Source organism: Dasypus novemcinctus, chromosome 9, assembly GCF_030445035.2.
Source record: "Dasypus novemcinctus isolate mDasNov1 chromosome 9, mDasNov1.1.hap2, whole genome shotgun sequence".
Lineage (NCBI taxonomy): Eukaryota > Metazoa > Chordata > Mammalia > Cingulata > Dasypodidae > Dasypus > Dasypus novemcinctus.
In genome coordinates, this window is record NC_080681.1 from 23,633,558 (window position 1) to 23,705,646 (window position 72,089).

Below are 72,089 nucleotides of genomic sequence, written 5' to 3' on the forward strand. Positions count from 1 at the left end.
ACCTTCAGGGAGAAAGTACCATCTTGATGATGCCTTGATTTGGACTTTTCCCTAACCTCAAAACCGTGAGCAAATACATCCCATGATTTAAACTGACCCATTGCATGGTATTTGCTTAAGCAGTCAAAGAAAGTAAAATACCATGTGGTGCCTTTTATTCTCTCAATGTAATATAATTGCCTTGGGTATGGAAGTTTCTGCTTGTGCACTGCATATCTGTTCCTACCCTAAAATATAATTGCCCAAGCCTCTGGTTTTCAACATGACACAGGAAGAGAGAAACAAGGTGTGGCTTTGCAGAGGCAGCAGCCGCTTGGCACATGTTGCTTTGCTTCTTTGCCTTCTTTCTTTTTTCTTCTATTTACAGTCATGTGTGCCGGTTTTCAGACTGGTAAACATAGGTGGGGCTAAAGGTCAAAAGGTGATCAGATCTCAATCTGAACTCACTGGTGTGATCAGCTGTGCTTCCTCATTAATCAGGAAATCCTGGAGTGACCAAGCCAACAGGAGCACATCTGGAGAGATGGCAGGGAGCAGGGCAAGGAAAGAAGTGGGAGGGGCCATGTAACAAGGAAAGGAGGGGCTCACCTCAGGTTTCTGGGCTCAGAATGGATCTACATTTCTTTAGTTCATATTTTTTGCATTATTAAATTAAATATGTGCACACTGCCAAGTTTCTCGTCCTTTTGGAGCTCTTTTGTTTTATCCTCACTTTCCTGACTGGAGGGAATTTTGTTGCCTTTATAGGTCAGGTCTGCTGATTTACAGACAAAGATGGTCAAACATTCTATTTTGTTATGTTAAAAAGTACATACGATATTAGTGGTAGAATAAAGAACAGTAAAGGAAACAACAACATATATTCAGTGTCATGGAAAAAAATTTCCAATATTAGGGAGTCGAGGGAAACAGAACCAACAAGAGATATCTGTAAGCAGTAGGAGATTTTATAGAATTATCTCACGTGACCGTGGGAATGCACAAATTCAAAATCTGCAGGGCAGACCTCTGATGAAGGTCCTGGATGAGTTCCCCAGAAGATAGAGTTGGGAATTCTCACTTCTCCTTTTAAGGTCTTCAACTGATTGAATGAGACTCATTGCTGAAGGCCATCTCTTCAGTTGATTGCAGATGTAAGCAAACTCACTGCTGATTAAAGTCTAGAAAATGTCCTTGCACTACAATTAGCTCAGTGCTTGCTTGACCAAACAACAGGGCACGTTACTTGGCCAAGTTGACACATTAGCTTAACCATCACAATGACTTAGCACTAAAATCCTACTTTTTAAAGTGTTGGTTAAAGGGTAGAAAAGTATGGAAATACATATACACACACATACATAAACTTTTAAATGGCTAACATTTATTAAGTGATTTTTATGTGCCAGCTACAAAGTTATCTGTAGGTATTGAAAATAAAGGTGATTTTTTAAATTTTGAAATTTTATCGGTGGTTATTAACTTTTCTAGATGCATTACTTTTGTAAATTAAAAAAAACAAGTTAATTTTAGAGCCACTATCAGGTCCCCAGTGCGCCTTGCTACTTGGAACCTGTAAGTGTATCAGACATGAGATTTTGGACTCCTTCCCTTTCTTTTTGCTCTAGCTTGACTCAAAGCTTTTTTTTGTTCTTTGTAGCATTTGCCAATGTTTTGGGTCTGAGGTTGGAACACCCTGTGGAAGCTGATTATTTCCTGGGCTCTGTAACTTGCTTAAAACAAATTTCATGTGTTAAGCAACATTAGCTTAATCTATTTCCTGTTCTCTTCTGAAAGAAACTTTCTGACTTTTTGAAAAGCTTATACATGGCTTCCCATTACTCCAGGGCTTGTAGCTTTGACCCCAACGTCTCTTAACTACTTGAGTGCCAGAAGCAGTTCCAGCATCAGATGCCTATTCACAATTTCTCAGAAAGACTGCTCTACATGCCTTTCCAACACTTAACCATCTAATTTTCCACTCCACCTCCATTGGGTCTCTTTTTGTTTAATGAGAAAGAAAACTTTGCCCTTTCTCTTTTATAGTTTGGGCACAAGAAGAGAGACGGTAAAAGCGTGCTTGGAGGAACCAAGTGTATTCTTGCGTCACATGTCTATCCTTTTCCAATCAGGAAAAGTTACCCTGGCAACCAAATAACTGGTCTGTTTGTTTTTTAAACTATACTCTCTGTCTTCTATAAATTTAGTGTCTTCCTATCGAGTTAGCCTCTCTCCTAAACTCTAAAAGTCATCTGATTCAGGCAAGCCTGCTGACAATGACAGGCATATCCTTAAAATTCCTGGATATCTTTGTTCTGACTTCCCGCTCTTGAAGTTGAAAATTATTTGCATGTCAGTATCCCACAGTTTCCTATTGTCTCCCATTGACTTTCTTTCTGGAGGTCACAACTGAAAGGGGTTGGCAACGCATCCCTTAAGGTGATATGTGCAAGAGTGTGGGAGGATTCATAATCTTTGCAGGAAAAGAAAGGGCCACAGACCCACTAGATTCTTTTCCTGATTTTCTGCATTGGTCGATCATCCTGATGTTCACTGTTCTGCATATAGTTTCCAGGGAGTATTTTCCTGAACTGATAATTCTCATTTTACTTAATAGAAAAATAATACTCTTTATAATTCTAAACTTTTCTTTTTGAAAGCTACTCAGTTGACACTTAAACCATTTGAATAAGACCCTAATTTGCATTTAAAAGGTGGAGAAAGTAAAAGTACAAGAAAACACATCCAGAGGCTCAATCATTGTCTTCTTTTTCCTACTAATTATCTGCTATGGACTGCTTGGTAGGTCCTGATTCCAGATTTTCCCTGCAGTTATTTGGATCTAATCCCCTCCCCCCACACACACACAAGTCAATTAGTGTTCTTGAACTTCAATCCAAACTCCCATTACTGGTTAGGAGCAGGACTGGGTGTGGGGAAGAGGAGCTGAATGAATGGTTAAAGCTGGGACTTGGTCACAACTAGCAAAGTGACTTGGAATGCATGTCCTATTCCAAGTGGGTTGGTGACGGCATCTTTGTCTGTGAAGGTCACTATATTCACCACGTTTTTGGTTTTTTTTTAATTTCCCAGCAAACTCTGGCTGGATAAAATGGCACCGCTCCCAAAGAAAGTAAAGCCAAATACTTACAAAAGTTACCAAAAGCAGATCAGCCTGGACATCCCACCTCCCTGCTCAATGCTTGGTAAGAATTTGTGAGCATTAATAGTTCCTGCCAGATGTCTGAGCCACAGTCTGCCGCCTCAGGCTGGACATCATGGACTGCTGTAAATGCTTAAGGTCCACGTGGACACATTTTTCTTCTGGGTCCCATGGATTAAATTGCATGAGAATAAATAAAGCAATTTCAGGGATACAGGTGTTATGTGATGTGATGATATATCCCTACATTTATACAAATCATTTCTTAAAATTTAACAATTAATAATTGCTGCACATTGAATTCAGTTCTGACTAATATTACTGTCCATCACTTACTGTAGTATTGCACACAGATCCAAGTGGATTTGCAGGGTTCATTTCTTCCAAATGCCTCTGATATTACTAGTTATGAAGTTTCCTGAAAGGCCACAGGAGCTTGAGGGCCAAAAGTCTTGTGTCTACAAATAAGAAGCTTCAGGAACTACCCTTGCTTCCTCCAATTCACAAAAGGTCTGCTCCTTTTCTCTGAAATAGGAACTTGTGAAGAACTTTCTTTGTTATGAACTGGGGATCCCCACAGGAATCCTCCCCCTTCTCTGCTGAGGACAAGCCGATCAAGGAAATCAGAGGCAAAAGGGGGATGTCAGTGGGAGAGAAAGGAGATTAAATATACTTTAGTTTAGATTATACAGTCCCTTTGAAAACTCTCCTTCTTTTATTCCTTTTTCTCTCCTAATCCTTAAAGGTCATTCACACAGCTACTCTGAATCATCATTTTAATTTGATAGTGAAGTCCATCTTGGTTCAAGAGCTGGCTGAGAAGTAACTCATATCAAATAGCTACACATTCTTCAAGTAGAATTCATTCCCAGATATACACTCATGTGTGCCCACATAGTCACTTGCTCACTCACTTCTTTTCTATCCAGAGTGACTGTTCAGTCAGGTTTTTTCATTAACCCATCCATTATTTTTTTTAAGATTTATTTTATTTCTCTTCCCCTTCCTCCCCCTCCCCGCCCCAGTTGTCTGTTCTGTGTGTCCCTTTGTTTTTGTTTTTTTTAAGATTTATTTATTTATTTATTTCTCTCCCCTTCCCCCCCCACCCCATTGTCTGTTTCTGTGTCCATTTGCTATGTCTTCTTTGTCTGCTTCTGTTGTTGTCAGCAGCACGGGAATCCGTGTCCCCCACCCCGTTGTCTGTTTCTGTGTCCATTTGCTGTGTCTTCTTTGTCCGCTTCTGTTGTTGTCAGCAGCACGGGAATCCGTGTTTCTTTTTTTTGCATCATCTTGTTGTGTCAGCTCTCCCTGTGTGTGGTGCCATTCCTGGGCAGGCTGCACTTTCTTTCACTCTAGGCAGCTCTCCTTACGGGGCGCACTCCTTGCGCGTGGGGCTCCCCTACGCGGGGGACACCCCTGCGTGGGGCGGCACTCCTTGCGCACATCAGCACTGCGCATGGGCCAGCTCCACACGGGTCAAGGAGGCCTGGGGTTTGAACCACAGACCTCCCATGTGGTAGGCGGACGCCCTATCCATTGCGCCAAGTCCGCTTCCCCATCCATTATTTTTTAACAAAAACTTACAGAATAAAAAATACACCAGCAGGGGAAACAGAGTTCGCCCAGTGGTTAGGGCGTCCGTCTACCACATGGGAGGTCCACGGTTCAAACCCCGGGCCTCCTTGACCCGTGTGGAGCTGGCCCATGTGCAGTGCTGATGCGCGCAAGGAGTGCCCTGCCACGCAGGGGTGTCCCCCGCGTAGGGGAGCCCCACGTGCAAGGAGTGCGCCCCGTAAGGAGAGCCGCCCAGCGCGAAAAGAAAGTGCAGCCTGCCCAGGAATGGTGCCGCCCACACTTCCCATGCCGCTGACAACAACAGAAGCTGACAAAGAAACAAGACGCAGCAAATAGACACAGAGAACAGAAGGGGGGGGGGGGGGCGGGAATTAAATAAATAAATAAATCTTAAAAAAAAAAAAAATACACCAGCAGGGCTCTACACTCGACATCCGCTAAAAATGGCACAATTGTGATGGGTGAGCAAGGCGGCCAGCATGAACAGAAGTTGAAAACAAATCTTCAATGGACCCTACTTGTGGTGGCCAGGACTTTAGAGATTAGGATTCCAGTCTACTTTATTTTCAGTAACCTAATGGGGAAAGCACTGAGAGAAAGGATACTAGAACCAAAACGTAAGAAAAAGAGGTATAAAATATAGGCAAGAAAGGGGAGAAAATAAGGACAAATGCTGTTTTAGTTTGCCAAAGCACTGCCGACGCAAAGTATCAGGAATCTGTTGGCTTTTATAATGGGGATTTATTTGGGGTAAAAGTTTATAGTTCCAAGGCCATGAAATATCCAGATTGAGGCATCAGCAGAGATTCTTTCTCACCAAAGTCAGCAACTATTGATCCTGGCATTGCTGCCACGTGGTGAAGCAAGATGGCTGCTGATCTCTGCAAAGGTCTCTGTCTTCCGCTCCAGCATCTACCGTCTCTTAGGGTTCAGCTGTGAGCAATCAGGCATAGGGCATATCTCTTTCTGGCCCTCAACTCTTTGATCCTCTCAGGGGCTTCTGTTTTCCTGCAGTCCTCTCTCTCACAAGGCAGAATCAAACATGGCAGTTTCCTTTTCCTGTGTCTGTCCATCTATGTGTCCATGTATATCCGGCTCAGCAAGGGGGCAGAGACTCAGCTTGAGTCATGCCTCACTCACAGAGTCCAGTCAAAAGCCCTAAAGTGATCTTATCAAGTAACCTAATCATCAAAGGCCCCTCAATTGAATTTTTTTAAAAAGATTTATTTATTTCTCTCCCCTCCCCCCACCCTGGTTGTCTGTTTTCTGTGTCTATTTGCTGCATCTTCTTTGTCCCCTTCTTTTGTCAGCCGCACGCAAATCTGTGTTTCTTTTTGTTGCGTCATCTTGTTGTGTCAGTTCTCCGTGTGTGCGGTGCCATTCCTGGACAGGCTGCACTTTCTTTCACGCTGGGCAGCTCTTCTTACGGGGCACACCCAGCATGGCATGGCACTCCTTGCGCACATCAGCACTGCGCGTGGGCCAGCTCCACACGGGTCAAGGAGGCCCGGGGTTTGAACCGCGGACCTCCCATGTGGTAGACGGACGCCCTAACCACTGGGCCAAGTCCGCTGCCAGCCCTCAGTTGAATTTAATGCAACCCAAAGGTACCACACCCAGAGGAATATATTAGTTTACAAACATAATCTTTCTCTTTTTGGGATTCACAAATATAATCTCAACTATCTCAGATGCTAAAAGATGCCTTAAAAAATAGGGAGTTACATATGATTTTAAAAATTAGTAGCAGCCTGAAGAGAAAAAGGAGAAATAATTTGGCCTGCAAGAACAAAACAGAAGAATGGAAGAGGAAGTGGTTAAATTAGCCCAGAAAAAAATTTTTGGAACCAAAATAATACGGAGACCTCCACTGTTAGCAATTTTGAGTGGCTGAAATCTGTGAGCTTCTTTTCATTTCCTGGCTTGTAGTGCCCTCTTCACCAACACTAAGATCAAAATAAGCAGTCATCAGACCGTTAGTCAGCACTTCTAACAGAATTGCATCAAGGACTAATCATCTCTGAAAAGGAGTTTGTTATTCTTCCCTTAGAGGTAATGGCTTTAAGAGTGTTCGCTATCAGACAATTTTTGAGTTCCATATTCAGAGTTACTATAGACAGATAATTCAATTTCAATAAAATTTTCACCCAAAAGTCTAAATTTTTGTTCAGAACAATGTGCCTTAATGGAATGGGCTCTGAGGCCAATGACACCTGGATTCAAGTCCAGCTCTGCTCTACTATTTCTGTAGCCTTGGACTAATTTTTAACTTCTCTGAGCCTCAGTTTCCTCCTACATATAATGAGGATTCTCAGGATTAAATCTGAGAACCAAGGTAAAAGGACCTTCCAACCTCTAGTATGCAATAGATAGTCAATAAATTATAGTAACAATTATCATTATAGTAAGGTATCATAATCCACGTGGTGCAGCAGTGTTCCAAAATGTATTCATCAAGTGCAATGAATGTGCAACACTGATGAAAGAGGTTGTTGATGTGGGAGGAGTGAGGGGATAGGGTATTGGGAACTCATATTTTTAATGTAACATTTTTTGTGATTTATGTATCTTTTTTTAAAAGACAATTTAATAAAAATAAAATAAAATTTAAAACAAGGTATCAATGAGCACATGCATAGAAGGGCAAAACAAGAAAGTTATGTACAAAAGCTGGAGCAATAGGGAACTGTAGCATGTATATATATGGACAAAGAAAAAGGGGTAATGAATATGTTTGTCTATATGTACATGCCTGTATGTGTACTGAGGCTGGTGCAATTATGGGAGCAAGGAGAAAAAGAGAAGAAAAAGGAAAGAAATCTCACATCTAGGATGGAGAAGAGGATAATGAAGAGGAAGAGGAAGGGAGACCCCTTCCATAATAAGGAAAGTGAGGGACACATTGAGTAAAGGAAGAGCAGCTTAACTAAAAAGCAAGTCACTGGAGAGCAAGCCAAGTCTCCAGGGTCCCCAACACCTGGGTGCAGTCCAGTCACCTGGATAGGCAGGGTACCTTAAAGCTAATAATCAATGAACTCCTTGAAGGCAAGAGACTTCCCAAGTAGAAATCTTCACACTAGTATGCCTTAAGCAGCCAATTGCCCAGAAGGGTTGTTGTTGATGATTTACAGGTTTTTTTTTATTCTCTCCGAGATGGTTTTCTCCTCTGTCTGCTCATTGTCCGCTTCCTCAGGAGGTACCAGGAACCAAACTCAGGGCCTCCCATGTGGGAAGCAGGTGTCCAGTTGCTTGAGCCACATCTGCTCCCCCAATGATTATGACTTTTTTTAGGAAGTTTTTAATTTATTATAGAAGGGGGACAAAAGAAAGAGTGATTTTTGCTTCTGTCATTCAAAATTCAATAAAAAGCAGCCTCTTGAGAGATTTATTGACCTCCTTTGTGAGGCCATTAGTATTTTTTATGCCCCTCCCCCTTTGTTGTTTGTGCTCGCTGTGTACTCTCTGTGTCCATTCACTGTGTGTTCTTCTATGTCTGTCTGTCCTTTTTTCTTCTCATCTTTCTCTAGGAGGCACTGGGAACCAATCCCGAGACCTCCGGTATGGGAGAGAGGCACTCAGTGCCTGAGCCACCTCATCTCCCTGGTCTGCTGTATCTCTCACGGTCTCTCCTCAGTGTCTCCCTTTGTTGCGTCATCTGAACACACCAGCTCTCTGTGGCTTGGGCCATCAGCTCTCTGCGGTGCAATCCAGCTTGCCTTCACCAGGAAGCCTCAGGAATCGAACCTGGGCCTCCCATATTGTAGACGGGACCCCAATTGCTTGAGCCACATCCATTTCTCAGCCTTTACTATTTTAACAACCAAGCATGGACGCTTCAGATCATACAGTTCGACCACAATAATGTAAAAAAAAAAAGTAATCTGCTTGTTGCTAAGATTTAGTGAGGTTGTTAGAGTCAGGAAGAAGATGCAATGGAAAGAAACTCTGCCCTTGGTTAGTGTAGAGACTTGTAGGGAGTAAAGAGAGAAAGGGAAAGAGAGAGGACGAAGGAGAGAGTGAGAGAGAAAGAAATTGGAAGAGAAAGAAAAGTAAAAAGTGAAAGGAAGGTTGTTCTCATCTCTCCTCCCCCACCTTCTGAATTTGGCCCAGGTAGGAGGCCCTGCCTTAGGAAAGCAAGGTTCTATCTGCCGGGGAAGCAGGCATCACTCTTGAAGAGCCTCCTCCTGGACGGAGTGTGGCAAGCCGCCTACAAACTCAGCCTTAGGCAGTGTAGCAGTGTTCAGAGATGTAGAGCAGACCCCAAAGGGCAAGGCTCACTGCTTGTCAGAGGCAGGTGAGGCCAGGGCTGTGTGAGAGGCCAGCTAGACTTCAAAGGGATCTCGGCGCCAGGGGAAATGGAAATGAGAGCAGGTCTGCCAGAGCACACTGGGACTTCAACCCAGCCCAGAAAGACCACAAGCACACCTGCCCAGCTTCCGCTGCAAACACCCACTGGACAAGTCGTACAAAGTGGAAGAGGGACAACCGCTGGGGATCAGGCAGGGAACTGAGGCTGAGAACACCAACCCCCACCACCGTGACAGTGCATAAACCTCGGCCCTCTCCCCAAGTGTCAGGCAAGCAGAGGGGAAGAGGCTGAGAGCCCAAGTACTTTTATCCAAAAGAAGTAGCATGCTACCCACATGGGTTAAATTATTGAATCAAATGACCCTTTATACCAGGCATTAAGAGAATATTATTCATCCATCTCCCCCCGCCCCCCAACCACAAGGTGAGGGCTTACGAGGGAAGCCACGATAGTTACAGACTAAATAGAGTTTGTTTATCTGCACATCCAGTTTATAGTGTGGGTTAAATTTTGCAATTCCATCACACATTCTTGGGCCTCAAGCAAAAAGGAAGTCTAACTGTTGACTGGAAGAACTTCCAAAGGCACAAATTCCTTGCAAAAGCAGGAAAATGCTATTTAGCTCACCAGCTTTAGTGGTGAGAATCAAGTGACAGAGAGGAAGGGAAAGAAGAAAGGGAACCAGTTGTGGGTAGGGAGTTTGTCTATTTTGTTCACTTCTGGGTCTCCAGTGCCTGGAGCATTGTAGATGTCCATAAATATGTGTTTAATGAATGCATGAGTGAATATGTATAATCTATCTTGCTCCAGGCATTGTTAAACATAGTCTTATTTAATTCTCCCAACAGCCTTTGAAGTTGGTATTATCACCATTTTATAGATAAGGAATGAGGTCAGATAGGTTGATAACTTCTCCAGGGTCACACACTGGTAAATAGGTGGTGGGACAGAATTCAAACACTACTGACTATGGTGACTTCTCACCATATTTCCTTCCATGGAAGGAAATAACTTCATGTGGAAGAAATTCCAATGATATTTCTGCCCTTTGTCTTATATGACAAGAAAGGTCCCCAAAAGGTTTTTGGTGGACAGAATCCCCATGCAAAAATGGTTCTTCTGCAACTGTGATCACCTCATGAAGGTAACATTGATAATGTGGCAACATTAGAAGGAAATCATAATGTTATCTGATGGCTCTGGATTCTGGGCATGTAGGTTCTTGGCTTGTGAAGCATCAAAGAATTTAAGGACGTGCCATAGGGTAGACAAGGGAGTAAAGAGTTTTAAGAAACAAGAAACCGAAAAAAGTACGTGGTCCCGCCGGCCCACAGCAGGGTGATTTACAAGCATGAGACCTCAGGTCAGGGCTTTTGAAAGTCTGTTTGCTGTTCTGATTAGTTGCCCCATGAGGCCCCTTGAGGGTATTTGGGGATTTCCCTTGACCCTGAATGAGATCTCGTTCCAATCTTATTCCAAATGGGGCTGGCCAAGATCTCGCCATGTCTTTCCAGCAACCTTATTCTCTGGCGGTTTCTGTGTGGGTTCTCATGGCCATGTCAGGTAGTCTGTCGGCCATGTTGTTTCCTGGGCCAGCTGCCTTCCCCCTTTCACCATACCAACCTGCCTCAATAGGCAGTAGAAAGAGCTCTGTGGGAAACCAAAATGTTATCCCAAAAAAAGAAAGGGAAAGAAAAAAGGAAATTATAACTGTATTCAATACTTTAACTGAAATAGACATTTTTTAAACGTCAAAAGTACCCTTGAACTTTGTGTAATCAAAATAAACAACAAAATAGGCCAAACTGCATAAAATAAGGTCTTTCTTGGGTTCCAATGATGTTTAAACCACAAAAATCTCTACCATCTACTTAAATTATAGCATGGTCTTTTACCGGGCTTGTGGGTTGTTTGGTCAAACACCAGCCTCTGCCTTAACATTTGTCACGCCCTTCTGCTTTGATCTGCAGCTCCCTCTAAATTCAACAGGCATTCACGCTGCTGCAGAAGCAAAATCATTGTAATTTCAAAGACTTGCATTCCTAAGGCCAGCAGCGTAAGGATTTAAAGAAAATCTAGCTGGATCTAAAAGGAATGAAATGAAGGCATAAAAATGGAAATATCACCAGCAACACAAATATTTTACTTTTGATCATTGTTTCTGATAATGTAACTATGATTCCAAAATTGTATAGGGAAAAGAGAAATGATTAGAAGTCAGGAAGCATGGAGTTTCGTCTTGTCTCTGTGATTCTGAGCAAGTTACTTACCTCTAAAATGAGGCATTGGACACGTTAATCTTTGAAATCCTTCCCAATCCAATGGCTCTATGCTTTTAAGTCTGGGGAAGCCTGAGGAAAATTTCCTGGCTCCACTGTGCAACGGAAAAGCAAAGCCAGTCTTCACTGGTCAGTTGCTATGCAGTTGGGGGAAAGTTATTTAACCTCAGTAGCTTCATCTGCAATGGCAATGGACGGAGTAATACACACTGCACAGGATTGTGTGTATAGCTACTTGAAAAGTGGGGAAGTCAGACTTGCTAATACATTTTTTAAAGCTTTTGATTTTGTAAGTAATTTTAGAAAAGGGAGCTAGTTATAGGAAGAAACTTGCATTTGTAAAGTGCCTAGTATGAAGTATACAAAGTACATGGCTGAGTTTCCCATTATGCTACCACATTGTACGAGAGAGCACCTTTTTGAAAGTTTGAAGTGCCGCTGTTTTCTACCCATCATCATACAGGGGAAATCTAGGAACTGTGTTTGTTCAACGACATATAGCCTTCAATGAATAGATATGCCAACCAAAAAGTCTTCCATTCTCATAGCCCCCTGTGGTGGTTTGAGGCTTTTTTGGGCCCCAGAAAAGATCATGTCCTTAGAGCTAATTCTTTCCATTGCAGATAGTGTCTTTTGATTAGATTACCGCAGTTAAAGGCTTTCGGTTAGAGGACTTCAGTAAGGCGTGACTGAGGGTGGAGTTGGGTCTTGATCCTCTTCCTGGAGTCCTATATAAATGGGATGAATCCAGAGAAACAGAGAGAAAAGACCCAGGAGTTCAGAGAGAAACCAACAGAAGCTAGAGGGAAAGCCACTAGAGCTTTTTTTGGTCCCATGGACCCCTTTACCAGTCAGGTGAAAACCACATACCCCTTCTCAGAATGTAGCGGCAAATAGTTTTATGACACTCAACATCAGAGTTTAGAGAAAATAAAGATAAGTTGATTAAAAAAAAAAAATTCAAGCTTAACGACCTCCTGAAATCTTTCCACGGGCCCCTTTGGTGTGTGTGAACCCCAGGTTAAAAACCTCTGCTCTAGAGCAAGAGGCTGAAATCAATCGAACCTGGGGGAGAGAGAACCACAGATGGAGCCGCTAGAAGCTGAAAGCAACAGAGCCTGTAGAAGAAGGTAGAAACCGGCAGATGCCACCATATGCCTGATCCCCCACAGCAGGGTCTTGGGGAGAGAGCATCCCCTGATGCCTTGATGTGGACATCAATCAAACTTGCAGCCTAATAAAGCCCCATTGTAAAAGCCAACCCATTTCTGGTATATTGCTTTCGGAAGCTTTTAGCAAACTAAAACAGTCCCTGAATCCAAGCTGGCTTCTCCCCACCACTCCTCCCAAATCCATCACATCTCAAGCCTCCCAAAGGAGATCGCTCCAACGTGGGACTAACTTGGCAGCTATGGTAGATGTCCAGGTGAGTAGCTCAGCTCCAGAAAGCTCAATTGTTCCATTTAAATCATGTTGTAAAAGGGCAGCTCTGAGTCCATGTACATAGCTCGTGCCATGTCATAGTTGGCCTGAATAAGTTTTTGGTTTATTAAATTGAATTAGTTGCCAGCATTTAAAAGCCAAGAGATTATACCTCAATATTCAGATTCTCAGCTCCCCTTGGGATCTCTGACAACCCTGGGCTTGGCATTCTCAGCTGGCAACAAACATAGGGTAGAGGCTTCTACTGAGATGGACATTTACTCTCAAGTTAATCACAGTTCCTAACTGGCCCACTTCACTGTCATAAGTTATCTGCTGGATTCCTAGAGGCATTTGAGTGCAATCACTGATTCAGAACATCTAAGACAACTAGAAAAAGTATATCTAAGTAGACTAAAAAAACTTCTGAAGGCCCTCATCTGCCAGGATACAGTTTGCCTGAAGATGAAAGTGGCTACTTGAGTATCTAGGATAGGAGCTGATCTAATAAAAGATTTACCCGAAGGACCCCTGAAAACCAAATAGTAGAAGAACACTAGCTATCTCAGTGATGCGGCAAACAGGCAGGTGGTCCTTGCAACACTCTGACAGGGAATCAGAGCCAGTCCAGAAGCTCGTTTTAATATTGCAATTGCTTTTCAACTGTTCTGCCACTCCTAGTATATTAAGTGACGCTTCATAAGGTACTTATCCTGATCATATTAATTAAGCAACAAATATATGTGGACATTTCCACAATAAAGGAATATTTCAGCCTACATAAAGCAGCGTTCAAACAGTGCTGCACTAAAGTAAATACTTTCTAGAACCTTTAGTACTAGATCCTATACTCCTTTGCAATAAAAATATGGAAATTGCTATAAATCATGGTGATCCTAAACTTAGCAAAGTTAAACAGATAGATCCTTGTTTTCCCAAAGCCTGTAACTTGGCTCAGTTCAGTGGAATTACTTTAATTTCTCCACAGCACTGTTTCCTGGTATATGATGTTTGTCAGCTTAGATGCCAGTCTCTGAATCAGGACCTACTTGTGGGAAAGGGCTTGTTGCACTTAGACTTTTATATTAGCTCATCCCATTAAAGGGCTTATGCTTTGTTATCCTTTTCTGAACTTTGGCAGGGCCTCTTCACTCTCTTACAAGTTAAGTGAAAAGCAAAACCCTGCTCCAGGCTGTTAATGATTCCTAGTGAGAGCCATGAAATGTGAATGCTGTTGGTCCTAAGAGATTATTCAAGTACACAGCTACAATCCCAGGGATACCCTGCCAGTTCAGAAATAAGAGGAAAACAAAAACAAAATTGCACCCACAGTGCATGTTCCTCCTTACATTTGCCAAAAGAGGAATTTGGGAGGAGGAAATGACACTGCCTACTGTCTTTGCTTTAGCCAGGTTGTCACAGTCTCTGAAATAAGAGTTAACGCTATGGATTTCCTCCAAAATACAGACAAGTTCAGGGAGTGACATGTAAAGAATGTAGATAGTTTATAACACAGAGAAGCTATAGAAATCCCTCATGTCTAAGACTTCTTTTGTATGGAACACGAATTACTCTTTTTCCTTCACATAACTTTAAATGAAAGTAGAGAAGTAAAAGTGGTTTCAACAATACAAAAATGTTCCAATCCCTTTGCTCTGAATGGAAGTCTCCTGCCAGTTACCAGTGAATTCTTATTCGTTAATGAACCTCAAAGCCTAAAGTTAAATCACTGCGGTAACACAGACACACAATTCCATATGAGTCAAAATTTTGTAAACCACCTACTTACATCACCAGAACTTGACACTGCCTTGACGAAAGACAGTTGTGGTGCCCTTGAAAACTGCCCTAACCAGAGGAGAAATTATAATATTTGATCACCATGTGGTTTTTCAATGAAACTCATTTTTTGTTTTTGTGTGCTTTTCTTTCTTCAATGTTTATCGAATGCCTCCAAATTCTCCACGGGTTTATTCTACCCATTAGAAAAAATTATGTATTAAAAAAAGTGTTTCTTATAAGAGCTTCTGACCATTAAAGAATAAGAATTATATATTCCAAAAAAGTCACCTATCCAAATATCCAGAAAGTATTTTTTAAAAATATGAATGTCTCAGTTTGCCAGGAATGCTATAATAAATACCACAGTTTGATTGTCTTAAACTAGAGGAATTTATAGTCTCACAGTTTTGGAGGATAGAAGTCCAAAATCAAGGTATTAGTAAAGCCATGCTTTCTCCAGAATCTATAGTATTCTGGTGCTGGCTTGCAAGTAATCCTCTGTCACATGGTGATCTATCTCCTTCTATTTCCTTCCTCACTCCTACCACTACATCCAAATTTACTTTGCTGATAAGGAATAGAGTCATATGGATTAAGGACACCCTGATTCAGTTTGGCCACATCTTATTAGGATCTTTGAAGATCCCATTTATAAATGAATTCACAACCACAAGACCAGAGATTGGGACTTGTATTGATGACATGATCCAAGTCACAACAACAAAGAAAAATAATTGTCTTTAAGTTAAAAACAGCACACTTGATCTAACAGTGCTGAGTATTGCATTGGATTAATACATTTTTCCCTAACTATTTACTTTAAGAGGAACTAGTTAGTTAATTCACTCCTTTATTTGCAAAGAGAAATGAAAGACAGTGCAATTTTTTTCTCTGGTAAGACAATATCCCACACTATCAAGTCTTCATTCACCAGCTGCTATGAACATTTAAGTATTAACTCAAAGACTCTAGCTATGTACTCAAGTGCCTTGACTAGAATTCAACCTAGGCTATGTGGGAATATTCAATGCTGGTCTTTTGATAAACCAAATAGAAAATCCAGAGGAGTGTAGAAAGATACCAAATAAACAACCTTAGAAATCAGTCTACCCCTCATATGCAGGCCATGTAAACTTCAGCACAGCTCCTGTCCTTTCATCTTTTAAAAGATAGGATAGTATAATCCAAATATCTCATTTACCTTTACTCTGGTAATACATTCAGACTCTTATTGACTTCCTTAGAAAAGGGACAGAGGAGAAATCTCTTTGACACAAATCATTTAAAATGTTCACAGTACTTGAACATATTCAGATTTGCTAATCAAATTTTGCCACAAGTCAAAATTACAGATTATAAAAAGAAATAATATAAAACACTGAATGAACATAGTTAAAAAAAAATACTTAACAAATGAATATGTAAAATGAGATAATATATGTAAAAATGCCTTTCAAGCCATAAGTTATTACGTGGGTCTTTTTACCCCATTAAATGAGAAGATGCTTGGGTATGTTTTCTAAATCCCTTATAATTCTGCAACTGCTATTATGGAGCCTTTTAGAGTACAGTAATGCAGATAGGAAAAAATGTTGACATAAAGTATTCAAATAATTGAGATAAATGATGTTATATATTAAATAACTTAGGTAATTCTTTGATACTCTAATTCATTTACACATGTGAATGGGAATATGAAACTCGTGTTTTTCTAAATGTTGCCCTGACTAGCATCTAGACAAGGAAGAGAAACCAAGAACTATTTCTGCAGGTGGCCATATGAAGCTAGCTGAAGCAGAACAGCATGTGAGAACTAACCACTATTTCTGGAGCCACAAAAGCTCTGCAGAAGCTTGGCAAGTGAAGAATATCCAGGCATATTATAGTTAATGTCTTTACAAGTGATTTATCACAGGTCTTCTCTTATTTTAGAGCATAACTTTACCAGTGATCTAAACTTGTTTTTCCCTTAAGTGTCTAGACAGGCACAAAAGAAACACTGAAATTAGAAATAAACATGCTTTCCTTTGACCAAAAGAATGAAGCCACTCTTACTCCAACAAGCAGAGTTTATGCTTTGAAGGGTAGATCTGGTAATAGTGAGAGAGAGAGAGCTACTGCTATTCTCAAGGGTCTTCCTCATAAAATGGCTTGTGAATATGAGAGGGCCAGCTCAGGGTCAGCAAGGTTGGCGTGTAGGACTGGTGTGCAGAGCACTTGGGCTGCTCAGGAAGTTATCTCCCACTAGATGAAGTGATGACTGAACACAAACATTCGAAAGACTGACCTAGGCCCACCTCTCCAGTCTTCTAGGTGATTTGAGACTGCTCACCATCAGATTTTCTTCTTCCATTGTATTAAGCACACGGAATTTGCTCATTATGATATTAACAATTAAGGGCCTGTGACTCAGTTCCTCTTGAGTCATGATTTTGTCTCCTTTCCCTTTTATCCCAGTTGAATAAAGACAGAATCAAAGACTTATTCAAATGTAATGTCATTTGCATATCTTAACCAAGCTGCTCAACCCAGCACAGTCCACAGTTGTGCTCCTGAAAGAAAAGCATAAACTAAGGTAATATAGAAACCAATAGCAATGTTAAATGCTTTGATTTCAGAATCGTTTCTTTACCACATGAGGCTTAGAACAACCTGAAGAATAGAATACAGATACTGATATTTACAACATCCAATAACCTAAATGATTTCTATCCATCACAAACCTAAGAGATGATTCCCCATTATTTACTTTGATTAGTTAAATAAAAGTCAAGATTTTAAAACTACAACCATTAATCATATTATGAAATGAAATATTTTCCATTATCTAAGAACTCATTAGGGAAACTATGCAACAATGAGCAAATCATGAAAAAATGAATTGTTTCTTGTCATCTCAGGCTCCTTGGATCCCATATTGAGGGAGTCATTGAAGTACCAGGGCAGGAGGAACAAATCCCATAAGCTCTGTGAGGACAGGTACCTTGTTTATCTTTAACCACAGTATACACAGTTTGGGGTAACTATTCTTGTTGAATGGATGGGGAAAAGGGGAGGTGAATCCAGCATTAGTAGGCGTCCATGGGAGCAGGAAGGATAAGCTACACCAGTGTGTCCTTTATGTTCTGCCCTAGTATCAACAAAGCTGCAGGAAAGAGGAGCAGTCATGAGTTTAAAGCTTTGGAAAAGCAAATAAGCAACTATCCACCTACCCCCAATCAGTGCTGGTAACACTACTTCTTATTTCCTCTGTTCCTATCCTGCCCTTGATTCTAATCATCTTGTCCCAGGACCACTGCAGCACTTGAGGGGCTTCACCTCTGCATGGAGCTGGCTAAAGGAAGGAATTCTTAGCAGGACTCAGTGCAGGTAAAGAAAGTACCTAACCTAACCACAACAAGCTTATAAAACCCTCAGGAGCATGAGACTGCCTTCCATTTCTTTTATGTTTCTGCTCATTACTTCTAACAATGCAGTGCTTGTACCCAGGGCATATGTTATTACCTGTCTGAGTACCTTTTATAGATTTGGCCAGGTGGCCACAGCAAGAGCTCATTTGGTGTACTCCAGTTGATGTGTCTCCAATATTAATATGTTTCAATCCTTGCCAATGTTAGAAAGTTCATTCTTCATAAGATTACTTACAACCCTCAACATATTCCTAAAACTGAAATACGAAAGTCAATGCATTTTTATTCTGACAGTTTCATTACATCCCTAGACTTCTCCAAGTCACAGAAATTCTTCAAGGATTACAAATACTATTATTAAGTGAAATTCTCATCCTATAGAAGCAGAGAGAGTATCATCACATCACAATTATTTAGTATTTTAGTTTTCTGGTTCTAGGGCATAGGAGAATACTGAAAAAGCATATGTTCCTTCTATGGAACACTTTGGAGATTTTGCCAGATTCTATTGAGCTCCTTGGAAGCTTGTCCCATAATTTTATAGAGAAAGTCCTATATCGCCCACATACTCAAGAGTGGAAGTCTACAATATTAGTTGTGGTTTTTTGTTCACAGTTCATAAGAATACAGTTTGATAAGTTTTGAAGAATATATACACCCAAGTAACTGGCTCCCTAATTAAGATATACAGCATTGCCAACAACCTAGAAAATTTCCTCATTTTCTTCTCTGTTTTATCCCCCTGCCCAAGACAAACCACTGTTCTTATTTCTAACCCCAGAGATTAGGTTTACCTTTTCTTGAACTTTATATAAATGGAATCATAAAACAAGTTGTCTCTTTTTTTGTAGCTGGCTTCTTTCAATCAGCAATGTGATTTTTAGATTCATGCAAGTTGTCTCAAGTATCAGCTGTAGTTCCTTTTTCATTGCTGAGTAGTATTTCATGGTATGAGCTTACAACAATGCGTTATCGATTAGTAACAGGGAAGCTGGTTGGGTACATAGAGATCTCCAATAAAACAAAACATAGCAATTCCTATTCAATCAAATCTGCTGCCCACACTTGGCTTTGCTATTGGTTTTACCCAGAATTAAATCTGATTTTTAGTCCTTTGATCCTCAAAGGGATGAGGATGGGAAAAACAGGAATCACTTTGAGAGACCCAATCTTGGAAAGATAGGGAGTACACCATATATGACTTTGCATTTTCTCCTCCAGTCCTTCCAATTCTTTCCCCTTCCAGTCTCACAGCATCATTCCATTCCTAAATAGTTAAAAGGCAAGCTTCTGGAACTGTTTGTGAACTGGTGACTGATCAGTTAATTCTTGTAACACCGCATTCTTTAGAAATCCTACCTTCCCCTTCTGCACATAGACATGCTTTATAAAAGGCCCCTCTCATTTTGCAGCAAGCATGTATGATCGAGCTTGGAAAACACTGTCTCTCCTCCCACCACTGAGGACTCCACCTATGCCCCCTAAATAAAGGCTCACTACTCCCCAAGCTGGACTCATCTGATCTTTTTTTGGTCTGATGTATTCATTCTCAGTTCAGTGGGAAGCTATAATTACACACAGTTCCTCACCATGCTAAGGACAGGGAGCAAGAGATAGGATGTACTAGAGGAAATATCTTCAGCATGAACGAAATTTGCTCTTGGTCCCTGACAAAAGACTGAACTAAATGGAGGCGTAACCATCCCTTACTGTTGTCTTCTTTTATCTCTCCTGGCTCTTTTGACTACTGGGTTAAAATCCTTTCTATTTGTTTGTAAATAACCTAAAACTTTAGAGCTATTCAATTAAACCTTGAACATAAAGCCTTGAACATAGGTTCCTTCTGTGGATGTTTCCAGTTAATTCACTGTGGTTAGTTTGGCAGTGAATGCAATATATAAAAACCCATTTTTAGTCCCTTCCTTGAATGATGTAAGTCACACATCAAAAGAGCCAGAAAGATGATTAGTGTAAATGATGCTATCTATTATGATTTCTAATCATCAAGAATGTATTACATATACAGGGAGAAAATACTCTATTAGATCTTACAAGGGTTACTTTCTGTTATTTGTAATTCCTCTCTCAAGATGTTTATAACCTGTTCTGGTTTGCTCTATTAGTTAAGTGTCCTTAGGAAACAAAGAACACCATCCCAGTTGAGGACTATGGAGAAAGCAATATTTCTAAAAACTCACCCTACAGTAGGCCTATGGCCCAAGTCTCAGACTATGTACTTTTCTCATTTTCTTATTTCTTAATAAACTCTTTACTGACCTTATGGCATGTTCTTAAGTTCGTTTATGCAACATAAGCCAAGATCCTATGAGCCCAGAATCCAGAGCCATCTAGTAACATTATTTAGTGAGCCGACCAGGAGACAGAGGCAAGTGGTGCTCCCCAACCCCCACTGGAGACTGGTGAGTTTTAATTAAAGCCTCTCTGTGCCCTCTCTTGTTTTATTAGAGGCTCTGTATTAGTTAGCCAAAGGGGTGCTGATGCAAAATACCAGAAATTGGTTGGTTTTTATAAAGGGTATTTCTTTGGGGTAGGAGCCTACAGATACCAGGCCATAAGCATAAGTTACTTCCCTCACCAAAGTCTAATTGGAGCAAGATGGCTGCCGACTTCTGCAAGGGTTCAGGTTTCCTGGATTCTTACATTCCTGGGGCTTGCTTTACTCTGGCTTCAAGGTTCCTTTCTTCCTGGGGCTGGCTTCTCTTTCTTCTGTGTGCTGATTTCCCAGGGCTCCAGTTTAAGTCTTCAGCATCAAACTCCAACATTAAAAGCACCCAACTCTCTTCTTCACCAAGCCTTTTATCTGTGAATCCCTGCCCACCAAGGGGTAGGGACTCAACCCCCTAATCATAACTCAATCATACCCAGGTACAGATCAGATTACAAGCATAATCCAATATTTCTTTTTTTTTGGAATTCATCAATTATATTAAACTGCTACAGGCTCCAAGCCCAAGACTCTCACCCTGGACTGTGTCCTTGAAGTTCTTTTTTTGTTTTTTTTTTTAATGTTTTTTTTTTTTTGGTCTTTTTATTGTAACATTTTTTGTCTTTTTAATGTAACATTTAAAAAATATGAGGTCCCCATATACTCCCCACCCCCCTCACCCCACTCCTCCCCCCATAACAACAACCTCCTCCATCATCATGAGACATTCATTGCATTTGGTGAATACATCTCTGAGCACCGGTGCACCTCATGTTCAATGGTCCACCCCATAGCCCACACTCTCCCACAGTCCACCCAGTGGGCCATGGGAGGACATACAATGTCCAGTAACTGTCCCTGCAGCACCACCCAGGACAATTCCAACCCCCGAAAGTGCCCCCACATCACATCTCTTCCTCCCACTCCCTACCCCCAGCAGCCACCATGACCACTTTCTCCACACCACTGCCACATTTTCTTCGATTACTATCACAATAGTTCATGAATAGAATATCAGTAAGTCCACTCTAATCCATATTCTATTCCTCCATCCTGTGGACCTTAGAATGGTTGTGTCCACTCCACAGCTATATCAAGAGGGGGCTTAGATTCCACATGGATGCTGGATGCAATTCTCCTGCTTTCAGTTCTAGGCACTCTTGGCTCCCTGGTGTGGTGGTTGACCTTGTTCACCTCCATGTTAGCTGAGTGGGGTAAGTCCAATAAGCCAGAGTGTAGGAGTTGCAAGTCTCTTGAGGCTCAGGGCCTGGCTATCATATGGTCAGTCCAGAGATTCAGGTCCCCTGGATATACATTAAACCCCAGCACCCACTATAGTTCTGGTAAAAGTAATAGGAGACGTTTGTGGACAAAGATTACATCTGAGTCCAGCTCCATCACACAGAAACACAAACTCCAAAGTAGGGCCAACTGACATGGCACTAAACTCCATCTGCCATGACCATAGAACCTGTGGGTCTCTGTAGCCCTCAGAAGAACCAATACCTGGGGTTGTATCTACTTTATCTGTCTCTGGGACTCTGCTGAGGTGTGTATAAGGGCGACCCCTCTGATAACCTCCCAGCTCTGTTTGGAGACTCATAGCCATATAAACTCATTTGTCCTTTCCATTTCCCCCTTTTATTCAGGTCAAAAAGCATTTTTAACTCCTGGTATTATATGTGGACTGAGATATTCTGCTGGTCCGTGAAGTTCTTCTTAATCTATTACCTTTGGAGCCCCTAAGGCTGTTTGCCTATAAGCCACAGACTAGTCTCTGCTTCTTAATTGCCTTTTATTTTCAAGTCTTTGATTTTTATTTCTCAAAAGAGCTTCATATTTTTTCATTTAGCTTTCTGACTCTGTGCTTGTGCTTTCAACACTTTCACAAAGACTTTCTGCTCCTCAGTCAGGAAAGCACACTTGATCCTGTCATGGACATATTTAGCACACATGGAACCACCATAGACTCGGCTGGCATGTTTTTTTGTTTTAGATAGCCTCATAAGAACTTTAGGTCTCACAGCATGAACCCCTAAAAGTCAACCTGGGTATACACCACATGCAGATTTTGGTGCTTTCTCAATCTTCTTGGTATAAAGGTAAACAATTCTATTACCAGGGATCTGGGATAGCCTAGTTTTGTTAGAGCAGTATTGTAAGATAGTCTATGACAGTCTGTTAAATACTGGATCATTTTGAATGCCTCTAGAAGCCATCCCCGGAAGAGGAAAAGGTTAATTGCCTTTTGATGTCAGGTTTAACCACAAAACTCGGACCAGGATGAGCTTGCTCATGGCTATCTCCTAAAATTTCTGCAACTCAGGCAAAAGAAAGCCCCCTAGCCAGTCCATTTCCTAGCAGAAAAGCCCAATTTGAGAGCTAAGGTCTGGGAACTAGACCCAGAAGTCTCCCAAGGTCATAAGGCTCCTGATCCCCAGAATAGGGGTCAGTGAGCAGGGTTCTCAACTCCAGGATGCTGGCTCGGTGAGCAGTCTGTTTAATCAGGTCTACCGGTGGGGCACCACCCAGACCCATGTACAGGTTTATCCTCCCCTAGGATAACGGGTAGCTTCTAATTGGGACAACCTACATATTGACAGTCTAGAAAGAAAGAGGCTAATCTTTTCCTGCCATGCCATGTGGCCACAGTATGACCAAGAGTAGTCTCTGCATGGGACCCTGCATTCCAGTTAAACCTGTATGAGAGTGAAGAGGACAAAGCTGAGGGCCAGAAACCACGTGGTCACGTCTCCTTAAAGGGGATGAAGAAGGAAGCAGATGTGGCTCAGCTGACAGAGTGTCGGCCTACCGTATGGAAGGTCCAGGGTTTGATACCCAGGGTCCCCTGACCCGTGTGGTGAGCTGGCCCATGCGCAGTACTGCCACACGCAAGGAGTGCCATGCCATGCAGGGGTGCCCCAGTGTAGGGGTGCTCCACGTACAAGGAGTATGCCCCTCAAGGAGAGTTGTCCCACAAGAGAAAAGTGCAGCCCAACCAGGAGAGGCACCGCAGACACAGAGAGCTGATGCAGCAAGATGACGTAACAAAAAAGATACGTAGTTTTCTGGTGCTGCCTGACAATGCAAGTGGATGCAGAACACATAGCGAATGGACACAGAGAGCAGACACCGGCGGGGGGGGGGGGGGGCGGGCGGGCAGAGAAATAAATAAAATAAATCTTAAAAAAAAAGAAAAAGAAAAATAAAGGGGATGAAGAAATGCACTACCAAACTGGTCAATTAAAAGTTCAGGGAAATTACTGAGAAGCAGAGCCTAGAAATCCAGGCTGTCTGCACTGGACATCCTCAGAAAGCTGCACACTTTCCCTGGGCCCCCAAATTTCCATTAACTCCCTTTCAGAAACAGCCTTCTCATTTTTCAACCATCAAGACCATGCTACCAAGCAGGAGAAGGTAAGGAGGGGCGGACACAGTGTCCCAGACAGGCTCACATTTTAACTGCCCGCATTGAAGGCACTGTCACCTCAGGGTTACCCAAATCCAGGCTCCACATCAACAGGAATCTGGCCCCAAGCTGCCTCACCACTCAGACTGCTGGCGCCTTCCCAGGGAAGAATGGAAGGGGCCCGAAGCCATGCGTGAACTACCAACCAGCAGGCCTCAGGTGATCCTTGCCATGGCAGGTAAGATTGCTAATTTCTTTTTTTTCAAAGATTTATTTTTATTTATTTCTACCCGCCCCCCCCCTCCCCGGTTGTCTGTTCTCTATGTCCATTTGCTGCGTGTTCTTTGACCACTTCTGTTGTTGTCAGCGGTACGGGAATCTGTTTCTTTTTGTTGCATCATCTTGCTGCATCAGCTCTCCATGTGTGTGGGGCCATTCCTGGGCAGGCTGCACTTTCTTTTGCGCTGGGTGGCTCTCCTTAAGGGGTGCACTCCTTGCATGTGGGCCAGCTGCACACGGGTCAAGGAGGCCCGGGGTTTGAACCGCGGACCTCCCATGTGGTCAACGGACACCCTAACCACTGGGCCGAGTCCGCTTCCCGCTATTTTCTTAATTAACATGGGAGCCAATTATTCTGTCCTAGCCTGCACTCTGGACCTCTAAACTTGGCTATGCCTGATAAGGGGAATGAATGGAGAATCAAGATCTAGGATATTTATTTAACCTTACCCCTGTAGAATAAGGAACGCCCTCACATGGCATCAGTTGAGATTAAAAGGTTCCTAGCTATTACTAACTCCCTCCCTATTCCCTTTAACACTCCAATCCTTCCAGCAAAAAAGCCTCACAGGAAGGTAACTAACAGAATGCAGCCCCAGGGCAGCCTCAACTCGTGGCTCATCAGAAGCAGGGCTTCTCTGGAGCCCTTAGTTCCATACTTAGCAGCTGCCCAGTGATTTTCCTGGAGGAACGAAGCTGGAGGGTCCCACAAGAGGTTTCTGCCATGGACAGACACTGGGATTCTAAAGGCAGGTCTTCCCCTATGCTAAGTAAGTATAAAATTCTTCTTCTGTTCTAATCTGTGCTTGCTTTAACTTTGTCAGTCTGCTCGTGCCTAGGAACTCATAAATCAGATTTGGGGTTCACCTGTTACAAATTGGATAACAGTGAAAGTTAACCTAAAAATGAGTCTTTAAATGTCAGTATTATCTTAAAATTGAACTTGATGTATAAAAAGAAATCACATGAAATTAGTTCAACTGCTGGAAGAGCAGAAAAACTTAGCAATGTTGTTACTAATAAAATTGTTTTAGTTGCTTTGTTGATAAACAAAAGTGCCCAATTTGTTCTAAAGTAAAAACTTATTAGAAACTCTAAGAGTTGAGATCAGGGGGCTGGTGTAGCAGAAGTGGCTGAGTTCTGGCAAACCACATACTAGGTCTTGGGTTCCAGCCCCAGTACCAAATAAATAAATAGATAAATAAATAAATAAATCTACCTGCAGAGCATCATTTTTTTAAAAAAGTTAAGATCTTTATATAGATGCCTTTTATTATAAAACAGCAAAAGCTAAAATTGCCATAACTGGATGGATTTACCTTAGACCTTTACTGTAATGGTAATCTTAGACTAATTTACCTTTGTTTATGGTTACTGCAGGTCTAGCCACACCCTTGCTTACACTTACTATACTAATGGTAATTATAAACTAAATTTACCTTTGATTTTGTGACTAGCTTACTAGCTTCACCTTACCCTTAAACTTTAGCTATTGTGATGATAATTCTAAACAGTGTTTGCCTTTGCTTATGGTTATTTCATGACAACTTCTGCACCTCCATGGTTCAGGAAAAGGCAAACTTTAGACACCCCTGTCTCCTGTCCTTCCACTGGTATTAATGACCCTGCTTTCTTCTGTGACTCTAGGTGTGGACTAGATACTGCCTGGTGGAATTCTTGACCTTTGGGGTTCGGCATCCACTCTACCAGGCTGGTAGAGTCCTGTTATCTCTGAGAACTGGGGATTGGGGAGCCTTTGACCTCAAGTGATGTTCCTAAAAGCAGCAAGTCGTGAGAAAAACAAGGTTTCACTGAGAATTCAGTGACCTCAGTGATATATACTGGAATTAGTCTTGCTCACTCAGACTCTGTCAAAGTCAAATGGGAAACAAACAAAACTCTGAAGTAAAGGGAAATGTTGTAAATTGTATTTTATAGCATTGGGAACAATTTGCTTATAAGCCAATGAGGAAAGAACGAGATTCTTGTGCAAAACGGCATGCATGGATCCCAGTGCAGATTAATTAGAAATAGCCTTCAAAGAGATCTTTTAAATGTTATTTTATAGTTAAACTTAGTTTTAAGAGAATGGAAATTATAAGAAACTAACTCTCTATGTCTATTTGCTCAGTGTATATCTTCATACATTGGAATGGTAATATCAAATTAACAAATGAAATTCTTAGAAGAGCTATATTCAAATTGTTAAAAATTAAATATGCACTTATATATGTAAAAGAATATTCCTGGAGCCCAAATTAAGCTAAGCAGGATGGAATGGTTATATAAAAATCTGAATATATAAACTATTGGAAAAAGGAAAATATTTTTCCTAAGCTCTTTGACTTCGCCAGCCCTCTGGACCTTCTCTTTGGAAGACCTATGACGGAGGAGCTAGGTGTGACAGATTGAAACTCTCTTCTAAGATCCACAGTTTATCCTGTATGTATTAGTCAGCCAAAGGGCTGCTGATGCAAAATACCAGAAACTGGTTGGTTTTTATAAAGGGTATTTATTTACAGTAGTGGCTTACAGATACCAGGCCATAAAGCACAAGTTACTTCCTTTGCCAAAGTCTATTTTCACATGTTGGAACGAGATGGCTGCCGAAAGCTGCAAGGGTTCAGGCTTCCTGAATCCCTCCCTTCTAGGGTCTTGCTTCTCTGAATTCAAGGTTTCTTTCTTCCCAGGGCTTGCTTCTTCCTGGGCTCAGGGTTCCTTTCTTCCTGAAGTCGGCTCCTCTTTCCTCTGTGAGCTGACTGACCCGGGCTCCAGCTTAAGGCTTCAGCATCAAACTTCAACATTAAAACTCCATCATTAAAAGCCCTCAACTCTGTCCTTTGCCATGCCTTTTATCTGTGAGTCCCCCCCACCAAGGGGTTGCCCTAATGAAATGGCCCAATCAAAGCCCTAATCATAACTTAATTATGCCCAGGTACAGACCAGATTACAAACATAATCCAATATCTATTTTTGGAATGCATAGCCATATCAAACTGCTACACTGTAATTCCCCAGTTTAAACCTTTTAACAGCCTTAAAATAAGGGTGGTTAATAATCCTATCACCAAATTTCAGTAAGTAAAGGAAAAGACCTTGAAAGCTATGGAAGAACTTTTTCTAAATTATAACTAAAACTAATTAAACAATTGTATTATATCCCAGAACCTAGTAGTTAGGATGCTTTTAAGATTATTCACAGTTTTAGAATTTTATTAAAGAGAGAGGTTTTAGGCTCCTCTAAAGGAAAGAAAAAGCATTCCTTGCATAAACTGTAATTGTTTCAATTTTATTTACCTTGGGTGTAATCTCCCTAGGTTTATAAGATAACAATGAAATAAATTAACATTATATGTATTAAATTCTTAAGATGATCAAAATTGTCAGTTCATGAAATGAAATTAAGTTAAAGAAGGAAATGTAGGTCTGTTCTCTCCTAAACAGATAAATTTCATTGGTTGCTAATTATAATTTAATAAGCTTATTTAATGGCAAAGTAATTAGTCAATGTGGTTATGGTTAATTATAAGGAGTCTATAAAAGCATCTTCTAAACTGAAGCATTTAAATGCCTAATGCCAGGAACTATTATTAATTAGACCTAAATTTATATTAATAACAAAAAGTAATTTCATAACAGGGAAACCTGTCAAAGGCCACCTCAGTCTGCATATTAAAGTGGTGGTAAGGAAAGATAATCTTGATTACACGGGGAATATTAGATTTTCATAAAATAGTTGAGAAAGTAGTCTTCCTGTACTGCTAAAATAAAATAACCTGTCAATTAGCATAAACATGGTAAAAGTTAAGGTCATTTGATACATTATACATTGCATTGAAAGTGTTTAGAAAGTGTATAAAGATTAAAAGATATAGACTTCAGTATTGTCAAGCTCTTGTGCATTCAAACCAGGCCTTCAGTACACTGTATGGAGCCTCTCCATTTGAGTTGTTGGCTAGGCCCATCACTGATCTGTAAAACAATAAAAATATCTACTTCATCTCTGATTATGCTCCTGAAGTGGATGGAGAGTGTGTTGCAGTTTCAGATTCTTGCAGCAGCTGGTAATGGCTTCACATTGCCATTGTACAATGGACATTGCCTCCAGGCTGGCTCTTTTTCATAGTGCTGAAGGGCACTATGCACCAGGCCAATGAAACACTGGAGCCTTACCTCCCTAGTCTCTCTGTAAGATCTATACAACTGCAGCATGCTGGCCATGTGAAGGGAATAGCAGTGCAGCAATGTTTATCAGAATGATGTAAGTAGAACTGAAACATAGTTGGCATTATCACCTGCTCCACTGTAGAAATAACATGTATGGTATTGCAAACCTGGAGCTTAGATCTATTAACGCCAGTTCAAAGAGGAACTTGTTCGTTGATTATATTAAGTATGTACCTATATGCCTGATGATTACAATGATATTTTTTCTATTCTAGATCATAGGCAGAGGGATATTGAATATGTTAAAAGTCCTGGTAAAATTATTAATAATTAATATTCAAAGTAGTTAATGAATGTAGCTATAAGATAAAGGAATGACTCTCTTAAGTACTGTCTTTATTTTGCTTGCCATATGCTTGTCCTGTTTTTGCCTATACTGTCTTTGTGAGTTTATGTCTTAGGCAGTGCCTCTCTTCATACTTGTCTTAACTGTCTTAAGCGTAACCATTGCTGTGGGAACTCGGGTTGGCAGTTTATACCCAAACCAAGCAGGTCTAGCATAATCTCTCCCTAAAGTTAACCAAGAGCATAAAAGAACTCAAGGAAGAATGCTGTTTCACATCAACTTTGGAAGGATGCAACCTCTGAAGGCACCTGGCTTTTACTCACTCTTTTGGTTCAGCATGTCATAGCTGGCCCCCTTTGGGGCCCACCTACCACCATCTTCTTTATCCTTTTAGTGGGTCCATTTATCTTCAAAATGTTAATTAATTTATTTCTTACAGAATCAACACCTTATTATTCATGCAAGGATTTCATCCAGTTCCAACCAGGGTGCCAGACCTGTCTTCCCTCAACTGTGATACAAATAGCCAGAGGTCTTACATCTTGTCAGGTAGGGCCTACTCCCCCTAACCAGCAGGAAGCAGATACAGAAGAATGACCATCACCCTTTAGTACACCCTAAAGAATAAGGGTATAAACACTCTGATGAGGGAGTTGAGGCAGATTAGGATAGGGAAAGAAAAGACTTGGGTCATAGCTGAAGACCTGACAGACAACATGGCTGATGAACAATATGGCTGGCAGACCACATGGCCATGAGACCCCACCCAGCAACCTCCTGAGGGATCCTGCAAGACCTTGGAATGAGAATCTCATTTGGAATGAGAACCCCATTCATGGTCAAGGGAAAGCCCTGGGTATCCTCAAAAGACCTCACCAATGGTTCCCTGAGAAATGACAGGTGGGCAACCAATCAGAACAGCAAGCAGACTTTAAAAGCCCTCATCTGTGGTCCCATGCATGCAATTCATCCTGCAGTAGGCCCACAGCACATGCCTCAGACCATGTACTTTTCTTGTTTTCTTGTTTCTTAATAAATTCTTTACTCCCTTAAAAAATAAAATAAAACTCCCTTTAAAAAAAAAAAGAACTGAACATTACACAGAAACATTTATTACAAATACTGTGGGCCAATAATTATTCCTAGTTAGAGATTAATTTTGAATCACATGATCAAACCTTTACCAGTTTTCAGTTAGAATACTTTTTAATGGCTCAGTCCAGTGCTCTCCTCTACTTCTCATTGGAAATTGGAGTTGCTAGTACTTACAATTACTTGAACTCCAGGTCTTCACTTTGTAGGATTTCCCCCTGTAATGCCAGGGATGTTGCTTTTCCAGAGTAGCAGCTCCCACACAGCTACATTTGTAGTTATCTAGAAAAAGTAACATTTCTCAACAATATACGGAATGGAGGGATGAAGAGTAAAAGTCATCCAAAAAGTGCAGTCTAGGTTTAAAGTAATACAAAGCATTGCATTGGCTATATCCTTAATTTCAAATCCTGCTAAATGGGACTTCTGATTCAATTCTACTATGCTTTTCCATTTTCTATCATGATGTAGGAACAAGGTAGAATTTCAAGAACATAGGCGATGTTCATGGCAAAAATCAATCCATTTTGAAAAGAGGCAAAATTTGAAACTTTACAATAAGACTTTTCACATTTGGGATGGGGGTGGGGGGGGGCGGGGATGGCTAGAGATGCCCTAAATCACAGCTGAAGTGCTGATACTTCTAAAATAGAATCAAGAATCGAATTAACATGAATGCAAAATCCCCATTACTACACATTTTGAAATTCTAATAATATCACTAAACCAACTTTTATTGAAGAACTAAATTTTTCTACTTATGGAAAAGCAAGCTCAGCACTTGTCTTATATAAAATTTTTGCTTGGTTGTTCTTGAAATTGTAATCATATTTTTGTTGTCAAAAATATTATTTGATATCATTTTGTAACTTTCCTGGATATTTTTGAGCTAACTTTACAAGAATATGTCAAGTTTTGCTCAAGTTATCTGTTTTATTTCTCTTAAAAAACACCATGCTTTTAAATCAAAACTATATATGCCTTTATTTTAATGGAAACATATAATTACTGAGATTATGGTTCCATTTTCAACTGTCACAGTATGCTGAATTAAAACCATATATTAGCGTTGGGATGTAACCAAGGATTCCTTCATCTTAGCCTTTGCTTCCTGGCAAGGACGGGGGCCATGCCACATATCTGCCCAGGAAAACCACAGCCTATGACTGTCCAGCTTTGTTGAAATGAAATGCATGTCTGGAGTTTCCAGGAAGAAAGCACATCTAATCACGGATAATGTACTCATGAATAGGCAAGCGAGGTTGTTCTCCCTGTCAGCAACAAGCTTCCTCTCTCCAACAAGGCTATTTCCATCTTCCTCCATTTCATGTGAGGCACCACTGGGCTTATGAAGATAATCCCAGGAGTACGAATATTTTATCTCCCACAGAAACTTAAAATGGACACACGTTTTTCCATTATGTTTGACTCTGTAATGAAAGCTCTAGGAAGTGAGTGTAACATGAAATCATTCCTTCCGCCTCACCAGACAGATGGATAGAGACATTCCAATTTGTTTCCAGTCTTTTGTCTTCAGAGCATTTTTGGCATTTCCCTCAGGAAACTGGAGGTTATGACCTAAGATTTCCTTAGTGAACACACTCCTGTTTCCCACAGTTAACCTTACCCAGAAATGACATCCACGCTATTAGGTGAGGTTTATCTCCATATCCCAACTGTGTCCTGTACACATTCTATGACACTTGAAAGCACAGCTTCTGAAAGTAACAACAATGGAACTGAAAAGCCAATTGCTCCAACTGAAATGCTTGGATTTCATCCCCAATGAAGTAGACAATGACATTAAAACAAGAGTTAACTATTACAACAATTGTATAATGCTTGCTAAGTGCCCTTGCTCTCATTTTGTAGTTGGAGAAATTAAGGACCAAGAACGGGAAAACTTCCAGGTACTAATGACTGAAAGCTTTTAGATGAAGGGTGCCACACTACCCGACTCACATTTTATAACTTGCTACTTTACTGGTAGTGTATACTCCCATATTAGTTCAAAGGATAGACAGAAGGAAGTCAAGGCAGTGCCCTAAAAATATAGTAAAATGATTTACTATTATCTCCCCTGGCCAAAGCTCACCCCTCCCCCAGCCTATTTGTGGAAGGCTTGTAGAAGAACGTAAGCTTTTGCTGAGTGTCTTGATCATTGGGCCTCCTGATTTAAGTTAGATCTACAGCCACAATGTTGTATATTAGTTCTTTTAAAATCCATGTTTTAGGATAGCGTTACTGTACTTAATTTAGTTTGGTTTGAATGCAATCAATTTAAAATATAAACAATCACATTTACTTACCAATGCGGTATTCAGGTTGGTGGTTTTGCCTCTTTCTTTACTGCTCTTCAGTGTTAACTAATGGAAGTTTCTCTTCCTGAAGAAGATGGTGGTTTTTAAACTAACCACATTTTTTGACACCCTAGTTTATCAAGGTAAACTCCTTTAGAGAATAACTGAATTTTGCTCTACTTTGATTCTAAAAGGCCACCTAGCCAAATGTAATATCTCCATAATTATTTTTAAAAACACTGTTCACAAAGGGATCTTTAAAAAAATCAGTTTATTAATGTTTAAAAGTTGATAAAGCTATGTGCAAAATAATCCACAAAAGTCAGAAACCTATTAAATACTATTTTTAAAAAAAAAAACAAGACATTTCTCAGTTTAATTGCACTGAAAACCACACTAAGGACACAGCAATATATTTTTATTCTTTGTAACATTTATACAGCTCTTCAATTAACTATCTAATGAACAGAACTGAAAATGAACTGAATGAACTAATGAACTGAAAAACTCCTGCTGTTCCCTATCAGTTTAAGTAATGCTTTAAGGGCACAAGACAGTGGTATTTTCTTGAGAAATACACATTCAAGGATGTTAACACAGGTTAGAAAAATCCAATAAAATGACCTCTGCTGAAACAAATACATTCAAAAATCATGAAAAATATGTTTAATATAACCATCCTGTTGGTTGAAAAGAATCACATAACACTCTGAAATAAACATCAAGAAAAGTGCCAAAGACATGTTGTATTTGTTAGACAAATTCACCAAGAAATCTTTCTTGATTGACAAAAGTCAATCCCCAGTCAGTTTTCACCTTGTTGTGTGTGTGTGTTTGTTTCTCCTATGACTCTAAGGATCCTAGCTGATATCATTAAGATAAAGTGGACTTCTGCAAAGATTTCAGCCACAATGAATATGATATTATAACACATTTCATTGTAAGGAAATAATGTAAAATTTTTTTAAAAATCAAAGTGACCGCAACCAAATTCCTAAAAACTGATCCAGCTTACTCAGAAACTTTGGCCTCAGCAAATGAAATTGCCTTACATCTCCAAACCGTCTCTGTCTCCTCAGGGTCTACCTACTCAGCACAGCCTACCTGCTACAGATCATGAAATAGACCATGCGCGTGACCCCAGCTCTGATGAATGCCAGATAGTGACCATATAAAGTGAAAGAATTCTCAGGAGGGGCGGGAAGGAGAAGGGTGAGTGGGATATGCAGAGCATACCTAGAGAAGCACAGATGCACTCCCTCATCTGGGTTTGAAACTAAAGTGAAAGAAAACATCTTTGCCTCAAAGTTCCAGACAAAGAGGTGCTTTACACGGGATTATTCATCTTTGAGGAGGGGCCAAACCAACCTTTCAGGAGCCCTGACAATGCTAGACCTTTGGCTCAGTGCAAAATCAAAGCTCGGGGGTGGGGGGTGGGGGAGTGTATTTCAGGCCAGGACCTGATCTCCACCCTTCCCAGTGCATTGTTCACAGGAACTAAGCGTACCCACCCACACCCAGCACCACCACGCTTCTCCTTCTCCCCCAGTCCCTCTGGCTCGCAGCAGCGCCCCTCTGGCAGCAGTGGAGGCCCAGAGAATTTTTCCGAACACTGGAGTGGTGGCCACGTAAAAGCGCTCCCCGCAGGTCCGCAGCTTTTCAGTTTTAGGAAGAAGAGTTGACATTTCCAGAGGACAAAATGGTCTCTGGGTTGTCCCCATCGTCCCTCTGGGGGTGGGAGGAGTTGTCCGACTTACTGCGGCTGAATTCCATGCCAGCCATGATGGGTCGCTTGATTTTGCCAGTGGCATCTCCGCTGGGGCACTTGCAACAGGACATGATCCGGATGAAGGCGCGGCGCATCTCCTTGTTGGTCAGAGTGTAAATGATGGGGTTGGTGCCCGAGTTGAGCACAGCCAGCACCAGGAAGTACTCTGCTCTGTAGAGGATGTCGCAGGTCTTCACCTTGCAGCCCACGTCCAGCAGGAGCAGGATGAAGAGCGGCGCCCAGCAGGCGATGAAGGCGCTCAGGACAATAATCACCGTCTTGAGCAGCGCCAGGGACTTCTCGGAGCTGCGGCTGGCCTTGGAAACGTTCTTGCGGAAGGTCAGACGGCGGCTTCGAGTCCTGACCAGGGAGTAGATCCTGCAGTACAGGATGACGATGGAGAGGAGGAGCAGAGTGAAGACGGTGGTGCAGAAGAGGATATAGTGCTTGTGGTAGAGCGGCAGCACCGTGGAGCAGCTGGACAGCACGCCAATGCAGTTCCAGCCCATGATGGGCAGGCCGCCCAGGATGAGGGAGATAACCCAGCAGGCACTGATGAGCAGGAAGGAGCGGAAGCTGTTGCTCCCGTTGTGGAGTTTCATCTTCAGCATGGTGATGTAGCGCTCAATGGCGATGGCCAGGAGGCTGAACACCGAGGCAGACAGGGCCACGAACATGCTCCCTTCCCGCAGAAACCACTGGGCGGGAGTGAGCTTGTAGGTGGTGGCCCCAGACAAGAGCAGGTTGGCTATGTAAGCCACTCCCGCCAACAGGTCTGAGAGGGCCAGGTTGCCAATGAAATAGTACATGGGTCGGTGGAACTTCTTGGTTTTCCAGATGGTCAGCAAGACGAAGATGTTCTCCAGGATGATACAGCAGCAAATGAGGATAAACACAACCGAGGTTAGTTTAATGCCCTTGTCCTTGTCTGCGCTGAGATTCAGCTTTCCCGTGTAGTTGTAATGCCGGACGATGATGTCGTAGTTGCCATAGTCGGAGATGGAGGTGCGGAGGGTCTTGGACAGGGGGACACTGGTGGACCCCATCGTGCTGCGCAGGGTCCCCAGGAGCCCGGGGAGGCGCTTTTCCAGACCAACGCTAGAGGGCAAAGTCGAGAGACTCTTCGCTCGCTGCCCAGGGGGTTTAGTGAGAGAGATCCAGACTTTTTGTGTCGCTTTTCTTTGGCTGGAGGGGGCCTCCGAAACCGCAGCCTTAAACAAGTCACAAAGAGGAGAGAGTCAGGGAAAAAAATCACTTCGCACTGGCATAATTCATTCTAGCTAAGGCATTGCTTCAGTTTTGTTCTTTTAAGGAAACTCAGGGAGGCACAGGGGGAGAGATTTTTTTAAAAAAATCAAATTCTCATTTCTTGCAAAAAAAAAAAGAAGAGGAGGAGAAAGATACGGAGGAAGAAAAAACAAAAAAATTTACCGAAACTGAGAATTCCAGCGGGAAAAGACGAAAACCTTCCCTAAGGTTGCATCTATTCAAAAGGAAATGGGAAACCCGGAGAAGCACGCCCCATTCTAACTCCACTGCCGCCCCCTCACCCCCGATTTCCAAGCTCGGGGACTCCAGAGAATTCGGTGGTTCAGTCACGCACTCACTGCCTGCTCAGGATCTCTGCAGAAAAGACCCAAACGCCAATCTGAGAGCGGAGACGCACACCTCTGCCTTACCCCCTCCCCCTGCTAAAAGAGCTGAGCACCACCTCCTAATTGCCATGCAAGAAATTAGATTTGCACGAAAATAATTTGACAGCGTAAGTCATTCTTTAGGCTCTATTAATAACTCTCTAGGAGCAGGTGTGCAGGCCCTGCTCCGCCACCCTGGCCCGGGGGCGCAGTGAGGTGTGGGCAGCTAAGCCCGCCCTGGCCTTGGGTAAACAGGAAAGTGCCTCCGTGAAGCCACTGCCTTTTCATTCTTCTTCTTTTTTTTTCTTTTTTTTTTTTTTCGTAATCCAGTGCAAGTGAATTTAAAGGAACTCAAGTAAAAACCATTCATAAGATTGCAACAAATCCCAGAAGTTCCCAGCATTGATTGCACGAAGAATATTTTTAGTTACAGTAGGTACAACCAAAAGCAAGTACGAAAGAGAGAGAAAGAGACAGAGAGACAGAGACAGGAGAGATAGAGGAGAGAGAGAAAGAGAGAGAGAAGTTATACTAATGAAACTATATATCACCACAACCCTAATTTCGAGTGCAAAACTCCTCTCCAGAAACTCACATAAAAGGACGTGTGGTGCATTGGTAAGCAGGCTGGGACAGTTTTATTTATCGCCCTCCCACAACACGATGCCTCCTCTCACAGAACTAGAAAGTGTGGATGGAACGAAACGCAGCATAGGTTAGCAGAACGCTACTTTTAAGTTGCTCAAGTTTCCAGGTAACGTGTAATAAGGTGGAGAAATAGTAGACGAGAACAATCCCGAAATTCCCGGGACTCGCGCCAAGAAGCTCCGCACTCTCCGCATCGAATTCTGTACCCTGCTCTCCTGCCCTAGCGATTTAAACCATTCCCTCCACCCGCACAATCTTTATCTATCGGATTTCCCAAAATACACGCCTTCCCACCCTCTCCTTTGAAGGATCGCAGCTTCTCCCTCTCCCAACTCCCGCCCCTCGGTCAATTCTACAATGGGGACTTAACCCTTGTCCAAACTTCATAAATCACAAACGTCCCAAGAGCAATCCAATCTGGTTGGGGCTCCTTAGTGGCCCAGAGAGACTTGTTTCCAGCGACCAGAGATGTGGAGGATTTCCAGGATTTTCTTTTGTCTCGTTCCGCTTTAAAACTTCATTTCTGACACCGACACCCTGCCCCCAGCGAGGCTCCCGCGCGCCCTGCGCCCGCGCGGCTCGCAGCCTACCTAGCTCAGGCGGGACGAAGTTGCGCTGGGAGAGCTCCGCGCCGGCACCGCGCTCTAGGCATCTTGCTGCCCCCGACTGAGGGCGTCGCGCTCCGGCGAACCTCGCCGAGTCCGGGTTCCCTCCCTCCACAGCCGCACACTCCAATGGCCAGCCCCGCTGGCGGCGGCCCGCGCTGGCCCGCGAGGCGAAACCGCAGGGGCTGGGCGGCTCATTTAGGAAGAGACGGGGAGGGGTTAACGCACCACCCCACGCCCTCCGCAAGCAGCTGGGGGCCTCCGGATCTCGGCTGCTGAGACACACTGTCCAGGAAAGATATAGGGCAGAAGCCAAAAAAAAAAAAAAAAAAAAAAAAAGAGAGAACCCCTCCTCCCCCGCTAGCCACCGGGAAATAAAAAAAAAAACCCAGAAGGGCGGAGCCTGGTGCCCCCTGGATTCTAATGTATAAATCACGGCCCGCGTCCGGCCGGCGGCCGCTCCTCGAGATCTGGTCGAGCAAAGAAGTGGAGCGCCTTGGGAAACTTTTTTCAGGGTGCTTAGGCCGGCCGGCATCTCTCCGCGCACCTCCCGGGTCTGTGGGATCCTAGCCCCGGGACCGCGGCCGGGCGCCCGTGCGGCAGCCTCTGTGCTCGCGGGGACCCGAGCCGCGGTCCCGCGAGCCCCGGCAGCCCTGGGGGAAGAGCCCGGGAAAGGGCTGCGAGAGGGAGGCCGGAGGCGAGCAGCCGGGGAGGGAGAAAGGGCGAGGAGGTTTCTCCACCCACTCCCCACCTCCAAATTCCCGGGCTGCCCGGAAACTTGCGGTCAGAGGGGCAGAAAGTGGTTTTCTCAGGGCGCACGGTGAAATGGGCCAGCGCCGGGCGAGATGTTGTCCGGCCGGGTGTCCTGGATTCCGACCTGTGGTGGGTGAGGGCTTTTGAGGAGGTGGGCTGTTCCCAGGTTCTGGGACATTTAAAAAGCCGGGGGCTTGTGTAGTTTAGGAAATTCCAAGAGGGAAGAGCCGCGCGGCCCAGCTCCACCTGCAGCCTGCAGCTGCCCAGCCAGAGACCGGCGCGAATTGCTCGGGTTGAGACTCCAAAACCGCTCAGCCTCAAAGCTCGCAGCTTGCCCACCCTTTCCTTTGGCTAGTGTGCTAGTTCAGAACGAGAGGTTGAGAGGCGCCCTGGGTCAGACGCGACCGTGAGAGGTAAACCCAGGGCACTCCTGCCCCTGCCTTACTGAGACGGGGAGGTGTCCACCCAGTTCCCGATCGCAGTGGCTTCCCATCCCAGCAGATGTGAACTCAAAACTTCCTCCGCTGTGCAGTTTCAATTGATAGACACACCCTGTACCTGAATGACTCAGAAAGAGGCTGAATGAGTAAACAACAGACCCCCGGTTTCTTGGCTCTTATGAGTTTGCACACAAAAAAAAAATTAAGTGACGGTTAATTCACAACTGCCTTAAAGCCTTCATCAACGACGTCGCACCCAACACATACCCACAAATTCAACAGTACATGCATACGACGTGGAAACTTAAAATAACGGCCTTCTAGACTCGAGAACGAGCCGAGCGTCTCTTTCATTGGGTTTGATGACCTAGATCACTTAAAAGGGAAGGTACATTTAGCCCACACAGCACAACCTAGGGTGGAGATGCGGCAACCGCCCCCCACCCACACCCCTGCTCAACACACCAACTCATTCCTGAGTTCTTTGAAGGGAAAGGAATTAAAGTGAATTGTGCACCTAGAATGTATTCCACACTGTGATATTCTAAGTTAACACTACTGCCCAGTGAAGCAAGCGCTGTTGACCATTTTATCAGTGAGAGAAATGTCACTCATCTTAAGTGACTTGTACATCTCCCAGGTAGTGAGTGGAAGAACGGGACTCCCAAACTCAAATACTGCAGATGCTAAGTCCTCCAGCTCAAACACCCTCATTCAATAAACAGTTCACTGAAATGCATATTCCTGAAGGGAAGCAGACCTCTACCTAAGTTTATTTTTTAAGATTTATTTATTTCTGTTATTTCTGTCCACTTTCACGCCCCCTGTTGTCTGCTCTCTGTGTCCATTAGCTGTGTGCTTTTCTGTGTCTGCTTGCATTCTTGTCAGCAGCACCACAGTGTGTGGTGCCATTTCTGGGCAGATTGTGTTTCCCCCCCACTGCCCCGGCGCTGGGTGGCTTCTTGCAGGGCGCAGTCCTTGCACATGGGGCTCTCCTACACTGGGGACACCCCTGCGTGGCAGGGCACTCCTTGCACCCATCAGCACTGGGCCAGCTCACCACATGGTCAGTAGGCCCTGGGTTTGAACACTGGACCTCCCACATGGTAGGCAGACGCTCTATCAGTTGAGCCAAATCCTCTTCCCTGTACATAAGTTTAAATTTGTTTTAAAAGTATATCAGCGAACACAGTGAATTTTTTAAAAAGCCACTCATTTCCCTACTATACTTGTTTACAAAATGTATACAAATATGCTAATGAATGTCCTTTTAAAACCACTTATTTCCTGACTATGCATTTACACAAAGTGTATACAAAAGTATGCTACTGTATGTTTTATTAAAAACCTCTAAAATTTCCTGCCTATAATAACCAACATAAGGTTGATTTTTTAGTATTTAGTATTTGTATACCAGCTTCTAACTGTTATACATTTAATCCTTACAATAACCCTGAAAGGTACTATTATTGCAATTGTACAAATGAGAAAACCGATTCACACATACATGAAGCACCTTGCTTAATGTGGCTTTTGAACTTAGACTGGCTGCAAACTCTTTACCACTAATCTAAACCACTATGATATACCTCAAACTTGACCCACACAAAAATTGCATAGATAAAATTGATCCTTTACTTGTCAATATCATTGGTGAGGATAATGTTTGATATTCATTTTAAAAAGTCCAAATACTTTGCAGAAGATAATTTAGTAATATTCATCCTTAGTATATACCTGTGAAATATAAAAGTTAGATGACTACTCTTAGGCAAAACAAGAGAGTAGGCAAAGCTATTTCCCATGCTTCCTTGCCTAGTCCAAGGCTCTGCTCCACATATTGGTCTCTTGTAAACAGCCTCAGGGTATCTCCTGGCTCCCAGCCCAGAGACTCCCTTTCCACCACAGTCTGGAAGCCAACACCAATGTCCCTATTTAACTTCTCATCACATGGAGATTAGCCATCTGATGCCCAATTCACATTAAGGGCATTAATGGGCTCCATTCCAAATTTCTGATTTCAAAGCAGGTTTGCTATTCTTTTTTTTTTTTTAATATATATTTTTTTATGTTTAAAGAAGCTTTAGATTATGTAATGTTACATCTTATGTAAAAAATGTAGGGGGATTCCCATCTACCCCACCCCTTCTCTTCCTAACACTTTCCCCCATTAACAACGTCTTTGATTAGTGTGGTACAATTGTTACAATTGATGAACACATATTGAAGCATTGCTACTAACCATGGTCTATAGTTTACATTATGTTTATACTCTGCCCCAAACAATTTTATATATTTTGACAAAATGTGTAATGACCCGTATCTGTCATTGCAATGCCAGGCAGGACAATGCCAGTGTCCCAAAAATGCCCTCACATTACACCTATTCCTCCCTCTCCCTCCCCTCAGAACCTTTGGTGGCCACTGCCTTTACATCCAATGATAAAAGCTCTTCCATTCAATGTTTCCTTTTTGTCTGGTATTAACATTCTATAGTATTAAGCTTTGTTCACCTTCAAAGAAAAACTGTTTTATATATGCAATTTTATCCGTATTCATGTTTCACATAATAAATTTATATTTCACATAATATATTTAGTTTATAATAGGGCAATCATGCAATATTTGTCCTTTTGTGTCAGGCTTGCTTCACTCAACATAATTTTCCTCCAGGTCCATCCATCATATGCTTCATGATTTTACTTTTTCTTACCACTACATAATATTCCATCATGTGTATACACCACAGATTAGTGTAAACATAGATCAATGTATAGAGATTAAATTAGATTAGTGGTTGTCTAAGGCTGGGGAATGAATGCTAGGGGGTGTGGAGTCTTTCTTTTTGGAGTAATGAAATTATTCTGAAATTTTTGAGGTAATGACTGTACAACATTGGAATTATGCTAAATGTCAATGATCGTACACTTTGGATGGATCGTATGGTATGTGAATATGTCTCAATAAAACTGCTTAATAAGGAAATAAATAAATGTGCAAGAATAGCCAGAAATAACAGCTATGTGTGGCAGGGAAAACAGAGAGATTGAGAGGTAAGGAATTTTCTTGTTTGTTTTTTGTTTATTTATTTATTGTTATTATTGAAATAATGAAAATGCTCTAATAATGATTGAAGTGATGAAGTGATGAATGCACAATTTTGTGATTATACCAAATGTCATTGATTTTATACTTTGGATGAATTGTATACTTTATTAATATGTGTCAATAAAAATGATTTGTTAAAAAAAATTTAAACAAAGTTCAATACTGAAAATTTTGAAGAGAACCAGAGGAATGTTGTCAAACTATGTAATCTTTTGGTCTTTAAGTTTATATTAAAATAGCAGAAAAGAGAGAACAAAAAGTTCTTCTATTGCTACAATAATAATAAGTCTGTAATAGAATAATAACGTCCGCTTTGGTCCATTGTTCATTCCCCAATCTTAAAATTTTAGGATGGTGATGCCCACTCTGTTTCTAACTGAGAGGGGGCTTGGATCCCATGGGGCAGATGGATGGAACTATCTTGCTTGCAGTAGCAGGCACTCTCTGTTCCTTGGGACCAGTATTGTCCATCATCATCTACTTTTTATTTGTCCTGGGTACTCGGGGGATTCTTGCCATTCTATTAGAGAATGTAGCAGGACTCCCCTGCAAAGGAATTCGATATTCTTTTGGTTATTGTGTGGGTCTCCACCCACTGAGACAAAGCCCTATGAACACTTGAACATACTATATGCCTTAGAGACGTGCCCCAGGTGCACCCCTCCTTCCATATCCCCCCAGCATTGACACCCCCCACCAATGATCCTACCCTGCCACTGTTGTAACCCTTTTGTGATGAAAAACCTCTCAAGAAATGAAACCCAAATAAAATTAGTACAAAAATCAAATAATAATTCTAAAAATAAAAAGTACAAAAATTTAAAAATTGAAATAAAAATTTTTTATACATTGTATCTTTTGTCACTGTAAGATCTGTTATCTTGTATGTACAGTGATCATTTCTTCCATATGTTCCCTCAGTGTTGTTTTTTTTTCATTTTTTCTTCAAAGAAGCTTTAGGTTACAGAAAAGTCCTGCAGAAAATATAGGGGATTCCCACATACCCAACTCCCTCTCCCTTTTCCACTCTCCCCTATTAATGACATTTTACTTGTGGACGGTACATCTGTTACAATTAATGTGCGAACATTGAAGCATTGCTCGTAACCATAGTCAATGGTTTACATTATGGCTTACATTTTGCACCGTTCACTTTTATAGGTTTTGACGAAATTTAAAATGAGCTGTACCCGTCGATGTAAGATCATGCAGAACAATTCTAAGGCCCTAAAAATGCCCTCTATTCTATATAGTCTATTCTTCCCTGCCCCTCCACTTGGAACGTACTTTATGCATACTTCAGTGTCTTTCTCCAGGGTTGCCAGATTAAAATACCACCCAATATTTGGGGACATAATTATACTAAACATTGTTTATCATTAATCTGAAAATCACATTTAACCGGGTGACCTGTATATTTATTTGCTGAATCTGGCAACCCTACTCTCTTTCCTAATTGCTTCAGTCACTGTCGCAACTACTTCCCCCCAACCCCCCACCCACTCCCAAACCCGGTGTCTTAGTTGCTGAAGGCTGCCCATGCAACATACCACCAATGTGTTAGCTTTTATAACGGGAATTCCTTAGGTTAAAATCTTACAGTTCCAAGGCTGTGAAAGTGTCCAAATCAAGGCATCACCAAGAGATGCAGTGTAGCCAAGCTGCAGCTCTAGGCAATCAGGCACGTGGCAGGGCTCATCTCTGCCCTCTTCTCCAGGCCTCTGCTTTTCAGCTGGAGCTGCTCCCTGGGCCTCGTGTCTTGGCCTCTTTCTCTTCCTCTGTGCACCGCTGATTCCAGCCTCTGGCCTTTTGAGACCTTTCCTTCTGTCTCTGAGGCTCTTTCTCTGTGTGCCTGCTGCGTTTATTCCTCCATTTATAAAGACTCCAGCAAAAGAACCAAGACCCACCCCGGGTCCCGGAATCCCATCAAAGACCCTCAACTGCTATGTTTCAAAGGGTCCCACACAGACAAGAATGGATTAGCCCTATGGACATGATTTTCTGGGATCCACCCAGCTTCAAACTATCACATCAGGTAAGATCCAACCATTCCTCTTTCTGTTTATTCACAGGAGAGTAACGATGGTCCTACTTCATGTAGAAAACAGTATAAAATAAGTTTGAAGTCGGTGGCGGACTTGGCCCAGTGGTTAGTGTGTCCATCTACCACATGGGAGGTCCGTGGTTCAAACCCCGGGCCTCCTTGACCCGTGTGGAGCTGGTCCATGCGCAGTGCTGATGCATGCAAGGAGTGCCCTGCCACGCAGGGGTGTCCCCCGCATAGGGGAGCCCCACACGCAAGGAGTGTGCCCCATAAGGAGAGCCACCCAGCGCGAAAGAAAGTGCAGCCTGCCCGGGAATGGTGCTGCACACACGGAGAGCTGACAGAGCAAGATGGCGCAACAAAAAGAAACACAGAGTTCCATGCTGCTGACAACAACAGAAGCGGACAAAAGAACAACACGCAGCGCAATGCCCACAGAAAAACAGACAACTGGGGTGGGGGGGGGGGGGAAGGGGAGAGAAATAAATAAAAAATAAATCTTTAAAAAAAAAGATGACATACATATACACATGGACAAATGTATGTGTACATATATAAATGCATATACATGTAGATGTATGGGTATATATATATACTCACAGTGAACAAAAAGCCCAAGATTTTCCATATTAAAAATAAATAAATAGAAGTTGGCAACTTTGAAAATCTGTTCAGTAGGTAACCTTCTCTTAAATCACTTCAACTGTTTTTCAAACACTCTTGAGACAGATTCTCCAAATTTTAGGTTATATAAACTCTTTTTGAAGTTCCCAAGCTAGACTTAGATTTATAGATTTGAAAAATAATGCCTTTGCATTTATATTCTCGTTTCATTTTTGCAAGTATGAAAAGTTATCCCATTCTCCACACTAATCCCTGAGGTAATTAAGGCACCTTGGAGCTGTTTTTCTATCCTAAATGCAAGATGCTGAGATGCAGCATAAAGAGAGCATCTTACTCGGCATCGTCCAGTAGACCAGGCCACATGGAGGAAAAACAGTGATTGCTCACATATTTGAGGAGATTGAATTGAATCACGCTTACACAAAAATATTTTTTTTATTGGTAAGAAATATAAAGACATTTTAACCTCACAACCCTGGTTGGCAATTAGAAGGGATTACTATTGCTTTTAGGGCAAGTTTGCAGCTTTTAATTAATTTGTTCTTCCTAAGTAATTGGCAAGAATTATCATCCTTGTTTTTACAGGTGAGGATAGCACCTGAAAGGGAAAATGAGTTGCCCAAAATCACATAGTCTGTAGCTGAGCTAGATGAGAAATTGTAGACTACTAGTTCCTCACCAGTGGTCAAAAATTAGTTCAAATAAAATTATTGAAGGAATGAGGGAATAAAAGAAGAAAAGGAGGGAGAGATGGGGGAAAGGAGGGAGGGAGGGATGGAAGGAAAGAAGACTCAACCACTCTTTCTTATGCTATAATACTTACTTATTTGTTTATTGTCTGGTCTTCACAGTTGAGTGTAAGTCCCATGAATACTGACATTTTTTCCTCTCTCTCTCTCTTACTGCCATATATGAGCACCTAGCACAGCACCTGGTATATAGCAGATGTCCAAAAGTATTCTTGAAAAAAATGAATGAATTAATTAAATGCCTACTGTACTCAACTGGAATTACGTCAAATGGAGGTGACCAATTGAAACCAGCTAGATGTAAATCAGTGTTCTTTTGATTTCAAAAATACTGAGGTACTGTTTGTTGCCTGTGCCTATGCTTTGTTCCTCCATAGACACTAGCTTTAGTCCCTCTTTGTCGCATTGTTTCATCTGCACTGAGGGACGGTTACCCAATCTTTCTGGGGTCCACCAGGACACCTCAAATTTTTGTCTATATAGTTTGGATTAGATCATCTTAATTACAGCCTCCAGTTTTGAGGAAAATCTGTCCAGTAAGCTTGACATGATGAATTAATAGAAACTTTTTACTTGCATAAGTTATAAATATCATGGTTCTTGGAAATTTAATTGTTATAAACATTGCAAAATCATATTAATCCCTATGTCCCGGGAGAGGCCAATTTACGTCAATGAGACATAAAAACTAGAAAGTATTTAGAAAGCAAATTTGGCCTAATTCCTTTAAAATCCTCTGAATTATAAGAATGAAGGTAACTAAGCATTGTTTAGGAGACAGGCTTTAATAATAAAAGGAATGGGTCACATGCAGCTCTCATATGTGTGAAGTAAACAAATCTTCTCGAGTCCCTGAAGGATCTTAAAATGCTTACTCAGAGCCCTTTCAGTATTGTTTAGAATCAACCAGTTTAGTAAACGTCCTCTTTAAAAATGATTCATAGGTTATTTTGCCCCAGTCCATCTTAACTCTTAAATATTTCATTGTTTATAATTTTTAAAAATCTCTTTTCTAGGTGGAGCAGGAGGGGAGCTGAAAATTAAACAGAAAAGCAAAGGGAGAAATAAAGTGACTTGAATATTCAGCGATTAGCCAGGGGTTTAACCTGTGGAGTTTTAGCTCTGTCACTGACTATGACCTTCTGAAAACCGAAGAATTTGGGAAGGCTATATGGTAAATACTCTCTGAGTATCCTGCTTATTTGAAATAAAAGTGTCCGCTTTAAATAATAAAAAGGAAAATACTCGAAGCTTACTTAAATACACTGAAAAATAGCTGAGCCCTAATCCCTTAACTCAAGGCCTCTGCACTTGCCCATCTTTCTGCTCGGAATCCTCAGGTAGTTTGTGGCCTCATTTCATTCAGGTCTCAGGTCAAAGGTCATCTCCTCGGAGAGGTGGGCCCTGACCCCTACCTAAAAACACACACATTCCTTAGCCTCTCCTTATATGTACTTTATTTTCCTTAATGAACTTATTATCACATGATTTGTTTGTATTCTACTTGTTTTTTTCCAGCAGACTGCAAATTCTAGAAAGAAATTATTTTATTGACTACCCTGAAAAGACCCTATGGGAAGCAGATGTGGCTCAAATGATAGAGTGTCCACCTACCATATGGGAGGACCTGGGTTCGATCCCTGGGGCCCCCTGGTGAAAAAGAAGAGAAAGTGTGCCCATTCGGCAAGCCAGTGCCCACACGACTGCCTGCTTGAGTGCCCGCACAAGTGCCCATATGAGTGCCCTCTCAGTGAGCCAGTGCCCGCACAAGTGAGTCATGCAGGAAGATGTTGATGCATCAAAAGAGAGACAAGGGGGGAGTCAAGGTGAAGCACAACAGAAACCAGGAGCTGAGGTGGCACAATTGACACAGAGCCTCTCTCCCCGTCAGAGGTCTCTAGAATGAAATCCCGGTGAATCCTAGAGGAGAGAAAATGAAGAGAAAAGACAACACAGACAGCAAAAGAAGCAGGGTGGGAGGAGAGGAAGAAGAGGAAGGGGGGAAATAAATACATCTTTAAAAAAAAAAGAGAGAGAGAGACCCTAGAACAGTAACTCCCCAAATATTTGTTGATTGAATAAACAAAAATCACAAAAAAATCAGTAATTTTTCTTTTTCTTTAAATAACTAATGATTTTTTTTAATGTAGAAAGTGAAACTTCTCTGATTCAAAATAAACAAAACAAACATCTCATCAAGGACAAAAAGAAAGCATCAAAACCTCTAAGTCCTCTAAGTAAAATCTAGAACTTTCATAAAAATGTTTAGGGACACACTCAAACTATACCTAACACTGATGCTATATCAGCTTTCAAAGAGGAGGAATCTGCTAAATTACTACTCACCTACTAAAATTCAGTCAATTCAGTTCAAGAAATCAGTCAAGCTAGTTGTTTGCCATTATGTAGATAAAACAACTGGTTGCTTCATTCCATTTGCACATTGACTTGGTATGAGGTAAGTCAACATAGGATCCCTAACTGAAAAACCCAATGGCTCAAAGTTAGCTTTCTCCCTGGCCTTTCCCATTTTCCTTCACTTCTATAATTCTATGCTTTTGAGCTATAGGTGTTATGACATTAAGGGTGATTTATTTACATATTAATGCAATACACAAATACCTAGCACTGAGTATATGCTAATGTAAAAGATATAAAATCAAACTCCAGTCCTTAACATGTTCACGGTCAGGGAAGTCTGAGAAATGAACAAATCTGCACCATGTGGCATAGTAAGTCCTGTGATCAAAGTGTGGCTCTGCATCTCCAGCTGAGCTTGCCTTCCTAAGCCCTCAGCTGCGGAGAGGCTTCTTTCCTGCAAAGACTACTAGAGGAGAAGAACTTGGCCAGTGAGCTGGAGCTGTCTGAAGCTTGGCCTAGAGATCTTTGCAACGTCTGTGGGGATGGAAATGGAGTTGGAAAAACTCATTTCAAAACTGCAAGCAGTTTTCTGGAGAATGTGACACTTGAATCCATTTTTGAGTCAGGTTATTGTTTTGTTCTTGAAAAATCATCTGAGTGAGCCATTCAGTTATGCAAATGAAAAGTTAAAACCCCAAATTAGGAAAAGTCACTTTTGAAAACCTGTGGCTTTTAGGGAGTTATTTCTATTGCCACAGTACCTAAACAAACAAAAACTAAACTACTTAGGATCTCCATTTGAAAGTTCTCAGAGGTCTCAGACAACACAACCTCAATGGAACTCAAGATTTCCCTTTCTAAAAATAACCGCTATGTTTTGGAGTCACCTCCACTCCCTCCCACCTTCCAGTTCTCAATAAATGATATCACCTCAAACAAGTCACTCAGAAAGCTAAAGGTCAACCTCTATTGTCTCTTTGTCTCTTTCCTTTACACACAGATACAATTCTTCAACAAGTTCTGTCAATTCTTACCAAAACACAGCTCCACTCAGTCCCACTGGATTATTGCAATGGCCTCCTCATTTTCCACTCTTCTTCATCTCCAGTCCATTCTCCACTCAGGAGCCAGGAAGGAGCTTTAAAAACACAATGTACTTCCTTGCAAATGCATCAAAGACTTTTTGTTGTCTTTGAATCAAGTCCAAAATATTTAACAAGGCCTCTAAGACTCCTTCCTAAGTTCTCCATTTCTTTCCCTGCTCTTCTTTCTCTTCACATTTTTTTTGTTGTTGAACTTTTTATTTTCTAATAATTTCAAACTTACAGGACAGTTTCAAAAATAATATAAAACAAATACAGAGAACTCCAATAAACACCTATCTAGATACCCAGATTTACCAACTTTAACATATTGCCAGATTTTTATAACATTCTGTATCCATCTATGTGTAAGTGCCTATCTATCTATCTTCCTAAATGTTTGAGAATTGGTTGTCTACATCATGCTCTTAGAACACTTAATACTTCCATGTATATTATTTAAGAACAAGGATATTCATTTATGTAATCTCATTAGGTACAATTATCAAGCTCAAGAAATTTAACGTTGATATAAAGCATACAGCCCATATTACAGGTTTTTTGATTGTCCCATTAGTGGCTTTGGGGGCATTTCTCCTTCAGTTAGATCGAATCCAGGATTATGCATGGCTCTTTAACCTCTTTCTCTCTCTCTTTTTTAAAATGTGAAAACATGCATACAACTTAAGATTTCCTGTCTCCACCACTCCCAAGCATACTAATCATTGAGATTAATCCCATTCACCATGTTTTGCTACCATCCACCATTCATTACCAAAATTTTTCCATCATCCCAAACGGAAACCCTGCACTCATTATTCATTAACTTCTCATTTCCCTTCCTCCATTCCTCTGGCAACCTGTACTTACTTTCTTCCTCTATAAATTTGCAAATTCTAGTTATTTCATGTAAGTACAGCTATACAATATCTGTCCATTGTGTCTGACATTTCATTCAACATGATGGTTCACCCATTTCAGAATTTCATTCTATTAAAGCTGACTAATATTTCTTTGTAGTTATATACCACATTTTGTTAATCCTTTCAGGTGCCAATGGACATTTGGATGACTTCCACCTTTCAGTTATATGAATAATATATCTATGTACATCAATATACAAATATCAGTTAAGTACCTACTTCAATTATTTAAGATATATATATACTTTGGTATATACGATTTTGCATTTACTACCCCACACCTTCCAGTCTAAGCAACATTCCATTCCTAGTTAAAAGGCAAGGCTTCCCCAACTGCCCATAGACCTGTGTTATAAAAGTCCCCTCTCATTTTGCAGCAAGCATGGATGATCGAGCTCGGAAAATGCTGTCTCTCCTCACTCCACCAAGCACCCCACATAAGGCCCCTAAATAAATGCTCAGAGCACATAGTAGAATCACTTCTTGCCCTCTTTTCAATCCTAAGTTCATGGAATAGTCTTAATGTCCCAGTGTCCAAATTCTGGAAAATAAATTAGTTTTAAGGAAGAAAATGTACAGTTTCCAACATCTTAATAAGTCATAAAATGTCCCAAAGACTTTTGTGGTAGAATCTGTTCTTTCTGTCTGCTTAAAATCTCTTCTCCCTTCTCTTGGTACTAGTACCCCTTTTCCTTTGGAAAACTACCACTCCACAGTTCCACATGCCAGGACTGCCAATCAAGTGGCCCAGTTCCCTTGGCCAAGCTCTATGCCCGGGACCCACGCCAGGCCAGGCCAGGCTGATTCTCCTGGGATTTGAATCTTGATCAGGGGAAACTCAAGGGGTAAATAAACACAAAAAGATGCTCAATGAATTCCAAACCAGAGAAACCCAAATAGACCCATGCCACAGGTTATTGATATTAAATATCACTATATATTGATATTAAAATATATAATATACCCTAGTATTATAATCAGACTCTTGAATGATAAATATGAAGTGAGAATTCTGAATACCACAAGACAGAAGCAATGAAGCAATGTGTCATATACCAGGGAGCCTCAATAAGATTAAGTGCCGGGAAGCAAATGTGGCTCAACAGGTAGAGCGTCTGCCTACCATATAGGAGGTCCAGGGTTCAAACCCAGGACTTCCTGACCCATGTGGTGAGCTGGCCCAAATGCAGTGCTACCACACGCAAGGAGTGCCATGCCACGCAAGGGTGTCCCCCATGTAGGGGAGCCCCACGCGCAAGGATTGCACCCCGCAAGGAGAGCCACCCAGCGCGAAAAAAGCACAGCCCACCCAGGAGTGGCATCGCACACACAGAGAGCTGATGCATCAAGATGACGCAACAGAAAGAGACACAGATTCCCAGTGCTGCCAAGAATGCAAGTAGACACAGAAGAACACAGAGCGAATGGACAGAGAGAGCAGCAACGGGGAGGGAAGAGAAATAAATTTTTTAAAAAAAGATTATGTGCTGATTTCTAATCGGAAATCATGGTGGCAAGAAGGGAGTGGGAGGACATATTTAAGGTAAAACATTCCAAACCAAGAATTCTGTGTCTTGCCAACTATCTTCCAAAGTTAAGGGCATGATTAAGACATTTCCAGATAAACAAAAGCTGAGGGATTGTGTCACCACTAGACTAGCCCCACAAGATGCTAAAGAGAGTTCCATAAGAAATGGAAAGAAAATAGATTGAAGCCACATGAAGAAATAAAAATCCTGAGGGTAGTTTTGGTTTGTAGCTCCTCTTTTTGCTTCCAACAGATTTTAACAGGCAAATGCACACAATGCATTGAAAAAGAATTGGTTTTGGAGTCATAATGGATAAACTTATGATTTGTGACAAGAACTACATAAAGGTGGGGGGTGGAAGAGTGTAGTCACAGTGTATGTATACTATTGAAGTTAAATTGTCTTCAAAGCAAACAACATTGTTATAGCTTAAGGATGCTAAATTTATCTCCCATGGTACCTGTAAAGAAAGTATCAGAGAATGCACATGCTCATGGAGACAGAAATTAAAGCACGGGTAGCCAGGAGCTGTTTAGGGAGAAGGGAAGGTTTTGGTAGTGGAAGGTGGTGAGGGCACTGCAATATTTGAATGTGAGTAATCCTATTGAATTGTGTGCTTGGGAGTGGTTATAACAGAAAAGTTTATGTTGTATTTATGTTCTCATAAAAAAAAAAGAGCAACAAAAGAGACAATGATAATTATATGTCGTACATGATCTAAGAAGGGATCTAGCAAGGGAGGAGTGAAGTTTCATTATTAGCATTAATGTATCAATGCTAAATTTCTTGACCCTGGTAACTGCACTTAAGGTGGCTACATTTGAGTGAATATCCTTGCTCTTAGGAAATGCTCATGGTAGTATTAAGTGTTCAGGGAGCATAATGTACACAACCTAGACTCAAGTGTTCCAAAAATGGAGTGATAGATAAATAGACAGGTAGCCTGATGATGGAATAATACAGAAAATGTGGCAAAATGTAAAAAAAAAAAAAAAAAAAAAGGTGGTTCTGGACATCTGGGGGGTTAGGGGTTTGTCAGAGTGTACTGTATGGCGTTTGTATTATTTTTGTAATTTCCCTTAGGTTTAAAAGTATTTTCAGAATAAAAAAGTTAAAAAGCAGGGGAAAGACCAGCTCTTTAATGTCCTGGGTAATATTTTGGATGGAAGGAATCCAACCTCCTGGGTAGGGCCTGCTTCAGAGAAGCTTGTTGGATGTTGGCAGGAAAACTAAGCAAAACGCAACCTTGTTTGGTGGCCTTATTGTTGGGTTGAGGGAGACCGTTTGTTTACAAAGGTGTGGCAAATGCTGGAGTCGTCCACTAGGAACGGACAAGAGGGGTCGTCTTCAAAGGTACCAGGCAAGAACAGTGATGTGGACTTTCCTGCGCTGGTGAGGTCAATTGCAAGGCAAAGGGAGCAACAGACAGGAGCACAGGCAGCAAATAGGAGGACTCTGATGGCTTCAGAGAGAGGCATGCGAGTGGCTAAGAGCTTGGCCACTGGAATCCGCAAGTCTTGCATTTGAATCCACTTTCTCTCATTACCTGGGGATAGGGGGCAATTAATCTCAGTTTACTCGTCTATCATTGGAGGTAAAAATACTTGCTTCACCATAAAATTACATACTTAGGTAGGCTTTTTAATTTTTTTAAAAGATTTTATTTACTTACTGATTTCTACCCATCCCCTCCTTGTTAGCACTTGTTGTGTCTGTTTGTCTTCCTTGTTTCTTTAGGAGGCACCAGGAGCCAAACCCGGGATCTCTGATGTGGGAGGGAGGTGCCTAACCACTTAAGCCACCTCCACTCCCTGCTCTGTTGTGTCTCTCATCAAGTTTTTCTCCCCACATCTCTTGTTGCATCATCCTACTGCATCGGCTTGCTGTCCTCTTTAGGAGGTGCTGGGAACCTCTGCTGCCTGCTTTTGTTATGTCTTTCATTATGCTTCGATTTTGTGTCTCTTGTTGTTTCAGTTTGCCATGACTGCCCATCGCACCAGCTCATGATCTTCTTTAGGAGGCACTGGGATCTGAACCAGTGACCTCCCATGTGGTAGGTGGGAGCCCAGTCACCTGAGCCACATCCACTTCCCAGATAGGCTTTTTGGGAAAGACCGTTCCAATAGCAGGATCAGGATATTTTTAAGGAGTGTGAGACTCAGACTATAATAGGTCGAAAAGGATGAGAACCTGAATTCTGAATGCAGCCTGTAGAATGTGTTGGAGAGAAAGGAAAGTGAATATATAATTAAGTTGGTGGCAATAGAGAGATATAAAATGGTTTGCAGGTATAAATCTTACTTGCTGGGTATGTGGTTCTGCCCTCACTGAGGTATAGAACACAGGGGGAAGAACAGAATGTGGGAAAGAGGATGCCTTCAGTTTGGCTCGGGTGGCATTTGAGGTGCCAAATGTGTGGGTCATCAGCAGAGAGGTAGTAGCTGAGGACTTAAAAACAACAGAGGACACCCAGGGAGGGCAGGCAGGGCAGGAGAAGGGCTAAAGATGTGCTCTGAGTATTACCAGAATGGAAGGGGTAGGTACAAAGTTGGTAACCAGGAAAGAACGAAGAGTCAAATGCCATAGAGAAGACTGAAAGGATTCCATTAGGTTTGACAACTAGGAGGCCGTTTTGGAGCATTACCCAGAATAAATTTCGTAAAACAAAATAAAACGAAAAAAATCACCACCACCATCACCAAAAACAAAAACAAAAAACTACTTAATAGGGTTGTTTGGAGCCTTAAAATAATGTTTATAAAGTGCTTAGTATAGTGACTGACCTATAGTTCAAATAATGGTAACTACCATTTATCGGGTTCTTGACATGCTACTGCTATCCAAAAAATCGACTTAGGTAGATCTTAATGTCTCCGTTTTACAGCTAATGAGGCTGAGAGAATTGTTTGCCTAAGAATACATAGTAAATTCGAGTGTTGCGATCTGAATATAAACACTCAGGCTACTTCTCCCTTATACAGCTCCAGACAAGCAGGATTGAGAAGGTTTTCTGGTGCGCACTCAAGCCAGAAACTTTAAAAAATGTTCCTAAACACGTATTTTCTTGAATCTTTGCAAGTTGGTGTAACGTGGGGGACCCAAGTGGCCCACCCTGTTGTGGTTATGCTGTCATGGGCTTGGTGAGTCCATGGTTGACATTTCGGGGCAGAATCGACAATGCCACTGTTTTTTACATAATGCCCAGTGCGCCCTTGAAGAGCACGCTTTTCCCCGTGGACTAATTGGTCTGGAATCCTGATGCTCTAATTTATCATCACGAGGAGCTGATTTGCAGGGAATATGGCTTTGATGCTTGAGGACTGGCTTTGTGCCAAGAAGTCATTGCTGGGGATTGTGGCTGTTTGATGCTAAGATGCAATCTGCCAAGGAACTGGCTAGGCCTATTAATAGGCATTCAAACACAGTGTCACAAGCTTAACTACGAGGGTCTAGAAGGAGAGGCTCGACTGACAATTCTGATAGAGCCAGGAGGTGTCATTGGAAAGAACAGTGTGACCTTGACACCATGATAGGAACCCACGAAGGCATCTAAAACATGCCAGCAGTTTCTCTCCACGCCCACTCTCATTCAAAGTAACTATTCTGGGCACTGACATAGCATGGCATGCCGCGATTAGGGATCTTTCTCACAGGGTAGAAGGCTCCTTAGAGGCACGGGTTATGTCATTAATTCAAAACAGCGTTCGTTGAGTGCCTCTTGCTACTGCCGGGCATTGTACAAGGAGCCAGGCGTTTTACTCAACTTTGTACCAAGCCCCTACTACAGGAGCAGGCCTTCAGTAAGTGTTATGGATAAAATACTACTCACTGAGGAGGTTAAACACAAGCACTGGGTTCGCTTGAATAATGAACATATTTTCAATACGTTGCTTTCTCAAAATTTCCTGCAATACCCAAGGCTTTTGAATTAGGAAAACCCATTTGTGGCAAATTGGACAGAATGATTAACTATATTTCTCTTTATCTGGTGGTTAAAGGCTCGAGCATTCTAGTTGATCAAATATTTTTATTGTTTGAGAGTTAAGTCCATATCCAGCACAATCAGTTGATAAACTAAAGAAAACACTAGTCATTCTGTGATCATCAAAAGACAATGTGGGGAAGTGGATTTGGCTCAATGCATAGGGCATCTGCCTACCACATGGGAGGTCCAGGGTTCAAACCCAGGGCCTCCTGACCCGTGTGGAGCTGGCCCACGTGCAGTGCTGACGCGCTCAAGGAGTGCCGTGCCACGCAGGGGTGTCCCCCTCGTAGTGGAGCCCCATGCACAAGGAGTGTGCCCTGCAAGAAGAGCCACCCCGCACAAAAATAAAAGCTCAGCCTTCCCAGGAGAGTCACCGCACACACGGAGAGCTGGCACAGCAAGATGATGCAACAAAAAGAGACACAGATTCCCAGTGCCACTGATAAGAATATAAGCGGACACAGAAGAACGCATAGCAAATGGACCCAGAAAGCAGACAACGGAGGGGGTAGAAGGGGAGAGAAATAAAAATAAATAAATCTTAAAAAAAAAAACGACAATATGTGTCTCAGGGCCAACATTAAAAAACCACTTATCATTATATAGACTCTAGCTATACATGGGGTTAAGAGGTTGGATTAACACATATTTCCTCTCTTACTGTTTTTTATTTTTTTTGCTTAATTAGTGACACATAAATTACGAAGAGATCCCTGGGCTACAGTTAATCTGTATAAAAAGGAACACGATATCAAGGAGGGTTTTTCTGGTGCAAGCAACAGAAACTCTAACTAAATTAAACATAAAAGAAATTCATTTGAAAACTATCAGGCTCTTAGAGGGGACACTGGAAGTTCGGGTTCAGAAACAAATGGCAGGAACCAAGAGACGTTAAGCCGCGGGAAACCCAGCCAAGGTCATGCTGTAGGAGCTGTACAGTCACTGCCACTGACCCTTACTGATACTCTCTTCCTGAGACTCCTGCCCGATGGTCTCTAACATGGAACTGGAGCCCAGGTGGGCTGAGCCAGGACCATGGAACCATGGTGACAGAATAGAACTCAAGCAGAGAGAGGGTCTGGCCCCTTGAGCTTTTGTAGCAATAATCTTGGATAATCTGGGCCCTGCCTCCTGTAAGCCTTACGCATTTGAGGAGTCAAAAAAAGGCAGTGTGCCTTATTTAGAGTGGATGATATTAAACCAATCCAAACCATGTTGTTTGCTATAACACCCTGTGGCAAAAGATAAATAAATGTACAGACATATAATGCAATAGGATGAAAAATAGTTAAGTCCATAAGGGACTGGTTGGCTAAATAATGGGCCTCTGTGGACACTCACATTCTAATCCTCCAAAGCTCTGAATACAATGCCTTATGTGGCAGAGAGGACTTTGCAGGTGTCATTGAGTTAAGGATCTTGAGATGTAGGGATTAACCTGCATTATCCAGGTGGGGCAAAGTAATCACACAAGTCCTTAAAAGAGGGAGGCAGGAGGATCAACATTAGTAGAAGAATATATGACACCTAAAGCACAAGGATGGAGTGACACGAGGAAGGGGTCATAAGCCAAGGAATGCAAGAAAAGGCAGAAAACAGATTCTCCTCCTAGAGTCTCCAGAAGGAACTAGTCCTGCTGACACCTTGATTTTTGCCCCTAACAGCAAATTTTGTACCTCTGACCTCCAGAACTATAAGACAATGAACTGGTGTTTTTAAGTCATACGCTTGTGATAATTTGTTACAGCAGCCATAGAAAACTATACAAAGGGCAAAGGGGAAATCCTAGCTAGTTAGGATTCCTAGTATAAAACAGAATTCCAGTTAAATAGGAGATTCCAGAAAGTGGAAAACAGAATATAAGACACTTTGTGGCCATTCATTGTAGTTCTTCAGTGTTGTCAAGGGCACTGTAGCTTACCTTACTTTATTACATCCGCCAAATTCTTTGAGAATGGGACCAACATGGATATTAGGTCTTTTTTTAGTACGCTTTTCATATTTGCAGTTTAAAACAAGTTTTATTTAATAAGCTATTTTGACGGTGAATACATGACTTTCTATGATAAAATATCTTCTTTTTCTACCCCCTTAGTGATCACTAAAAATTGTTTGTATCCAAAAGAAATCCTAGTCATTTTAAGATCTCTGGCATCCTTACCTCCATCTAGTTTCAACTAGAAAACTGGAATTCTAATTTTTCATCCAGTGTGAAATTAAAGCATGGTTGGGTAATTGAAGATAAAACCTATTTCTGAATGTCAGTTCCCTCCCTCATTTGTGCATGTGCCACGGTTATGTGTAGGGACTTCCAAATACCTTATAACCAACTACAGCAGCTGCGTTCAGAGAAAACACTTTAAGACCTGAGATAATCCTGTCATGGCAGTTAAGTGCTATGGGTTGAATGGTATCTCCCAGAAGAGCCCTGCTTAATTCCTAAGCCAGGTCCTGTAAATGGGACCTTATTTGGAACTAGGATCTCCAAAGCTGTTATTAATGAAGATGAAGCCAGTCTGGGTTAAGGTGGGTCCTAACCCAATTTGCCTGGCATCTTTCTAAGAAGAGGGAGAACTGGACAGGATTGTGGAGAGGGAGAGGAACAGACCACGTGACAACTGAGGCCGAGGGCAGGCTGGATTGTAGGCGGGCCACTGCCAGAAAGGACAAACGGAACACAGATCATATGAAATGGAAACAACATTTTGTACTTTTGAAAGAATCTGAAGTGATCAAGTCCAGGAAATGTTCTTTATTTGACAAATCAATCTGCTTTTGTAGAAACACTAATCTTGGTTTTGTGCTCTCTTTCCATTATGGGTAGGTGTGAGATGGGTGGATCCATTTTTTGTTGATGTTCATCAAGTTTAAAATTCCATATCCTCTTTTATCAGAAAAAAAAACAGAGAAAACCTGATTCAAAGCAAAAAAAAAAAAAGTTAAGTTACATTTTAACTAAATCATAGTTACATAGTGGCTTTAAAGAATCAAAGCTTAGTGTTTGTTATTTTCCCAAAATTGTAACATTTTAAAAAAACACCTGATTACATCGTTGATAAAAATCACAGTTCCCAAAAAGATTTTTTTTTCCTTTTTCTCTGAGAAAGACTTTATTCAAATAATATTTTTACTTTCTAAGGAATCTTGGAAGGGATGGTTTAGCTTTCATGGAGTTATACACTGATGTTTTAGGACAATGTAAATGATTACTTTCTTTTTTTAAAAGATTTATTTTATTTATTTCTCTTCCCCTTCCTCCTGCCCCACCCCACCCCCCATTGTCTGCTCTCTTGGGTCCATTCACTGTGTGTTCTTCTGCATCCGCTTGCATTCTCGGCAGCACCAGGAATCTGTGTCCCTTTTTGTTGTGTTCATCTCGCTGCATCAGCTCTCCGTGTGTGCGGCACCACTCCTGGGTGGGCTGCGCTTTGTTCCCCACGGGGCAGCTCTCCTTGTGGGGCACAATCCTTGTGCGTGGGGTTCCCCTACACAGGGAACACCTCTGCGTGGCATGGTATTCCTTGTGCACGGCAGCACTGCATGTGGGCCAGGTCACCACATGGGCCAGGAGGCCCTGGGTTTGAACTCTGGACCTCCCATATGGTAGGCGGACCCTCTATCAGTTGAGCCACATCCATTTCCCAATAATTGCTTTTTTTTTTAAGATTTATTTTTTAATTTATTTCTCTCCCTTCCCCCCCTCCCCAGTCATCTGCTCTCTGTGTCCATTCACTGTGTTCTTCTGTGTTCATGTCTATCCTTATCAGCAGCACCGGGAATCTGTGTTTCTTTTTGTTGTGTCATCTTATTGTGTCAGTTCTCTGTGTGTGTGGCACCATTCTTGGGCAGGCTGCACTTTCTTTTGCACTGGGTGGCTCTCCTTATGGGGTGCACTCCTTGCACGGGGGGCTCCCCTATGCAGGGGACCACCCCTGCGTGGCACGGCACTCCTTGCACACATCAGCACTGCGCATGGGCCAGCTTCACACAGGTCAAGGAGGCCCGGGGTTTGAACTGTGGACTTCCCGTATGGTAGGCAGATGCCCTATCCATTGGGCCAAGTCTGCTTCCTGATTACTTTCTATAGTAGTGAATTTAACAATGTATATTTCCATGTGAGTTGACAGACCTGGATTTCCTAGAATTAGAAACAACCCCTAGGTATGCTTGCCAGAGATACATCTTACTGCTTGCCCTGACTTCTAGCATCATCTTCACCTGATCCTCCTTTTTTTTTTAGCTATAGGAGCTATGGCAGGGGTGACAGAAGACGATTTTAAGTAGGGTAACTTTGTGTAACTTATTGTGCAATCTGAAAAAACTTTTGAGAATGACCAAAGAGTTGCTATCAATAAATATGCTTAGGAAACCAGTTAAATTGTAATTGTCCTGGACAAATCAAGAGGAATATTCAAACTAATTTTAAGCTTTTAGGATAGCTTATACCAAGGAGAGGAAAGGAAGGGGAAGGCATTACATGTTAAGGGAACTCTTGAAATCAAACAACCTGGCACATTTAAGAAATATCATAGGGAAACAGACTTTGGCCCAGTGGTTAGGGCGTCCGTCTACCACATGGGAGGCCCGCGGTTCAAGCCCTGTGTCTCCTTGACCCGTGTGGAGCTGGCCCATGCGCAGTGCTGATGCGCGCAAGGAGTGCCCTGCCACACAGGGGTGTCCCCCGCGTAGGGAAGCCCTGCGGTCACCAGTCGGGCTGAAGTGTGGTTTGCTGGCCTGGCGGGGGAGCAGCCGCGGTAGGCCAAGCCGCTGCCCCCATAATAGGGTGGCTGGTCGGACTCACCGCCACCCCTGAAGGGAGCTCGGCATGGGCGCAGAGTGCCCTCGGGTCTCCCCTTCTCGGCAGCCATGCTTCCGCGGCCGCCCCTCCTCCCGGATGGCGCCACCCGATGCCTGTGGGGCAGCACCCTTCTTCTTCTTTCTCCCTGCGCAGGCGCAGGGCGGAAAATTCCAGTCTGCCCTTTTCCCCTCCCCCGACAGCAGCAACAGCCAGGTGTGGGCGGAGAAATCCAGCCCGCCCTTTTCCCCTCCCCCGACAGCAGCAACAGCCAGGCGTGGGCGGGAAACTCAAGTCTGCCCTCCACCCCAGCAACAGCAGCCACCAATCCCTAAACCCTGCCCCTTCCCCCAGCAACAGCGACAGCCAATCCCTAATCACCACCCCTCCCCGGTCCAGTACCGCCCACTGACCTTTCGCTGGCAGCCAATCAGAACAGGGCGTGGCTTCGACCAATCAGCCTTCCCCAGCCCCTATAAAACTGTTGCCTCTCCCTCAATAAAGTTGGACTTGCGTGTTTACCTTGTCTCCGCGGTAGTTTTTCTGCCGTGCGCCCTCCAGTCCTGAGAGCCCCCGACAAGGGCCTGGCCTCCCTTGTCCCCAGTTCGTCGCCTGCTTCTCCGGGTGACCCCTTCGTCACCGGCTTCGCCGGGCGACCCCGTCAGCCGAACCGCGCAACCCCTTGTGAGACCGATCCCTCGTCTGCTGCCGGACCGACCCCTCGTCCCAAGTGGGACCGACCCTTCGTCCCAAGTGGGACCGACCCCTCGTCCAGAGCTGGACCGACCCCTCGTCCGCAGCCAGACTCCACCTCTACCGACCGAGCAAGCCGTCGCAGAGCCCCACGCGCAAGGAGTGCACCCATAGTGAGAGCCGCCCAGCGTGAAGGAGGGAGCAGCTGCCGAGGAATGGCGCCACCCACACTTCCCATACCGCTGACGACAACAGAAGCGGACAAAGAAACAAGACGCAGCAAAAAAGACACAGAAAACAGACAACCAGGGGAGGGGAATTAAATAAATAAAAATAAATCTTTAAAAAAAAAACAAAAGAAATATCATAATGATTTTAGTTTGAGAAAGACCAGTTGGTGGCATGTGGCAGAGGGATTGTTGGGTAGGGAGGAAGAATAAAACAAAAGTCTATTGCAAAGACTTTGGAAAAAGATGCTAACAGCATTTCTGAATTAAGAAAGTTACGGGGGTGGAGGGGAGAACAGAAGGAGGAAACAGATGAGGGATGTTTGGAAATAGAAGTAACAGAAGTTGGTCACTGAGTCCATATAGAGGACAGGGGACAAGTCAAGAAAACAAGTGTTGGCTTGGGTTGCTTAGTTAATGAACACACCATTTGCTGAGATAGAAAAAAAAGGGTATGATCCAATGTGGAGAGGAAATTACAAGTACTTTCTAAAATAGCTAGTGGTTGCCCTGGGCACAAGTTTTTAGGTTCTGATTCCAGACTATATAGAATATAATAAAGATAAGGTCATTAAAATTAAATTGTTTTGAATATTTGTTGACGTTGGAATGAATTTCTTGACTCCAATGTCCAACTTTTCTTCAGAAAGATCAGTTAATTTAAGTAATCAGTAAAATAATGCACCAGCCATGACTTTATAGCAATAATGACAACTCTAATGTTTACACAGCTTATATTATTACTTATTTAGAATAATGAGACTATTTCCTCTTCACAGGGGAGGCGGGTGATCCATGCTTGGTGCAGAAAATATATGACCGTATCAACTTTTGACTATTTGAAGTGGCAAGAAGATTTTGGCAGTCAATCTTGAAAACAGTTGTTCTTTTGTGGTTGTTCTTTAACATCATCCCTTATTTTATGATTCATCAGCTTTCAATAACTATTTATAAGGAGGAGTCACTCATTAACTGATTCACTCAATAAATGGTTGTAATGAGCCCATCTGCTACCTGGAAGGCCCTGTAATATGTCTGGGGGACACAAGATTGATGGAGAGGACTTGTTCTCAAATCGCTCAGCTTCTCATAAGGGAACCACCAGGGAAATCGATGATTTCAAATGGTGCGGTGAATGCTTTAACAGAACTAGGCACAGGGAACTCTGGCAGTCCTTAGGCAAGAAGTAGTTACTTTTCACCACACTGGGCCAACCACATATTTATATTTTACATAACAGACTCATAAATCCTCAAATTCTTTGTGGGGAGATAATGATAACGTCTAAAGGTCATTAAGAAGTTAACACTGTAGACATATTATCTAAAGATATGGCACTAACCACCAGAAGTACTAAAAATAGAAAAAATTCTAGTGTTTGCCCCTAGGAAAGGAACTGGTGGTAGAGAGAAGTGGGGCAGGGAATTGCTGCTTTTCATTATAAACCCTTCTATTTTATCTTTCTACCATATGCAGTCATTTGATAAAAATAAGAAAAAAAATAAAAAAGAATAAAGACACAGTCTGCTTGGCCTTTTCTCTTCCCACCTCCCGCTGCCCCCGTCCTCCCCGCTTTTACATCTAGTTCCCAATTGTTAGAATGGGGAACAGACTGACTCAGGAGCTCCCTGGTCATCTGCATACAATTCATCTCAACATGTTTGTTGCCTACTGTGAGGTAGGCAAGGGGGATATGGTAGTGAGTGACTTGGTCCTTTTCTCATTGAGCTTACACAGGTGGGAAGGATGAGTTAAACAAGCAGTTACCTAGTTTCAGTATCCATTCTCTCCTTCTCACCCTTTTTTAATATGTTTTTTTTTTTAATTTTATCTCTCTCACCTTTCCCCCCCAGTTGTCTGTTCTCTGTGTCCATTTGCTGCGTGTTCTTCTTAATTGGCTTCTGTTGTTGTCAGTGGCTCGGGAATCTGTGTTTCTTTTTGTTGCGTCATCTTGCTGCATCAACTCTCCGTGTGTATGGCACCATTCCTGGGCAGGATGCACTTTCTTTCGCACTGGGTGGCTCTCCTTAAGGGGCACACTTCTTGTGCATGGGGCTCCCCTACACAGGGACACCCTTGCGTGGCAGGGCACTCCTTGCGTGCATCAGCACTGCACATGGACCAGCTCCACAGGGTCAAGGAGGCCCGGGGTTTGAACCGCGGACCTCCCATGTGGTAGACGGACGCCCTAACCACTGGGCCAAGTCCACTTCCCCTCCTTCTCATCTTAGTTAACTGAGTATTCTGGTAAGTATCAATACCAGCAGTTAGGGAGGCCTGAGACTAGGGATGGAGCACCTACCATCACACTGGAGGAGAAGCCATGAGGATATAGTCACAACACTGAACTATGTAACAGTTAACAGTTCCCGGTCTCAGCTGATAGATAATGGCCATCAGAGGGGACTGTTTAAGTAAAAGGCTCTGGATCCAGACTTCCTGGGTCAGAATCCTAGCTCTTTCATTTTCTGATTGAAAGTGTGACTCTAGGTGAGTTACCAAATATTGATGGGACTGTGATTCCTCACCTCTAAGAGGAGGATAATGTTACCACCTATCTTATGCTTATAATAATTAAATAATTTTCCTGGTGTACTTAATGAGACCTGGCAAAGTAAATGTTCAATAAATGTAATGTTACTGTTGGGTATATGCACAGACATAAAATGATTTTTAAAAATGATACTGATCACGAACACTTTATATCAATATGTCAAGTGGTTTTTAAATTTAGAATTCAGTATTTTTATCAGATTATTTGTTGTTGTTGTTTTTTATTTATTCCCCCCCCCCCCCCCCCATTGTTTGCTCTCTGTGTCCATTTGCTGTGTGTTCTTCTGTGTCTGTTTGCATTCTTGTCAGCAGCACCGGGAATCTGTCTCTTTTTGTTGCGTCATCTTGCTGGGTCAGCTCTCCGTGTGTGCAGTGCCACTCCTGGGCACCTTATGCTTTTATTTTCGCGAGGGGCAGCTCTCCTTGCAGGGTGCACTCCTTGCAGGTGGGGCTTCCCTACGCAGGGGACACCACATCCCTGCGTGGCACAGCACTCCTTGTGCACATCAGCACTGCACATGGGCCAGCTCACCACAGGTCAGGAAGCCTTGGGTTTGAACCTTGGACCTCCCATATGGTAGGCGGACGCTCTGTCAATTGATACAAATCCACCTCCCATCATTAGGGTATTTATTGATCCATGATTTAGAAGCATATCTATATTTCTGTAGGCATTCATGTATGCACACAAATGCACAGAAATAGACATGGAAACATACAAGTGACACTGCTAACAATGGCTCTTCCTGTGGAGACCTGGAGTGGAAAGGGTCAAGAAGCCTTCAGCTTTTTAATCAAGGGGTTGATTTCTTCTATTTATTTATTTATTTATTTATTTATTTATTTATTTATTTATCTATCTATTTCTCTCTCCTTCCCTATCTCCCCCACCATTGTTTGCTCTCTGTGTCCATTCTCTGTGTGTTGTTCTGTGTCCACTTGTATTCTTGTCAGCGGCACCCAGAATCTGTGTCTTTTTGTTGTGTCATCTTGCTGTGTCAGCTCTCCGTGTGTGCGGCACCACTCCTGGGCATGCTGCACTTTTTTTGCACTAGGCAGCTCTCCTTACAGGGTGCATTCCTTGTGTGTGGGGCTCCCCTATGGGGGGGAAACCCCTGCATGGCACGGCACTCCCTGCACACATCAGCACTCCCCATGGGCCAGCTCACCACATGGGTCAGGAGGCCCTGGATTTGAACCCTGGACCTCCCATGTGATAGTTGGATGCTCTATCCATTGAGCCAAATCTGCTTCCCTGATTTCTTCCTCAGGAAGAAAATGTATTGATGAATAGAACAAAAGAAAAAACAAGCCAGTTAAAAAATGGGAACAAATTTAACTAAACATTTCTCCAAAGAAGATACACAATTGGCCAATAAATACATGAAAAGATGCCTGGCAACTTTAACCATTAGGGAAATGCAAATCAAAACTACAATGAGATCACAACTCACACCCACTAGATTGACTACTATTTAAAAACTGGAAAATAACAAGTGTTGGAAAAGATGTGGAGAGATAGCTACAATCATAAACTGTTGGTGGGAATGTAAAATGGTGCATCGATTGTGGAAAAAGCTTGGCAATTCCTCAAAATATAAATATAGAGTTACCACATGACCCAGCAATCCCACTTTTAAGTATATACCACAAAGAATTGAAAGCAGGGTCTTGAACATATATACACTGATGTTCATAATGGCATTATTCACAATAGTCAAAATGTAGATGCAACCAAAGTGTCCATCAACAGATGAATGGATAGACAAAATGTTGTCTACATGCATACAATGGATTATTATTCTTCAATAAAAAAGAATAAGTTCAGATGTATGCTACAGTGCAAATGAACTTTGAAGTCATTATATTGTGTGAAATAAGCCAGACACAAAAGGACAAATATTACATGCTCTTACTTATATGAAATAATTATAGAGTCAGAAATTAGAATACAGATTACCAGGGGCAGGAGTTGGGGGTACAGAATGGGGAATTCATGTTTAATTGTTACATAGTTTCTTTTTGGGGTGATAAAAAAGTTCTTGCAATGGATGATGGTGCTGGAGGCACAACTCTGTGAATGCCATTAACACCAGTGAAATGTAATATCTGAAAAGTGATTAAAAAAAAAAAGGAAATTTTAGGCTTTCTTTAACTTACCACCAAAAAAATCTCATAGAACTGCACAATACAAAGAGTGAACCATAATGTAAACTATGGACTGTAGCTAATAATATAATTATAATTATATTATTTCAATTGTAACAGTGGTGCCACACTAATGCAAAATGTTTTTAATAGTACAATCATACCTCAGAGATATTGCTTCTGTTCCAGACCACAGTGAAGTGAATATCCCAAATAAAATGAGTCACATGAATTTTGTTGTTTCTCAGTGCATATAAAAGTTATGCTTATACTATACTATAGTTTATTAGGTAGGCAACAGCACTGTATTCAGAAAGCAATGCACATACCTTAATTTAAAAGTATGTTATTGTTAAAAATGCCAACCATCATCTGAGCCTCCCGGGAGCCATAATCTTTTTGCTGGTGGAGGGTCTTGCCTTGATGTTGATGGCTGCCATTTGATCAGGCTGGTGATTGCTGAAGGTTGAGATGGCTGTGGCAATTTATTTAAAATAAGACAATAAGTATGTTTGCACATCAATTGACTTCATTTCATAAAAGATTTCTCTGTAGCAAGTCATGCTGCTTGATAGCATTTTACCCACAATAAAAATTCTTTCACAATTGGAGTCAGTCCTCTCAAACCCTGCCTCTGCTTTATCAGCTAAGTTGATGTAATGCTCTAAATCCTTTTTTTTTTTTTTGGTTGATTGATTTTTTTTAAATTTTTTTATTGATTTTGTAAAAATATTACATTTAAAAAAATATATGAGGTCCCATTCAACCCCACCACCCCCACCCCACCACTCCCCTCCCAGCAACATTCACTCCCATCATCATGACACATCCATTGCATTCGGTAAGTACATCTCTGGGAATCTCTGCACCTCATGGTCAATGGTCCACATCATGGCCCATACTCTCCCCCATTCCATCCAGTGGGCCCTGGGAGGATTTACAATGTCCGGTGATTGCCCCTGAAGTACCATCCAGGACAACTCTAAATCCTTTGTAGTCAATTCAACAATGCTCACAGCATCTTCACCAGGAGTAGTGTCCATCTAAAGAAACTACTTACTCTGCTCATCCATAAGAAGCAACTCCTCACCCATTTAAGTTTTATCATGAGTTTGAAACAATTCAGTCACATCATCAGGCTCCCCTTCTAAGTCTAGTTTTCTTGCTGTTTCCACCACATCTGTCCACTGAAGTCTTGAACCCCTCAAAGTCATCCATGAGGGTTGGAATTAATTTCTTCCAAATTCCTGTTAATGTTGATATTTTTACTTTCTTACATAAATAACAAATGTTCTTAAAGGCACCTAGAATGGTGACTCCTTTCCAGAAGGTTTTAAATTTACTTTGCTCAGATATTTCATGGAATAATTATCTATGGCAACCATAGCCTTATGAAATGGAAATGTATTTTTTAAATAATAAGACTTGAAACCTTGAAATTTTTCCTTAATCCATGAGCTGAAGAGTGAATGTTGTATTAGCAGGTGTGAAAACAACATTAATTTCATCGTACATCTCCACCAGCACTCTTGGGTGACCAGGTGCATTGTCAAAGACCACAAATATTTTGAAAAGCATCTTTTTTTTTTTTCCTGAGCAGTAGTTCTCAGCAGTGAGCTTAAAATATTCAGTAAACCATGTTGTAAACAGATGTGCTGTCATCCAGGCTTTGTTGTTCCATTTACAGAGCACAGACAGAGTAGATTCAACAATTATTCATAAGAGCCCTAGGATTTTCAAGATGGTAAATGAACACAGGCTTCCACCTAAAGTTACCAGCTACATTAGCCTCTAACAAGAGGGTCAGCCTGTCCTTTGAAGCTTTAAAGTCAGGCATTGCCTTCTCCTCTCTAATTATAATAGTTCTAGAAGGTATCTTCTTCCAACATAAAGCTGAATCATATACACTGTTGTTTAGTGTGGACATCTTCATCAATTATCTTAGCTGATAACTTTTTGCCACTTCTGTACCAGCATTTGCTACTTTACCTTGCACTTTTATGTTATGGAAACAACTTCTTTTCTTAAACCTCATGAACCAACCTCTGTTAGCTTCAAACTTTTCTTCTGCAGTGTCTTCATCTCTCTCAGCCTTCATAGAATTGAAGAGAGTTAAGATCTTGCTTTGCTTTAGGCTTTGCCTTAATGGAATGCTGTGGCTAATTTGATTTTCTATCCAGACCATTAAAATTTTCTCTTTACCAGAAATAAGTCTGTTTCACTTTCTTATCATTATGTAATCACTTTAGTAGCACTTTTAATTTCCTTCAAAAAGTGTTCTTTTGCATTCACATCTTGGCTACCTATTTGGTACAAGAGGCCTAGATTTTGGCTTTTGACAATAATGTAGGACATTGCTAGATTTTGATTGCAAGTGAGTTATGGGACTCTTACTTTCACTTGAACACTTAGATGCCATTATAGGGTTATTAACTTGGCCTAATTTCAATATTGTTTTGTCTCAGGAAACAGGGAAGTTCAAGGAGAGAGAGAGAGAGAGAGGGACAGGGAATGGCTGGTGGGTTATAGCACAACAAAACAATTGCAATAATGACATCAATGATCACAGATCACCAGAAAAGGTATGATAATGAAAATTTTTGAAATATTGCAAAAATGACCAAAATGTGACACAGATATACAAAGTGAACACACATGGGGAAAATGGCACTATTAGACTGGTTCTACACATGGTTGCCACAAACTTTCAATTGGTATAAACTTCATTATTTTGAAGCACAAATAAAATAAAGTATGCCTGTAATAGGGATAACTGTGTGTTTGGGGTGGTATATGGGAACTTTGTACTTTCTGCATGATTTTTCTATAAATTTACAACCACTCTAATTTAAAAAGGAAGGATGTTCACAGTCCATTAGAGACAGTGAAATTATACCTTCATTCAGATAACATTTTCACAGTCTTTGTGAATACATAGCTTCCTCTAGGAACTGCACTAGATGCTTAGGGCATGAATGGCACATACAGACTTACCCAATCTCTTGCAAAGACATTTGTCCTTCATTTTGGGTTGGTGTGACTTGAATTTGAGCTGCACCTAGTTGGATGAGTGGGGATTCAAATGAAGTGGCAAATTATAGGGAAAAGTGTTGTTACCGGATTTTGTTTAGGTTCTTGGCTATAATGAGAACTTCAAGAGCATGCCGGGTGAGTTAGGCCAGTAATTTATTCAGGTAGGGAGGGAAGAGAAATGGGAGAAAGTAACAGAGCAGGGGTCCCAGGTAGAGAGGAAGGGGCTGCAAGTTCATAAAGAGGCCTGATTTACAGGCTACAGTCTCCCATTATAGGTTATAAATGCCCAGGTTTTACTTGTGTGGTGATTGAAGTGGGGGAGAAGGCAGATGGAGTCCAGGTCCAGAGGCAAGATAGCAGCACATGAGAGCAAACTCAGACCTGACACCGCTTTTTGAACTTCCATTTATCCCACCCCTTTGCTAATGGCAGGGGAGGAGTTCCAGCTGTTCACTGCTTTGATTGCTTATTTCTCCATCAATTCTTCCAGGAGGGCCCAATGATAAAGTCCTTAGGGAATATCCAGGGCTTCTCCTGGCTTCAGAAGGAAGTCTGAAGGAAGGAAGTCTTCTTCTGGGTGGCAGAATCTTGGGGAGGGTCTTCCAGCAGCCATCTTGGAGTTATTGATGTCCACGCAGACTCTGCCAGGTTCCAGATCCATCTATTGATTCCCTATCTTACTAGCCTGCTTCAATGTCAGCAAAAATACACATACAGGAAAGCATGAGAAATGTTGAGGCAGTAAGTAGTTGAGTCTGGCTGGATCACAGGGTATTAAAAAGGAGCAGTGATGGGAAGCAGATTTGGCTCAATCGATAGAGTATCTGCCTACCACATGGGAGGTCCAGGGTTCAAACCCAGGGCCTCCTGACCCCTGTGGTAAGCTGGTCCATGCACAATGCTGATGCACGCAAGGAGTACCGTGCCACACAGAGGTGTTCCCCGCGTAGGGGAGCCCCACACACAAGGAGTGCTCCCCATAAGGAGAGCTGCCCTGTGCAAGAAAAGCACAGCCTGCCCAGGAGTGGCACCTCACACATGGAGAGCTGATGCAGCAAGATGATGCAACAAAAAAGAGACACAGATTCCCGGTGCTGCTGACAAGAACAGAAGTGGACACAAAGAACACAGAGCATATGGACACAGAGAGCAGACAACAGGGAGAGAGGGGGGAGAGAAAAAGAAAAGCAATAATAAAAAAAAAAAAAAGGAGCAGTGAGTTATAAACCTGAAGAGGTACATTAGATTCAGTGAGCAGAAAAGCCTTAAATACCAAGAAAGGCATTTGGCCTTATTTCTTGAAGCAAATGGGAACCATGAAAGGATTTGCATAGGAGCATAAATGGATATCTTAAGAAAACATTTTGGAAACAGCATATAGGGTGAGTTCAAGTGAGGTTCCTGAAGGATGAAGAGTTTAAATGGCCCATTAAGATGATATGAGGGCTTAATCTAAGCAGGTAGAAGAGAAGATGGGAAAACTATGATGGGGGGAAAACATGAGAGAGAAACTATTTATGGGCTGAAAAAGTCAAGAGAGTAGCAAGAAATGTAAAGGGGAAGGATTTATAGGCTACTTCAAGATTTTCAGGAGTACATTTTTAGAGAATGATGATGCCATTATAAAAAACATGGAAACCACCAGCAAAGGCTACCTTAGGGAAGACAGGAAGACAGGTTTGTATTGAGATTGAATTGCTAGAATAGCATCTAAGCAGAAATAAACCTCTGTCATTTGAAGAGCCACTTGCCCAGAGAAGATAGTTGAAAATATAAGCATGGATAAAAGAAAAGGAGGGATGACAGAGCTTGAGGGATGATTTACTTTGAGGATGCTGGGGATTAGAAAACTAGTGACAGATTATGATGGTTAGGCTAATATGTCAACTCAGCTAGGTAATGGTGCCCAGTTGTCTGGTCAAGCAAACACTGGGGTAATTGTAATACAAAGGCATTTCATGGACTTTAATTATCAATGAGTTAATTGCGTAGATGGCTAATTAATATACAATCAAGTTTGGAAATTGCCATCAGCAGTGAGTGATGTCCCATCCAATCAGTTGAAGGCCTTAAAAGGAGAATTGATTTCAGCATTCAGAGAGAGAATTCCCATCTCTACTGCAGACAGCCAGCATCTCCTGGGAACTCATCTGGGACCTTCATTGGAGCCCCTGGTTTGCAGCCAGCCCCGTGGAATTTGGACTTGTGCATCCCTACAGTCTCATAAGGAGGTGTCTCCACCTCCTCCCTGCCCTGAAGAATCCATCATCCAAACTCCACCCTGCCCTGAGGAGTCCGCCATCCAATCCCCATCTGAAGAGATCAATCCTGTCCCACCAGATGAAACTGCCTGAGGTCAGTAGCTTGCAAGAGCTTTCTAATTCTTCTCCTTACCCACCCCCACCACCCCTCTTCTCTTCCAGATATGTAACTATTCTAAAATCACAAGAAGCCCCCAAAGGTGAAATGCGAAGTGTAACCTATGAGGAAGTACACTATACTCTAAAAGAACTGCATGAGTTTTCCAACTGATAACAGACAGAAATCAGGGGAATATGTGTGGGAATGGATACTAAGGTTATGAGATAGGTGGAAGGCATATAAAGTTCAACAGGCTGAATTTATTGATATGGGCCCACTAAGCAGAGATTTGGATTCAAAGTTATAGCTCCAGGGATTAGAAAGAAAGGACTCTAACAATTTGTTTGGGTGGCTGGCTGAAACATGGACCAAAAGATGGCCTAGGATGTCTGAGGTCAAGATGCCCAATTTACCCTGGTATATTGTAGATGACAGAATAAAAAGGCTTAGAGCAATTGGAATGTTAGAATAGTTTTACCAGTTGCGGCCTGCCCACCCACCCCAGGAATGTCCAGAGGACACACATTTAACCAGGACTGTGAGAAATAAATTTGTGAGACTAACTCCATCTCCACTGAAGAGCTCTTTGATAGCTCTTCTCTGTAGGCCAGATAGGACTGTAGGAATTGCTGTCATGAAACTACAGTATCCCCTATGGGGATGATTCACTCTCAGGCTGGCAGAAGCCAAGTAGCAACAATTGCCAAAGACAAGGTAGGTGTGGCTACCACAATGAAAGGCAAATGGAAAGCAGCAATCAAGAGTCAGAGTTGCATAGATGTACTGTGTTGGCTAATAGATCATGGGGTACCTTGAAGTGAAATACATGGTCAGTCTGCTAAATCCCTACTTGATCTGTATAAGCAGAAGAGTTCTAGGACCAGTGAACAAAACCCTAACATGAATTACAGAAACAGAGAGTCAGGACCCCTTAATCAATTCTCAGACTTGAGACAATTTACAGAACCAGAGCCCCCTGAATGAGGGGAAGGCCAGGTCCCCTTGGGGAAGGATCCTTTTACACTGTCAAAACTTTATACTGTTAATCTCCTCTCAGCTTTCCCCAAAGAGACCTACAGCGTTTTACCAGAGTAACTGGATTGGGGAAAAGGAAATGATCAGACATTTCGGGGATTATAAAACACTGGCTCAGAAGTGACAGTAATTACAGGAGATCCAAAATGTCACTGTGGTCCACCAGTCAGAGTAGGGGCTTATGGAGGTCAGGTGATTGGTCATTTTGTGTTTACCATTTTGTGTTTACTTCCCCATTTCCAGAATGATAATTGAAATAGACATACTCAGTAAGTGGCAGAATCCCTGCATTGGATTCCTGGCTTGTGGAGTGAGGGCTATTATAGTAGGAAAGGCCAAGAGGAAGCCACTTGAACTGACCCCTTACCTTGCAAAATAGCAAATTGAAAGCAATACCAGATTCCTGAAAGGATTGCAGAGATCAGTGCCATCATCAAGAATTTGAAGGATACAGGGGTGGTGATTCCCACCAAATCCCCATTCAACTCTCCTATTTGGCCTTTGCAGAAAACAAATGAATCTTGGAGGATGACAGTAGATTATCATAAATTCAACCAGGTGGTGACTCCAATTGCAGCTGCTGGTCCAAATGTGGTAACATTGCTTGAGCAAATCAACACATGCCCTGGTACCTGGTATGCCATTAGTAAGGACCACCACCACACTTTGATTTCAACTGGCAAGGCCAGCAATGTAATATGAACTCTCCAGCACTATGTCATAATATTGTCCACAGAGACCTTGATCATCTCTCCCTCCCGAAAGACATCATACTGGTCCACTATATTGATGATATCATGCTGATTGGACCCAGTGAGCAAGAAGTAGCAATTACTCTAGACTTATCAGTAAAGCATTGTGTGAGAGAAGATGGGAGAAAAATCCAACAATAATACATGGTCCTTCTACCTTGGTGAAGTTTCTAGGTGTCCAGTGGTTTGGGGCATGTTGCGATATCCCTTCTAAGGTGAAGGATGAGCTGTTGCGTCCAGCCCATCCTACAACCAAAAAAAGGGCACAAAAGCTTAGTTGG

General features: G+C 42.1%; 1 protein-coding gene across 2 annotated transcripts; it reads right to left on the bottom strand.

The window, feature by feature from the left end:
* Positions 1-32,212: 32,212 nt before the first annotated feature.
* S1PR1 (sphingosine-1-phosphate receptor 1) lies at positions 32,213-37,376 on the bottom strand. 2 transcript variants are annotated; one of them, XM_012530325.4, is made up of 2 exons: positions 36,599-37,376; positions 32,213-34,937 (listed from the first exon to the last, which is right to left on the bottom strand). In XM_012530325.4, the coding sequence occupies exon 2, from the start codon at positions 34,770-34,772 to the stop codon at positions 33,624-33,626; it is 1,149 nt and encodes a 382-aa protein (XP_012385779.1). In that variant the 5' UTR covers positions 34,773-34,937; positions 36,599-37,376; the 3' UTR covers positions 32,213-33,623. The 2 variants fall into 2 exon arrangements, with proteins under 2 accessions (XP_012385779.1, XP_012385780.1); XM_012530326.4 differs by lacking the exon at positions 36,599-37,376 and adding an exon at positions 35,158-36,341.
* Between the last annotated feature and the right edge of the window lie 34,713 nt (positions 37,377-72,089).

Coding starts and splice junctions, on each gene's coding strand:
- S1PR1 (XM_012530325.4), bottom strand. CDS start 34,772: ATGGGGTCCACCAGTGTCCCCCTGTCCAAGACCCTCCGCACCTCCATC.